Source organism: Rosa rugosa, chromosome 2 (assembly GCF_958449725.1).
Source record: "Rosa rugosa chromosome 2, drRosRugo1.1, whole genome shotgun sequence".
NCBI lineage: Eukaryota > Viridiplantae > Streptophyta > Magnoliopsida > Rosales > Rosaceae > Rosa > Rosa rugosa.
Genome location: NC_084821.1, coordinates 26,163,480 through 26,234,898, shown reverse-complemented (window position 1 = coordinate 26,234,898; position 71,419 = coordinate 26,163,480). Strand labels below are relative to the sequence as shown.

Sequence of the window (71,419 nt, the reverse complement as noted above, 5' to 3'; positions counted from 1 at the left end):
CCGATCACATATTTTGATCTTAACCGTTCAGTTTTTAGGTCCTAATGTATAGATCATCTCTGCAAAATTTCAGCTAATTTGGTGATCGTTAAGGCATCCAAAACTGCAATTTACACGAACGAACCAAATCTGTTGAACCGGAACCATTCACGTCCATTGTTGTAATTTGCAGTTTTGGATGCCTTAACGATCACCAAATTAGCTGAAATTTTGCAGAGGTGATCTATACATTAGGACCTAAAAACTGAACGATTAAGATGTGAAAATCCGTACCGTCGGCACAGAACGGACGTCCGCACCGTAGCCGGACTGTATATATATATATATATATACAGAGAGAGAGAGAGATAGAAAAGATGCTAGAGGATAATGTTAACAAGATAATTTGTGTTCATGCATCAAAATTTGGTAGCCAGCTGTGATATTAAATGAACTTGGTTTTGCATAGATAGATTAATTAATTAAATGTACATAGATATTTTAATTAGTTTTTTTTTTTTTTTGAATAAAGCCCACGAAGCGAAATAGTATATTCATCACAAGCCAGAATAGGCCATTACATACCCTTCCGCTGTCATTTAAGGACATAGACAGACAAGAAGGTACTGGTAGTACCCACAGTGGTACATAGAAATAGACCTACTCATTATACATTTCAGATCGTAGAGATAGCGAATATCCTCCATTGGTACTACGCCGGAGGCGCTAGAGATCGAGATTCCTAATACAAGGAAATTATTGAATTTAGATAAAACTAAAAACATAGAGTTGGGCCAAGAGCCTAAACCCTAGCCCAAATTGAAATCTACTGGGCTAGGGTAAGACCCCAGCCAGAAACTCAAAGCCCAAATAGAGGACAACCACCAAAAAAAGTCCACCAAGGCTCATCAGACCGGTTTGGTCCAAGTCCACTTGCCCAGCCTCCCTGTCATACGAACCAGCCACAGCAAGCCTCTCTCCGTCCACCGCACGCCGCAGCAACCTGCCCCCCACGGTCCGCGCCCCATGATCGCACCATCAGCGACTCAAACTTCATCGCACGGGCCACACTGTCGCCGTCACTACCCGCACAGCCTCAATCCGCTCCGCCGCGATCACACCTCTGCGACCCAAACCCCACGGGCCAAGCCGCTGCAAACCATGCCAAGACGAAGAAAAACCAACCCAGATCCAGGACCACGCGCCACCCACCGCTCTCGAGCCAGCCTCGTGGTACTGCCATCCGGGTTCAATGCCGGAGCAGTTAGCACGACCACCACCGTCCATCCTCCCAGCCAAAACAATCCGACAAGCCCAAGAAACAACCCATTCGATGGCCCCCCACGAGCAATAGCAATCCAAAACCCGTCCGGCAGCTGACCTCACGATGACGAGGAGGCCCAAAGGCCCGCCCGCGCGTTCGAGCGCCGTCGGACGAGGGCGATTTTGTAGAGCGGAGGTCGGCCTTTAGGGTTTTCGTGGAGAGAGAACCTCGAATTTTATAGATTTTTTATTTTTCATTTTTTTAGTGAAACCTACACTCCCATTTCTACATCTTGCAATCTCACCCATACTTTGGAAACTTCTTTGAAACTTGTGTTTTCAACTCTGCCCTTAAGTCAATAAAATTCCAACAGTATTGATCTCCAAAGTAGGCCTCATCAACGGGCTGGGCCGGGCCGGGCTTTATTGTAAATTGAAGGATCCAAGCCCATCCATTTAATGCGGGCCTCACCGGCTTTTTCTGGCAGGGCCGGGTTAAGCCTTGCGGGCTTTTTCGGGGCGGGCCTTGCGGGCTTTATTTACAAATAAATCTTTAAAGATAATATTTTTTATAAACTTAAATTTATATATCATACACTCCAAAGAGAAACCTCCATCAACTTAAATAAAATGGGAAAACCAGCCGTTGGATGAGATTATTATAATAAATTATGAGTGTGGTAAAAAATTTAGCCAATTTCACCATATTTTCGAATCCAATCGAATTGGTCAACCGTCGTCACTTGTATGTTTTCTTGGTTGACCGATGGCATGACGACCGCGAAACGTGCTTAATTTTTCACATCATGTCTATAAATATTCTATTGATGGATGTGCGTGGACATAAGATAAAATTTTCAATTTTAATTGCAAAGATGTTGGCCTATATCAATTTGCCTCCTAAAGTCGTATGACTTGTATATTGCATTTAAATTGTTGAGGTTCATTCTAAAGCAACCATGAAGTGGAAAATGAATTTAGAGAAATCAACCGCTCGATTGAGAGATTGTAATGTTTTATGGTGATTGTAAAAAATTCAGCTAATTTGATTTTCGTTTCGAATTCGATCAATTAGGTCAAATTTAGTTATTCTTATAAACCTTTATCTATATATCATACACTCCAAAGAGCAACCCCTATCAATTCAAAGAAAATAGAAAAATGGACCGTTGGATGAGATTATTACAATAAATTATGAGTGTGGTAAAAAATTTAGCCAATTTCACCATATTTTCGAATCCGATTGAATTGGTCAACCGTCATCACTTGTATGTTTTCTTGGTTGACCGATGACATGACGACCACGAAACGTGCTTATTTTTTCACATCATGTCTGTAAATATTTCATCGATGGATGTGCGTGGACATAAGATAAAAATTTCAATTTTAATTACAAAGATGTTGGCCTATATTAATTTGCCTTCTAAAGTTGTATGACTTGTATATTGCATTTAAATTGTTGAGGTTCATTCTAAAGCAACCATGAAGTGGAAAATGAATTTAGAGAAATCAACCGCTCGATTGAGAGATTGTAATGTTTTATGGTGATTGTAAAAAATTCAGCTAATTTGATTCTCGTTTCGAATTCGATCAACTAGGTCAAATTTACTTACTCTTATAAACCTATATCTATATATCACACTCCAAAGAGCAACCCCTATCAATTCAAAGAAAATGAAAAAATGGACCGTTGGATGACATTACTACAATAAATTATGAGTGTGGTAAAAAATTTAGCCAATTTCACCATATTTTCGAATCCGATCGAATTGGTCAACCATCGTCACTTGTATGTCTTCTTAGTTGACTGATGGCATGACGACCGCGAAACGTGCTTATTTTTTCACATCACGTTTGTAAATATTACATCGATGGATGTGTGTGGACATAAGATAAAAAAATAAAATAATTACAAACACATTGGCCTATACCAATTTTCCTCCTAAAGTTGTATGACTTATACATTGCATTTAAATTGTTGAGGTTCATTCTTAAGCAACCATGAAGTGGAAAATGAATTCGGAGAAACCAACCGCTCAATGGAGAGATTGTAATGTTTTATGGTGGTTGTAGAAAATTCAGTCAATTTGGTTCTCGTTTCGAATTCGATCAACTAGGTCAAACTTAGTTACTCTTATAAACCTATATTTATATATCATACACTCTAAAGAGCAACCCCTATCAATTCAAAGAAAATGGAAAAACCGACCGTTGGATGAGTTTATTACAATAAATTATGAGTGTGGTAAAAAATTTAGCCAATTTCACCATATTTTCGAATCCGATCGAATTGGTCAACCAATATGTAGAATATATATATGCACTAATGCACATATTCTATATAGAAGTATAAGAACTTCCACACACACACACACACACACACACACATATATATATATATAAACACACAGTCACACACACACATATGTAAACACACACACACACACACACACACACACACACACATATATATATATATATATATAATATTTTACCGGCCGGGCCGGGTTTTTGCGGGCTTTTGGCGGGCCGGCCCACTACCCACCGAGGCGGGCTTTTTAACGGGCCGGGCCGGGATTTTAGCCCTCAGGGCCGGCGGGCCTCCATCGGCCCACTTGATCCGCGGGCTTTTTGATGAGGCCTACTCCAAAGTGGCAAAAGCATTCTTCTTTTATTTTTTGATACGGTCTATTTATAATCTATTTTTGTGACATTGTCGGTAGTATATCAGAACCCAGATAGTTTCACAAAGTTTCCTAATGCCTTGTGAGCTTCTAGTTCATTCAATGGCTGCCATCTGTCTTCTGCTATAAGCATCCTCTCATCACCATAAGCTGTGTTTATGTCAAACAGCTCTCATGTTTTGTCGGAGGAAAGCAACTGATGCTGGACATGCATCGAACAGATGCATGCATCCTCACGAAAGCGCACGTATTTCACAATGCTTGTTAATTAAGCATTTGAAGTGATTGATCACCAACAGCCAAGGTTCTAAAAAACGCTAGGCGCTAGTCGGGCGGTGACCCGGGGACTAGTGCCTAGGGGCCTAGGCGGGAGCCTAGGCGGGGACTAGGCGGTTTTTAATTATTTTAATTTTTTTAACTATTTTATAGTGATTTACCTAAGTTTTGAGATTTTGGAAATTAATTAAGGAAATAGAAAATGGGTGGAGCGATCCTAGCCATCCATTGTCTCCACCTCTTGATCCTAGCCATCCATTATCAATTGGGCACATCTATATAACTTGGTGAACAGTGGGAGAATACATGAAAATTCGAGAGAGATGGAGAGAGAGAGCTCAGTGCTCTCTGACCTGAGACACAGCGCGACCCGGCAGGCGACCCGACCGGAAATTCCACTTCCAGCCACCCCACGACGGCGCGCGGGCACCCACGTCTTCGTCTCTGCGTCGCCTACCTCCCTGCACCCTCAGATCGTCCATACATTGACGGTGAACAGAGAAGCAATGACTGGAAGCTCCGAGACTTCCCCGGTGAGCTCTGCAATCCCCATCTGTTCCGGTCACCTTTTAGACTACCTGTGGTATGGAATCTCCTCCCCTCGTCTTCCTCTACATTTCTAAGTAATTAGTTTTCAGTTTGGATTGGGTTTTGATGGTTTGCGGTTCTGGGTAGCTATGGCTCTGCCTTGTTCATCATTACCGGCAACCTTTCCGGCTTCGTTTTGGCTTGGTTACACGCTCTTGATAAAGAAGTCGATCATGTCACCAAGATTACCAGCTTGGGGCGTTACATACGGCAGCGATTCGGATGAGGAGGAGGAGGAGGAGAAGCGGCGGGAGTGAGAGGTTGGTGGAGAGAGATGTGGTTATGATTTGCATCAGTCCGCCTAGTTGCCGACCGCCCAGCGCCAAGCCAGGGCCGCCCAGCCCCCCTAGGAGCCGCCTAGCCCGCCTAGGCGGCCGATTTTATCCCTCACGCCTAGCTCGATCGACTAGGCCATAATCGGAACGGCCTACAGCCGCCTAGTCGGCCGCCTAGGCCGATTTTTAGAACCCTGCCAACAGCTGTGTTTAAAGTGTGATTCTCATTTCATTCATTCGATATTGACATTTCCGTAGATGAATTGATCGATCAAGTCCGTCTTTTCAATTCATGGATATTACATCAACTAGTCTCTGCCACTGCGTTGAACCTAAGAATATAAAATTTATTTCATTTGATGTGTGCAAGAGTCGGTGACTATTTTCCTTGTCTTTAATGGGCGATTTTGCTTGGGCTTTGGCCTAGATTAGAGGCATCACTAGGACACAATTGTTGATAGACATCAATCCAGCACTGATGTATATTTCAATTAGCAATTGAAGTCTTGTTAAATGATGTCTAATGTAATAGTCTTTGACATCGGTAAAGCGCTACTGTTTATAACATATATAGACACTATATATTTGAGACTGTTGTAAACTATTATGGCTATGTCATGTAAATAGATATAGGGTAATATATGTTGACTTGTGTGTCATGAAGCCATGTGAAGAAGCAACAAGTATGGCAGCAGAAACCATGTGAAGTTGCAGCAAGATCTTGACATTCTTGCTGCATAATCCTTTGTAATTAATGCAGCCATAACAATGGACTTATTGTTATGGATTTTACACTAGTTTGTACTCCTATATAAACTCTTCTATTGGGAGAAGAAAATACAGAACATACTACACTCCTTCTCTGCATCTAAACTCTCTCTCTCTCAAGTTCTTTGAAGCAAAGCTCTCTCCATTTTCTGAAACACTTTGAAAATACTCGATGGAACAAGTATTGATAAAATACTTTACTTCAATGAATTTATCTAAAGAAAATACGATTCACAACACGGAGATTTGCTAACGCAATGTAAACCTCTCCACTGAGGAAACTTCACTGCGTGGCTTTTTACGTAGCCAACTCGAAAAATCAATCCAATATGAAACTTTAGAGTTTACAGAATACAAGTAGTGTTGTTCATAACAAACACTTTCATTTAGCAACAAATGCCAACTTGTTTTACAACTGTTCTAACTCCAAATACAACATCCTAGACAATCTATCTTCAACCTTCCTTGCTCTCAAATGAGTCACTGATCTTGAGAGTAAGTATGAAGGCTTATGCAATGGAATACATGAAACAAGTAAAGAGGTTTTTTTTTCTTTTTCAGAAACTGATTTGAACAAAATAAGTAGTTTAAGAGAGAACAATTTTATGCATCAAAAAAACCCACATCTTAACTTTAGTTTCGAAACCTTTTATAAGGGAGAAAACTCCCCCTCAATCAAATCTTGTCTTAATTATCAATTAAGATAAATATAGGAAGGTTTAAAACTGTTTTTGAATATGCAATCGAATCTTTCCTAACCAAGACCAATCAATATCTCAAATTGATATGCATGTTAAAACAACCTTTTTAATGCCGATGAGAATATTGAATCAATCTAACCGATATGCATATCAATTAAAAATCATGCAAAATGATATGGAATGAATACCATATTAAACTCAAGATCAGTGAATCAATTCTGCTTGATCTTCTCTTTATGTTCCGATTCTATGATCTTCCTCTTTGTTTCCTTGAGCCACCGGGAAGATAGGAGAATCATACTCCAAGTCTATCTGCATCTTTTGTTTTCCTTGTGACAATGGGAGATCATGCATTGAATGGTAATAGCCCAATATACTCACAATCTTCCCCTTTGGGCATTCCCAATCAACACATGATTTTTCCATCTTTTCACCCTGCATCTTTTCACCCTGCATGTTAGTTTTCACAGATAGACACTAATCACTAATCAAAGGTAGCTACTTGGATATAGGAATCAGTTTCCATCCTTTTCCGATCCAAGTTGCCAAAATAAAAATACTTAATAATAATAAAAAGCATCCCAAAAGTATCTGTGCTTATGCACTTACAACTCCAAAAGAAAATAACTTTTGTCCATCAAAAATAAAAATGCAGAGGCAGAAATAACAAAGAAAAATCTTTACTTCTCCCCCTGTGAATGGGAAGGCATGTCGAATTCCTCAATAAGCTTGGTGACATTGTCCAGAAACTCCTCTTCATCCATGGAATCCGAGCTCTCCTCTGGGGCGACAGGCTCCTGCATGGCATTGGATGGACCGGGAGCGTCAAACCCGGGAGGGTGGCGCTGCATGTTCCGGATCTCCTGTGTGAGGGTGGTTAGGGCATAATGACACGTCTTAAAAGATGTACAACTTAAACCTTGCACTCAAACATCATCGTTGGTAATATAGTGATCAAGCAAGGGTCATTACCCACTGAAGATTGTTTCTAAACTGCTAATCAAAAATCACAAACTACTCTAAACTATGCTACTGAACAGTTAACGAAAATAAATTAAGTAACTAATCTAGACTCAATGGAATTTTCTGAAACTTTTACAGGACACTAAAGACACATTGAAAAACAAGTACACAAAATTTCAAGACAATTGGAGTTGATTTGCTATATGAAATAATTCACGTAAAACTGAACACAGAAAGCTAATCAAACAGAAACAGATTTTATAAGATTCTAAAACTGTTAATAGAAACAAAGCTAAGGACTCATTCTCTACCACCGAACATATTCATTCATATCAAAGCTCAGTTATGGAATTCTAATTCTCAATTGAATTTACCCGAAATTAACTCACAAGCTCGAGTTAACCCATTACCCTTTCTTAATTCCTCGTTAAGTGAATACAAGCTCACCACTTAATCTATTTTCGAATATGCAACCTAGACACAAGCTCGCTAAGTTTAACATATCAAAATCATTAAGCAAGAAAAGGGTTTGGATAAATCTAGGGTCACAAGTACGTTGGTAGTCTTGCTAAACCTATGGTTTGAGTCACATGTAATTCGTGAAAACATTTTGCTACTCAATTGGAATGAACACAAGACATATACGAATCTAGTGTTACTCCTAGCATTAGAATCCTAACTTATTCATTTAGTTGCGCACCTAAGCAAATAAGTAAAGATTCATCTTGTAGATACGGTGAATCAAACACTCAATTGACAATATAGAAAACCAAAAACTGTATTATTAATATGAATTGAACATGTTCGGGGCTTTGAAATCGCCCCTAGCTACAAAAGTATTTAGCTAGACATAGTTATGATGAAAACAAAAACTAGAAGAAAAGAAAATGAAGAGATGATAGCTGGATGATGGCAGAAAGGGTGTCGTTCTTTCTCCTCTTGTGCTGCAGACATAAGTCTAAACTAAATGTCTCTCCCCCTCTTCTGCTCTGCCGATATGCCAATATATTGGCAGTGCACTTCAAGCACGTACCATGCAGCACATCTCATGTAAGTGGAAGCAAAGTCAAGCTTGTAGGTGTGAACACATGAAAATCAAAGTCATGCTTTTCCCTTTCTCACGTTCCATGTTTCCATGCATGTCTCCTTCTTTTTCTTTCCCTTGCATGCTTTCTCCTTTCACCTTTCACTTTCTGCTACTTTTACTTTGTCTTTGTTTGGCTCCAAAACCAGTTGGCTTGCAAACTGTCTCTTTTGAGCGAGTGATTGCGCAGGCGTGCCAGCACCGCGGGGTGCAGTCGTTGGGGGTAGTCCCTTGACCTGACTTCTTCTTCAAGCGCTGTGGACGAGGAGAGCACCAACCTCGTCACAGGGTTCTTCTCTAGCCTTTCGGAAAAGGACTTTTGCCTTACGGATAAGGACTTTGGTTGTGGTCTCTTGCGTTCACCGAATCGATACTTAGTGTTGTAGACTAAGCAGAGCAATCACTGGGAAGTTGGGAGAAAGCACGGGTTGCGCTAAAGCGTGACTTTAGCTTCGCTGAGTTGCGAGGGCGTTACCCTTGCTTCGCTGGCAGTAACGGTGGCGGTTGCGCTCGCAGTCGGCTCGCTGGGAGACTGGAACTGGAAGTACGGTCGCCGGGTTGGTCTGGTGATGCTGACAGTCGGCTCTTGGAGAGACTAGGACTGGCGCACGGTCACCGGGTTTCAACAAGGTTGAAGGTTTGCTCCGGGGAGGCTTTGTAATCGCTAGGATTGATTGATATGAGAGAGGTCCTTTACTGTATCGTCTTTAACCTCTATATATAGGCTGCTTGCTGTAGATTCACTTCCCTAATAGGAATGAAATACTATATTTTAGGCCACAGTTATTGGCCTTGAATCAGATCAAAACTCTTAATAGTCTTAATATTATCGTAGGCAATAAGTAATGATATTTGCCTCTGTCATCGCTAGAATATAGGCAAAGTTAATTACCTTTTGGAGTCCTGGACGTAATCTTCATCTTGGATGCGGTAGGATATGCACGTATCTTAATTGCCTTCGCGACGACTCCCGTAGCTCGCGGCATGCAATTAGCTTATATATATATATATATTCTTATTGACGTTCGCGAGCAAACTTGATTGTATAGCACCATGACTCCTTGCATCTTATTGGCAGCGAACAGTTGATGGGCCATCCTCCCTTAATTGCAATATGTGAGTAGCCTTGATTCTTGCATGGCTCATGTACGTCCATGATCCTTTCCTTAATTAACCCACCATGCCAAAGCAATTATATATATGATATGTATTCCTTGGTGACCACAATCAAAGGTGGTTGATTCCTTCCATATGTTGCACGTCCATCCACCTTAATTGCATGGGCAATTATATATCAACCCAACTTGCTCGCCTTGCTCGCGCTCGCGACTTTAATTGAGAGGGCCCTGCTAATTACCTTGCATGGCTCGCGTAATCTCGGCCATGTATACAGCCTGCATATTTTATCTTCCCATTTTGCACAGTCTTGACAATTAAGCAAATCACCATTAATTATCAAATATCTTGATAATTACTAGTAAATCAAGGAATATTCAGATTTGCTTCATGATTGCTTGGCCTCCAAGTAGACCTTAATTAGCCTCTAACTAATATATTTTGAACTTATCGAAAATATATTGCTTGGGCCACCGATATTGGCCCGATTTTCCTCAAGTCCCCCTTATCGGGAAAAAATGTTATTTTGGGTTCAAACAGTCTTTGTCTCCTGCAATTAAGGAGGGATCCCAACAGTTGTAAAGGAATGGTGTCTGCCACTTTGCCATGTTAGGTGTGCTGCCACTTTGCCATGTGCTGCCACTTCAGTTAAAGTATCAGATTCTCGGAATGTCTGACCTTTCTGTACTAATTCGGCCATAACTTTTTGTAGAAAAATGATATGGACGAACCGTTAAAAGTTCTGGAAATTAGACATCCAAGGCTTTCCAACCATATAAAGTTCACTTTCTCACTCACTCTGAGCTGTTCTCAGTTTCATTTTGAAGTTGACTGATCTGCACAGGCAGATTTGCTGATTTGGCTTCTTTTCTTCTACTTTGCTCCATAACACCTACAAAACATAAAAATAAAGTAAATGACTCAAATAGATGGAAAACTAGCTAAGAAAACATGAAGAAATTAATATAGAATCATGTACATTTATGAGCTTATCACATAACGAGTACGAACCAGAAGGGAATGCATGTCGTCCAGGTCCGTAGTGAGGCAGGCAAGTCGCCAGTCAGCCACCATGATCTGGTCACGGAGACTATCCAGAGAAACAGGAGGAGGAGCAGCAGAAGATGCACTAGAAGAAGATGGGCGAAGAGGAGGGCTCCGACTGCGTGCATGGTGCATGCCGGGATGGAGAATGCCGGCTCTAGCAGTGGCCTGACGGCCTTCCTCTGGAGGAGGTAGGCGGCGATGTCCACCAAGTCGAGTAGTTTGCTTTGTGCGAACCATGGTGAGAGAAACAGGTTTGTCAACGAACTTGCACACAGAGACAGACAAGAGTAAAATCCGAGAAAGACAGAAGAGGCTATATATATTGAACCAATAGGGTTAGAAAACCAAAGGACACACCGGATGGGATAGCGTCTCAAAGGGGAGAGGAATTATGACAATTTAGTTCTCCGAGATACACGCATGCAACTTACTTCTCCCCCTCAACTTAGGCTTAATCAATAAGGAATTTAAGTGCAACCAGATGGTAATCAAAGAAAGGAAACGAAGAGGCAAAAATATTTCCATAATCTGCAATAATATCACATGATCATTTCCTTTTCTAAGTATCAAGGCAATGAATGCATTTGTCATATCGAAGAGAGAAAATATAGCATAGTTTAAGCACAGAGAGCACAAATCACGTAGTGAAAGGAACATAGTTCAGAGTACGAGGCATGATGTATTCTATCAACAAAATGAATTGGTACTCATATTCAGACCTTAGGGAGTAAAACCTGTGATAAAAGTGAGTATAACCAGTATGTGGGGCTTAGAAACAGGTTTAGTGATAGAGAGAAGGAGTGAAGTAAGAGAACTAAACATGTGAACGAAGCTCATGATATCTCCTTAGAAGGAGTAGGAAACATTGTTCCCAAGCACGTATTTTATTTGAGTCATAGATCTCTTTTATGTAGTGACAATTAGAACTCATGTAACAAGACTCTTCTCAGCAACTCCCAGAACAGATGTTCTTAGGGTACTAAACATAACAAGGATGCTCCATGGAGAGAGTCTCGAGTAGTTGTCTGCATTATTTTATTTTACGTGCAAAGATCACTCACCAGCTCGTTTCTTGCAAACCTTAGAAAGTTCACCACAACTAAGGCCTGATTACTTTGAGAGATGGGATACAATTATCCGTTCTCGTTTCTTACAAATCCTAGAAAGTTCACCACAACTAGGACCTGATTATTTTGAGAAGAGGGAATGAGCCATTTGAGCATTTTAAGCAGTTTGTCTACTTCACCGAATCTCTCTTGACAGTAAATAAAGAGCATGCCACCACATAGGCTATAAGTGAAAGTTTATATGGGAATTAACTGAATAAGATACTGAACATGAGTACACAATTTTTGTCCAGAATAAGGCATGACAACAATGGACATAACTGAATATATGTACAAGTCACTAATGACAGTGGTCAAGGTACACTAAGATCATAAGTTTCTCCTTCAACAGTGGACAGACATTAGAGTGCCTTAAAACTTAGAACATATCCCCAGAGCATTTCTCAATTTCTCAAATCTAGCAGTGTCAAGAGGCTTAGTGAACAAATCAGCAAGTTGACTATCAGTGGGCACAAAACTTAGTTCAAGTATATTCTGTTCAACCAATTCTCGAATAAAGTGATATCTAAGATCAATGTGCTTTGTTCTAGAGTGTTGTACAGGATTTTTTGTGATGTTGATAGCACTTGTGTTATCACAGAAGATGGACAACTTACCTTGAGAGATGCCATAGTCATGAAGCATTTGCTTCATCCAAAGCATTTGCGTGCAGCAACTCCCAGCTGCAACATACTCAGCTTCGGCAGTAGAGAGGGAGATGCAGTTTTGTTTCTTGCTATGCCATGCAACCAGATTGTTGCCAATGAAAAAGCATCCCCCAGATGTGCTTTTTCTGTCCTTCAAGTTTCCTCCCCAATCAGCATCAGAATATCCTGCAATCTCTACATTAGTGTCAAAGGTATAGAAAAGACCACAGTGAATTGTACCAGCAACATATCGGATGATCCTTTTTACAGCTTCTAAGTGAGACTCTTTAGGTTGAGCTTGAAATCGAGCACACACTCCCACACTGTAAGAGATATCAGGACGACTGGCTGTGAGGTATAGCAAACTACCAATCATGCTTCTATAGATAGTGGAATCAACTGATTTGCCTTCCTTATCTTCACTCAACTTTGTGGTGGTGCTCATGAAATTGTTGACTATTTTCTTGGATTGAAGACCAAACTTCTTGACCAGGTTTTCAGCATATTTGGTTTGAGAAATGAACAAACCTATGTTAAGCTGTTTGACTTGTAGTCCAAGGAAAAATGTTAGTTCACTACACATACTCATTTCAAATTCACTTTCCATGATTAATTGAAATTCTCTGACTAGATTTCTAGATGTGGAACCAAAAACAATATCATCGACATACACTTGAGCAATAATAACATCATTGTTTTTGTGTTTCACAAATAAAGTCTTATCAATGGAACCTCTGGAATACCCCTTTTTCACAAGATAATTTGAAAGCCTTTCATACCAAGCATGAGGAGCCTGTTTCAGTCCATACAAAGCCTTCTTCAATGTGTACACATGGTCCAAGTGATGTGGATCTTGAAAACCTTGAGGTTGTTCCACATAAACTTCTTCGTGTAACACGCCATTGAGAAATGCAATTTTCACATCCATTTGATATAATTTGAATCTGAAATGACATGACACAGACAATAGTAATCTCACAGATTCCAACCGTGCAACAGGAGCAAAAGTTTCATCAAAATCAAGTCCCTCGACTTGTGAGTATCCCTGAGCCACTAGCCTAGCTTTATTTCTAATCACATTTCCTTTTTCATCACTTTTGTTTCGGAAGATCCATTTGGTTCCTATAATGTTGCAGTTACTAGGTCGAGGTACCAAGTACCACACATCATTCCTAGTAAATTGATTCAGCTCTTCCTGCATAGCACTAATCCAGTGATCATCTAACAATGCTTCCTTCACATTTTTTGGTTCAATTAAGGACACGAAACTGAAATGAGATATCACATTCATACTTATCAGATTTTCAGTGATAAAGCATAATACAGCATTTCCTTTACTTACCTCGTCCTGACTTACCTGAGCTGCAGCTTGCCTTCTTGTTATCGGTCCATCTGATATATCACCAATGATGTCCTGACTAGAGTGATCTTTATGTACCTGCTTGTATCCTCTTCTCAAGGTGGGAGCAGGTTCAAAGATGCCATCGATTGTTTCCTCTTCCTCAGCTTGAATATCCCTGCTTGTTGTTGTTGTGATTGAAGAGGATGATGTATCTGCACATGCTTCTTCCTGTTTCATACATTCATCATGAATAGAGACATTAATAGACTCCATAACAACACGGGTTCGTTTGTTATAGACTCTGTAGGCCCTACTATTCAAGGAATACCCCAGAAATACACCATCATCACTTCTAGCATCAAACTTCCCGAGATGCGCACTACTAGAATAAGTTAATCACACAACAGTCATCACACAACACATGAGTTTTTGCTGTTGTCTGAGTTAATCAGACGACAGATTTTTTAAACCAGTTGTTTCATCTCCACTCATCCAACACATCGTCATTTGTTAAATTTAAGCAATTTCAGACAACACTAACAAGAACATGTGTTGTCTGAATAATTAAAAAAAACAAACAGACAATTAATTTACATTTATTTTTTCCCACTCAAAAGACTCAAAATCAAAATCTTGTTCCCTCCATTAGCTAAAAAACTTAGGTCATTCTCCCACCCAAACCGCTCTCAGTGTCACTTACTCACCAAAATTGTGTTCCCTCCCTTAGCTAAAAAATTAGGTCATTCTCCCACCCAAATCGTCTCAGCCTCTCTCACTCACCATTGCTCTCAGCCTTGCTCTCACTCACCATCAACACCCCTCACCCTCAATCCCGTTCACCCTTTCACCCTCTTCGAGCCTCTCAGCCTCTATCTCCTCACTCTTGCTCTCACTCACACTCGATACACTCTCAGTGGGCTGTCTCCGTCGATTGAGACTCACCCTCGTTCTTCTTGGTTTAAATCTTCTGGGTTTCATTACTCATCTTTGTTCTTAAAGACTTCACCCTTCTATTTCTCTCCCTTCCAATTCAAGACCTTTTTTATTCTTCTTCACCTTTTCGCACCACTGTTGCTCTGAAACTTTGATGGGTTCTCTCTAATTCCAACTCTTCCGAGGTCTTTCTGGAGCTGCTGAGCTTTTTGACTTGAGGGGGCTCAAAGGTGATCAAACTCCGTCTCTTTTTGTTGTTGCAAGAGTCATGCTTTTCATATTAGATTTTGATTATTCAGTGGCTAATTTCAAGTTGATTACTTCAGCCTCCGATATAGCAGACCCACTCAGGCAAAGATTGAAGCACAGAGAGAAGACTGCGATTCACACAGATTTTAAGATGGTAAGTAAATCTATCTGCGCGTCTTTTTCTTTCAATTTTCTGATTATGCGATGAGTGACGACTATTTCGTTTGAAATTTCTGATTAGACGATGGCGGAGCTGAATCTGCTAACCACCTGCACTTGTTAATCCACAGAGGAGAGACTCTTCCTTCTTCCTCTCTCAACCCAATTGCGTCTTCTACGGCCAACTTGCTTCCAGAAATGAAGCCCCCAATTTGAGGTTATTTCTGGGATTTTGATCTAATTTTCTTCACAATTATATGCAATTCGATTGCCTTTTCCTTGCTATGTGCTTGTATGCATTATACTTGGATATCATGGATTACAGGTTTGTTTTTGGCAAGTAAAGCTTTGAGATTTCTGTATGTGGTGGGATTTGAGAATTGGAAGGTTTAGTGGTTGTGTTTTGGCTTTCTATCAATTTGATTGGCTGCATATATCTAAACATAGTCCAGATTAGTCAAGATATATATTACAATGACATTTGCAGTGTCCGTTCTGCACTTTCTTCTGTGCGTGTATGGAAGGGTGTGAACAACCGTTATGTATATATGTGACTTAGGTTTTCCTTCAACGATGATCCAGGTGGCATGAGCTGTTCATAATTGGAAAAGAATGGGTACAAAGTACTCTTATCATGCCTTATAAGACTACACTATTCATGTACTAATCAATAATGTATGGTCTTATTCTCTTAAACGAAAAGAATATTGACAAAATAGCAATTTATTTTGTGACTTCTACACTTTTACGAATTTATTTATTGTGAATTTGTATTATATATCAACTGGATTTAAAATAATACTTTTATAATGACCAAGGCATTGTTTCTGTGCTTTGCGAACTTGCCTATTTTTAATTTTCAAGGATTTGATAAAATGGTTCATCGGGGTTACTGTACTGTACTTTCATTGCTTCCATTACCTCTGCCCTAAGATATCCTAATCAGATTTCTTTACCTATGTTTGGGTTATTAGAAATCAAATTTATGGTCTGTGTTTCTAGTTGCCTTTTGAGAAAAGGGTTGCTGTTAAATGACAGAAGAGCTTTGGTTTATCTTTGGTTTTTCATGTGAATCAAATTGTTTGACATTGTTTACATAGATAGTGATTATAGCTTCCTGAATATGCAGAGAAGCTTGTGAAAGTGCTTTGAACGAGAAACATGATGATTTTCAGATGGAAGGGTTTGTGGATGAAGCTAGCACTACACATATGGAACAGTTAGAGGCTTTTGGAAGAGTGTTTGAGAAAGCTGCAGAAGCTGACACAGCAAGTTGGTGACTTATGTTGGTAACTTTACCATCGAATTGCTTCACTGGCATATAGTAAACCCTTTTGCATGCAACTGTTTTCCTTACAACATGTGGAGTTGTCTAGTTTTTAGAAGAACTTCTTGTCCCTCGTATTATACTTCTGTTTTGTTAATTAAATATGATTTCTGTAAAATATTAACTCTTTTCAGTCCTAGTAGTTCTTTCAGAAATCTAGTTGCGAATGAGGCGTCATTTGCGCCGAGGATTGTATGGTTTGTGTTTATGAGGTGTTTATTCTGTGGAGTCTGGACTACAAGTGATACTGATTTTTGAGTTTTTGTTGTTTTGTGTTTCTTTTAGAAGTTGCCGGGTGGATCTTCTTGGACATTGGATGTGTTCACTGAAGCATTTGTTGGAAAGTTGAAGTCATATCCTTTCATTTAGCTTATGGTATATTTTTTTTCTGTAACTTTTTCCTAGAATGATATAAAAATAAACTCCCCGGTTGAGTTGATTTTCTTAACACCTATGCTACATTTGCTGATAAGATTTTTGGCTTGAAAAGTATAGCTGCATATCGCAGCGGTCTGGAAATTAGTACACATGTCACTAGGAAAGATGTTGAGGAAGGTCTTTCTGAGGTCATACAGGGTGAGTACTGCATTTAGATGATGTTTTATCTTTGTTAACCGGAATGTATGCTAATTATTCTATCTCTGCAGCTGGAAAGCCTGTTCGCATATCAAATAAAAGTTTTATCGACTATATTTTCACTCGTAGTTTGGAGGTTGCTCTACTTTTTGACTTGCCAATGCAGATACATACAGGGTAATGGAGAGTATTGCAATTATCAAATTGGTTTTGCATTGTTGGAATGATTACTGCTAATATAATAGAAAAATCTGGATTTTTTTTTTTTTGTTTATTTGAAGGAATACTTCTCTTGTTAGCTGATTCACAGGCTATTGCAGAAATGAAATGTGAAGGAAATAGATTCACAGGCTTATCCATTTTTAGGAGTTGCGAACCAAATTTTATGATTCTAAGTACTAGTACTAATTCTACAACCTATTTTCAACTAGGATGCAAAAGTTTATAGGTGAGCTGTATGCTTCTGTGATTGTTCGAAGTTGTATGTTCTTTGGATATAATTGATTGACACTTTTGACCTGTAACTAGTTTTAGCGACAAAGATTTGGACTTGAGGCTATCCAATCCCCTTCATCTCCGGGCTGTGCTTGAGGCCAAGAGATTTTCTAAAAGTCGCATTGTTCTTTTACATGCATCCTACCCGTTTTCGAAGGAAGCATCATATCTAGCCTCTGTTTATCCCCAGGTGATATTTGCAGTTTCGTTGAATTAAAATAGTCTTTTGGGCATTGAATGTAAACTGGCAGGTCATTGAGGATGATAAGCGTTTTCACATACAGGTCTAACTCGACTTTGGCTTGGCTATACCCAAGCTCAGTGTCCAAGGGATGGTATCTTCACTAAAAGAACTTTTGGAGCTTGCTCCAATTAAGAAGGTAACAGTATATCTGGTTTTCAGTTGTTAGTTACTTTTCTTTCAAGAATGCATCTGGTTCTTCAATGCATATCTGAATGAAAATTTATTATACCTTACTATACTTGGTTTCTCAAGACTGAAATTTGCTCTCTCTTATTTCAAGGAAACAGTACAGAGAGTTAGAGAATTAGTTCAGTTTGGGGATTTCAGCTTCTTCAAAGTTTGTGGTTACGTTTTGGTTGGACATGAATAGCTAGTACTTTGAATTGATATGTAAGAAATAGCTAGTACTTTGAATTGATATGTAAGAAATACTTCATACAATTGGGTACCCTATGTGTAGTTTCGGTGTGTTTTGGCAATGTATGACAATGATGTGCTAGTAAATGACATTTGAACTAATTTGTATTTCATATTTGCCTATTTCCAGAAATCAGTTGTGCTTATTCAATTCAAACAACATATATAAGGCTATTAACTGTGGTAGTGCAATATCATCAGACAACACATAAATTTACGAACACATAATATCTATTGTCTGAGGAACATTCAGACAACAGTTTTAATAAAGGAGACATTGTGTGCAATTCCTTGCAACGACATAACCAAACTATCACTGATGTCTGAGTTTTATTCAAGACAACACATGCATCCAACACAATGTTATCTTAATGGAATTTCAGACAACATTATCATCCAACAACATGTTATCTTAAATGAACTTCAGACAACAGAAACAAAAATTACGTGTTGTCTGAGGTTCATTCAAGACAACAGATGCTTTCGGCACATTGTTATCTCATATGCTTTCGGCACATTGTTATCTCATATGCTTTCAGACAACAGTTACATCTCGCAATCTGTTATCTTAAATACATTTCAGACAACAGGGGAAAAAAGTATCTGTAGTCTGAGGTTCATTTCAGACAACAGCATTCACATATTTTTGTTGTTGGAGATTCATCAGACACAACACAACATTTAGAAAATAGTTGTCCTAAAATAATTTCACACAATACCAAAATAACAAGCAGTTGTCTAAGTCAACACGAATTAGATTTTGGGTAAATTCAGACAACAAATTTTTGCTTATACGTGTTGTGTGACTGAGCAACAGACAACTGTTTATCGACAGTTGTCTGAATGAGGTCAATCAGACATCAGACTACTAGACAACAGCAGGTTTTTCATTCAGACAACAGTCGTTCGACAGTTGTCTGATTAACTTTGTGGTATAGTGATGCTCTCTGTCTCGTAGAATGTAGCAAGGACTTCCGAAAACATGAAAATGTCCTACATTTGGCTTCTTTCCTTTCCATATCTCATATGCTGTCTGATCAGTACCTGCTCTCAAGAACACTCGATTAATTGTATAGCATGCAGTGCTTATAGCTTCAGCCCAAAAATTTGTGCTTAATCCTGCTGCATGTAGCATAACACGAGCCATGTCCAGCAGAACCCTATTTTTCCTTTCCACAACGCCGTTTTGCTGTGGCGTAATTGGAGCTGAGTACTCATGAGACACACCAAGCTCATCAAAATAGTTAGTAAAGGAAGAGTTTTTAAATTCTGTGCCATTATCTGATCTTACCCTGACTATGCTAGTGTCAAATGATTTATTTTCGATTATCAGTTTTTGACTTAGATTCTTAAAAGATTCAAATGTTTCAGCCTTGTCTTTTAAGAAATTTACCCAAGTATATCGTGAAAAATCATCCACAACAACTAGTATATAGCTCTTACCTCCAATGCTCTCAGATTGAGCAGGCCCCATCAGATCCATATGTAATAGTTACAGTACCTTTGTGGTCGTTGCTGAGTTTACCACCTTGTGAGGTGCCTTGGTTTGCTTTCCAATTTTACAATCACCACACATCTTGTCTGTTTTACCATTTAGATTAGGCAGACCCCTAACACATTGCTTGGAGGATAACTTCAACAAATCTTGATAGTTTACGTGTCCCATTCTTCTGTGCCATAGCTCAAATGTTTCCTTTGTGGATCTTACAGATAAACAGGACTGGAGTGTTTACTGTGCCCCGAGCTATGATACTTGCTTTTCTTCCATCTCCAAATGTGACTGAACCGGTCGTGCTTTCATCCTCAAATGAGGTAAACCAGGCTTTGTCTCCAGTCATGTGTCTGAAACAACCATTGTCTACATACCAGAAATCTCGTTGCTTGTCAGCCAAGGCAGTTAAGGCTACCATGCATGTGGCCTCTATATGAGTAGTTTGCTGATCTAAACTAGCAGCTGCCAACAAAGAATGATCGTCAGTTTCTTTAGTACGGGCTAAAAGACACTTACTTGTGATTTTCTTGGTCCAGACAGGCTTTCCCTTTCCGATTTGAAAGTCTTTCTGAGAGAACATATCAGTTAGTTTATTAAGAAGTTCCTTCTGTTCTCTAAGTTCACATTGTAAGGATTCAACAGTACATTTTTCTTGAGAAACTTGTGAGATTAACTCTCTCTCTTTACACCTAGGTCTAATATGACCTATCTTACCATAGTGATGACAAGTTGGAATAAAAGTTCTAGAGTTAGGATACCTGTTTTGACCAGTGGAAGATCCTTGGTCAACTTTTACCTGAGGAGTGTGTGTTGGCTGACCTTCCTTCATGTTTCTCAGTATTGAGACTTGATCATCATGTGCGACTTCCTCCTTTTTGACATGTGATCCAGATGCTCTTACAAACTTTGTGATTTTGGAATTTTCTCATGTGTATCCTAGCCCAAAGGTGTCATGTGGTGCTCTTCCTGCCCCAAGTAATTTTGTCATAGTGCTAGAGCTGACCTCAAACTTGGTGAATTTTTCTTGAGTCGATTTTAGCTCATCTTGTAGGGACTCATTTTTAGCCAATAACTCAAGGTTTAGAACTTGTTGTCCCCTCACGTCCAGTTCCAGCATTTTGATTTTGTTGAGATATTCAACCTTTTCAGCCTTCCAACTTGATGAGCCCTGATCACTTGACGAGATAGCCATTTCAGTTACAAGGTTGCTCATTTCCTGTTCCCATGTGGATTGTGAAGTTTCCAACAAGTGCTCCATTTTTTCTTTTTCTGTTCTTAGAAATTCAACTTCCTTTTCGAAGCTTAAGTTTCTTAGTAATGTGGCCTTTGAAGTTTTGTAGAGTTGTTTGCAGCGGATATTTGTTTCATCATCAGAAAATGCCTCGTCACTGTCAGAATCAAGTAGAAGTGACGATACAAGAGCCAACTTTTCCACTTCTTGAGACTCATCATCACTCCAAGTTGAGAGAAGAGACTTGTTGTTGTTGTTTCCATGCTTCCTATTTCCACAGTCAGTAGAGATATGGCCATAGCCACCACACTCATAGCATTTAGGTTTTCCAGAGTGAGTTCCCTTGAAGCTTCCTTTTCCACTCTTGCCATTGTAGTCACTACTGCTACTGCTTCCGCCATAGATGTTTTTCCTAGAAGCATTTGGATTTCTAGAGGAGTTCTTGCTTTTGAGAAATGTTTTGAATTCCTTTGTCAGTAGAGCAAGATCTAGTGTTTCTTCTTCTTCTTCAACTCCTTTTACTACCTTGAAGGCTACACCCTTATTCTTCTTCTCAGGTTTCAACCTCATCTCATAAGTTTTGAGATTGCCGATGAGCTCATCAAGTGGGTACTCATCAATATCAAATGAGTCCTCAATACTGGTGACTTTTGAATGAAATTTTTCTGGCAAGGCCCTGAGAATCTTTTTGACAATCTTATCTTCATCAAAAAGTGCTCCCAGACTACGACACTGACCGGAAATTTTAAGAATTCTACCATGGAAATCATCAATGGTTTCATCATCTCCCATAGTCATAGTTTCGAACTCACAAATCAGTGCTTGTAATTTCTGAGCACATACCTTTTTGTTTCCTTCATATGTAGTCTGTAGAAGATCACATGCCTGCTTGGCAGTATCGCAGTGACTGATCCTCAGTTTTTCCCGTTCAGATAGGGCTGTGAAAATGCTGTTCTTAGCCTTGAAATCTGCTTGCAGATCACGAACTTCTTCCTCAATCCAGTCCTTCCTTGGTTTGGGAGTGGTAGTGGAAGAGCTTTCTCCTTTTGCTTTTACCATAGGTATGGTCCAGCCATTTTCTACAATATTCCACACATGTTCATCTTCAGCATAGAGATATGATTTCATGTATATCTTCCACTGAGTATATTTTTCACATCCACCTTCGAACCATGGAGGACTATTTATAGATCCACCAGCTACTCTATCACGTGAATGTTCCATCTTTCCTAGGATCACTAGAAAGTTCTAGAACCCGCTTTGATGCCAAGTGAAAATACTCGATGGAACAAGTATTGATAAAATACTTTACTTCAATGAATTTATCTAAAGAAAATACGATTCACAACACGGAGATTTGCTAACGCAGTGTAAACTTCTCCACTGAGGAAACTTCACTGCGTGGCTTTTTACGTAGCCAACTCGAAAAATCAATCCAATATGAAACTTTAGAGTTTACAGAATACAAGTAGTGTTGTTCATAACAAACACTTTCATTTAGCAACAAATGCCAACTTGTTTTACAACTGTTCTAACTCCTAATACAACATCCTAGACAATCTATTTTCAACCTTCCTTGCTCTCAAATGAGTCACTGATCTTGAGAGTAAGTATGAAGGCTTATGCAATGGAATACATGAAACAAGTAAAGAGGTTTTTTTTTTTTTTTCAGAAACTGATTTGAACAAAATAAGTAGTTCAAGAGAGAACAATTTTATGCATAAAAAAAACCCACATCTTAACTTCAGTTTCGAAACCTTTTATAAGGGAGAAAACTCCCCCTCAATCAAATCTTGTCTTAATTATCAATTAAGATAAATATAGGAAGGTTTAAAACTGTTTTTGAATATGCAATCGAATCTTTCCTAACCAAGATCAATCAATATCTCAAATTGATATGCATGTTAAAACAACCTTTTTAATGCCGATGAGAATATTGAATCAATCTAACCGATATGCATATCAATTAAAAATCATGCAAAATGATATGGAATGAATACCATATTAAACTCAAGATCAGTGAATCAATTCTGCTTGATCTTCTCTTTATGTTCCGATTCTATGATCTTCCTCTTTGTTTCCTTGAGCCACCGGGAAGATAGGAGAATCATACTCCAAGTCTATCTGCATCTTTTGTTTTCCTTGTGACAATGGGAAATCATGCATTGAATGGTAATAGCCCAATATACTCACACACTTTTATGTTCGTTTTACAACAAAGACAAACCGATGTTTCTTGTATATTAAAAATCATAGCTACCTAAAATATTTGATGTCTTAATTAAGTTCAACTTCTGATGTCTCACACCACTTTAACTGGTGTTGTTTTGGCTAGTATGCGTAAGGCAAAAACAAAATCAATTTTTTAGTTTATTTGATGTCTATGAAGAATTCAACATCAGTTATAAATTTGTTAATTTGAGTTTCTGATAAGACCTTTACACTCACAAATTGAGTTTGAAACTGGCTTGGTCTAGTTGTTTTGTTGTCACTATTTAATAAGAGTTGTTCTGGAACAAAGATTACATGTCAATTGGTACTAAAAATTTATAAGCAAGTAAATATTCTTCATTGCCACCAAAAGTGCCCGAGAGTTTTGTGCTCTTCTCGATGTGTATCAACTGGTCTTTGGAGCAGTGGGGTAAGACCTTCTCCAGAAACTTGAAATCTAGGGATCCAACATCCCCAAGATCCTCTCGATGGTCTATTGCAATGGAAACCCAACGATCATCAAGACATATTAACTTTCCCTTCTCCATTAATTCTGATGATTATTTTGGGAGTGAAGTGAGTGAGGGCTAGCTCTAGTTTCCATTTCCACCTTTTATAGGAAAATGAGTTCGGCTTGCTTTCCTTTAATTTCCTTAAGGGATAAGGCTAATTTATCGGAATATGATAAATTTGCTCATAGGAGAGGCTTGTGTGCCAAGTAATTTAATTTGCTGTAAAAATGCGTACCTAAATAGGGCTTCTGCAAGTCATTTTACCATTATTAAAGCTTCCAAGAAAATGGTTAAAATGAAATATTTCCAACATTATTAAAGCTCACTGACCAAAATAAAGGGTTAATATAAGCCGAGTATGTAACTGAATTGGGTCTGCATTGAATTTCTGTATTCAAACAATCAAACTTTAAAGCAATGTAAAAGTCTGAACTTACTTCTGCTAGCAGCTACTCTGCTCCTATCCCCATACTAGGTGTTGTGTACTACCATCATCCACGTTAGTAATGAGGTCAGCGATTGGCAGTATCATGCCGCAAAAGAAAGGTCCTGTAAGATCTAACTCCAGCACTACTAGTAACATCTGTGAGAGGTCCTATTACAGTGGACCATGGAGGACTGTTAATGGAAGGGTTACTAATGTCGGTGGTGATGGATCCAGCCAGAAGTACTATGGGTATGGGAGAAGAGTTACTAATGGCCGTGGTATTGGCCAAAAGTACTATGGTCATGGCTCTGGCCGAAGGTACTATGGTAATGGAAGGTTTGCTAATGGGGGAGGGAGGAGAGGATCTGATATTCCTTATCATTATAAATATGAAGGAGCTCAATCAGAGCAGGTCGTTGTGTCTTGAAGTAGGATTATATGTTGTGAATGTTGTTCAATAGTTTGTTATCAATTATATTACTCCTGATTCTTTTTCTTTTCTTTTCTTTTTATTTTTTATTTTTATTTTATCTTGAGACACTTGACCAGTTGATGGTGTTTGTTGATCTTCAAAGTACATATTCCTATTGCCTGTTATAAGACAATCACCATCTAGGCAGCACTTGGAAAAAAATAGCCGCAACACCGTTCATTTCCTTATAGACCTAAGTTACACTCAAGAATGCAGCCTGCAAATGAAGACAAGATTAGAGAATATAGTTCAGGGGATGAAAGTTATCTACACCCTATTGTAGTAGATGCAAAATAGGACCTCAGAATCACTCTATAGAAAGATGGTCAATTCTGAGCTTCACTGCCATTAAGACCAAGCAATAGGCCCCAGGCTTCAGCTGCAAGCACATCCCCAGTAGCAATGCAGGAACCCATGCCTTCAATCCATACATCGAAGTAATCTTGGATTACATCACCACCTCCAGTTCTACCACTTCAAACAATCCTGGAACCATCAACATTAAGTTTATACCCACCAGCTCGAGCATATTTGACAACAGATCCTCGAGGGCAATCCCAGCCCTTCTCAAATGTAACAAGGACTCGTTATATTGTCTAGAAATGGGACAGAGAGCATTCGCAGTAAGTCTTCTCTCAATAGAAATGATAAAATTTGACCATCCACTTGAAAACTCATTCGCATAAGTAAAAACCAACTCAATCTCAATAGCAAAGGGCAGTATTGTAAGCAAAGATCAAATTCAGCTTATATAGCAAGTAAATATTCAACTCAATCTCAATAGCAAAGGGCAGTATTGTAAGCAAAGATCAAATTCAGGTAATATGACCAATAGCAAGTAAATATCAAATTCGGCTTTATAATAAGACCTTATGAATGATGCTTTCTAAATCTCTGATACACGAGATATGTACCGAAATCTCAAATACGTCAGCTTATAATATGACCAATAGCAAGTAAATATCAAATTCGGCTTATAATAAGACCATATGAATGATGCTTCTAAATCTCTGGTACACAACATGCATGCTTCTAAATCTCTGGCACACAACATGTGTATCGAGATCTTAAATACTGACTTATGTTCATCCCACCTTTTATTTCAAGAACCATGAAATATGATAGCTCTCTCCCCAACTGACCCAACTTCTTTCGCAATATCCCAACCGTCACTCATAGCAGCAAAACCAAAAAGTTAACTCCATTGAGTTTCAATTAAAACAAACAACAATTACTCCAAAATTATAAAAACAAAATTAAAAAAATTAAAATTTCACATTCATAGAGTCAAAAAACACTCATAATAATGTCACTAGTGCATATCTCTGATACAAAATTGCCTTATAAAAAAAAAATACAAAACAAGGGGATTATGATAACTCTGTTGACACCATCTCGCATTCTGCAGTCTATCAAACCGGAAATGAAACAACGCAGTTCTTTTCCAACAAAGCATAAGTCTACATTCTTTGCATGACATTCCTGCAATAAGAGGCTCGTCTTAATAACTCATAATCATGAATCATGATATGAAAACCAACACACTTAAAAGAACAGCAATTCATTCATCAATATTATGTCTCCATACTTTCCTCATGGTCAAGAAAGGACAGTTGAGGCTGGTAATGTCACATCCAATAACATTAAATATATTACAATCAGTTCAGATTCTGAGAGTGGAGCTATTTCAAGTAATTCAGATGCATTAGTATGAACATAGAATGACAACCTATTTAATAAATATATTGCTATAACTGCAGTGAAATACTTGCAGAGAGGGGTAAAGAACATCGCTCTAAAGGACTTTTTATTGGCAAAGTTATATATCAGTATTAATTAAGTAAAACAGAGGTTATGGTTAAATTTTCAAATTACACATAAATGCCCTTTCTTAATTAAACTCTAAAAATCTACAATTTCATATATGAAGGTTAAATTGGTCAGTGATTGCAACTTGAACTGGAGGTTCTGCTCTCAATGACAGGTAGATCCACTTCCTTACAATCTGAAAATGGAATATTACTACTGAAATAAAGAGATTAAAGAGAAATAAAAACCGAGGGAGCAGGGTAGTTATTTCTTTTTTTTTTTTTTTTTTATCTTTTACTTTTTCAAAAGATGTCGAACAGTATACTTTTTTTTCAAAGTCAAACAAAATACTTTATAATACAAAAATACAATTATATTACGAAAAATGTAATTGACACACAGTAATGCGATTTGTCATATGATGTACCTTACTTAGCGCCTTTGGGTCTTTCCATTGGAGCGTTTTCCAGAGAACAAATGCTTTGGTTTCAAATTGGGAATAACTCTATCTGCCTCCCCGCGTCTAGCATTCTTGTTTCTGTTCTTCACAGATTTCCGGGCCTTGTCTAGTGCTTTAGATTTTTGATCAGAGTCCTTAAAGCCATCACCAGGGACAACATCAGTAGGCGGCCTTGATCTTGACCTTGAACGAGGTCTAGACATCGAGCGCAGCTTCTTGTTGGGTGTATCCACATCCATATCCATGACACCACCACCTTCAGTATCACCCTTGTCAACTGATCTCTCTCTCTTTCGGCCCCTTGCAGAGACAGATCTGCTGCGGGCTCGGTCAATTGCCTTGCTAGGATCAATTCCCAATTCTGACAGCTGCCTCCCCATTCTCTTTGTTGTGAACTGCCTGTCCTTGTCAAATTTCCTAGGTACTGTAGGCCTACTCTCCGCGGTACTTTTCTTGATTCTATGTTGTTGAATCAGCAAGCTTTTCTTTTTCCTTATCTGAGCCAATGTCTTCTGCTCTTCTGGAGTCAACTCCAATCCACCCATCTCCACATCATCCTCCTCCTCTGCCTGCCTGATTCCTTCTTCTCGTTCTAACTCCTCAAGCCTATTCAAAATATCAGGATCAACAAAGTCAAATACATTGTGCCCATCAAGAATTTCAGGCATGATATCCTCTTTCCACTCATCATGAGCAAGGATATAATTCTTCTTCAAACTGGCAGAGTATACACCAGCACCACCATTTTCATTCTCCAAATCCTTTTCAGTAGTTCTCTTTTCCTTCTCTGCTGCTTGCTTAGCCTTGGCTTCTAAAACAGCCTGAGGTATACATGGAGGCCTTTCCTTTTGGTCACGTGGCTTTGGCATCGCAACATGAAAACGATTTAAACAATCATTTATCTTTTTAGATTTCATCTTCAACTCAACTCTCTGATTCAACAACCTCTCACAAGCTGCATTCTTTACAGAGATAACCCCCTCCTCAGTCAAAGTGCTCATGGTCAAGAGTACCCCATCATCATTCGTAGCCTCGCCTCCCTGACCAATCACAGTCTTCATAGCTTCAGCTTTCATCTCTGTGACCAACTTCATGTCTTCCTCAGATATGCCCTCCAATGGCTGCAAATCAGTCTTGTTGCAGACTATAATCAATGGTTTGTTCATGAACAGAGACTTAATGCTGTGAAAAAGAGCAGCTTGTTGGGCAATGGTATAACCACAAGACCCTGAGATGTCCAAGAAGAACAAAACAGCAGCTCTCAAATGTGCCAATGCAGTGATGCTGCACATCTCAATAATGTTACGGTCTTCAAATGGTCGGTCCAAAATCCCAGGTGTATCAATAACCTGGTACCTCAGGTACTTATAATCAGTATGCCCCACAAAGAGCGACTTGGTAGTAAAAGCATAGGGCTGGACATCAACATCTGCTCTGGTGATCTTGTTGATGAATGAACTCTTTCCGACATTGGGATAGCCGCAAATCAATATTGTCCGGGTGTTTGGGTCAATTGAAGGCAGCCTTGCCATGTGTTGCCTAATTTGTTCTAGATAAGCTAAACTAGGGCCAATCCTCTTTATGACCGTGCACATACGGCCAAGAGCAGCAACCTTGAGACTCTTGCATCGGTAAAGTGAATCACCATACTTCAATAACTTGACATAATCCTTAGCAATCTTGGAAATAAGGTTCCTTGCAGTGTTGATTTGACCCAGTGCGAGCTTGTAGTGGTCCTTGTTGTAGAGAACATGCAGAAGATCGCCATAGAAAGGGTGGATGTCGTCCAGCCTAGGAAATTCATCAATGATAGTAGAGAGCTTCTCATGAAAATTTGTTTGGGTGTATTTCACTTTGCGCATGTAGAACTGACGCAGGCGGTTAATTGCATAACCCTTGTGGACCACAGTTGGGGTCTGCCGCTGGGTGCGAGAAAGGATAATATCGATGAAGTCCTTCCCGCTGGGAACAACAGTCATCCTCTTGAAATTATATTGCACCATGTTTACTAAGTTTTCTGTTTAGACAAAACAGACTCAAGTCAAACACCAAACTTCGACCCGAAAACCAAATTAAACAACAAACATATTAAAACCATTCATAAAGAAAGAAAGTGAAACATATAATTGAGAAATGGTAATAATTATACCCAGACATCACCCACTGGAATCAACCAGATTTTGCAGTTCGAAAACAATATAAACAAATTTCTAGATATAAATCAACAAAGAAATAGGCTTTAACTACAGACTTGAATTTCTAGGGTCATACAGCTGAAGTTAACTAAGGAAATCAATCCGCAGTGTGATGATTTAATCTGAAAGCTGATAAAAGTGAAAGTAATTGAAAGAGGAAACATAAACACAAGCAGCAAACAAATTGAAATCTCAAGAGTGATTGAAGAAGAGGACTTACAGAAGATCGGGGCGGCGCGGGTCTGTGGCTCTCGTGGAGAGAGCTATTGGGAAACAGAAGAAAGAGGGTTTAGGGGAGAGTCGGCTATATATACATAAGGGGTTCACCGTTAGGGTTTTACTTTTTAGGGTTCGCCCTGCCACCTACCCATTCCGTACTTTTGGGTCGGCTAATCGGGTTTGGGTTACCCCGTTTTTAAATTATTATCGAATTAATAGAGTATATAGGGTTTATGGGTTATATATATTTTGGATATAAATGTCTATTTATTTACCTAAATTTGAGCTACACAACCCCACTTTTACTTAAGTAAAATTATACTCTCACCCCATTATCCATAAGATTACTCATTTTTTCCTAATACCCAATTAAGTTTTTTTTTATTTATTTTTTAGACTCTCTTGTCCTCTCTTCCTTTGTCACTTAGAAAGAGAAGTCATTGGAGACCTCGCCAGAGGTCAACGGATACTGGACACCGATCACGGATTGCTGGACTCAAGTCACTGGTTGCCGGAGGTCGCCATATATCCCAAAAGAGATTATCGGAGATCTCATAGGTCACCGGAGAGATTGCTAGAGATAATTATTGCCCCTTAGTAAAATTCAATAAAAGCTTTTTATTGCCCCCCTTTATTGGGGGGCAATTTTTTTATTGGGGGGAAAGGAGACGGATTAGTCTTAAATTAGACGAATAAAACTTTGATTGAGGAAGAAGATAAAAATATTACATCAATTCAAAATCTTTTATCGGAGGGCACTAAAAGTTTATTTGGTTTTATTGAGGACAATAAAAGTTTATTGGAGGGGGACTAATCTCTCTTAAATTAGATAAATAAAACTTTGATTGAAGATGAATATGAGGAAATTATATCAATTCAAAACATTTTATTGGGGGGCAATAAAAGTCAATAAAATTGTTTATTGCCTCCAAATAAAAATTTTGTTGCCTCCTGTAAAATAGTCTTAACTAAGGGCTGCGACCAAAATAGAATCTTAGGTCTACCCATTTGTATCTAATTCAGTTAAACTTCAGGTGCATTTTCAAGAAGTTAGGTTGGAAATTGTTTATCGAGAATGATTTCTAAAAAAAAAAAATGATTTGAGTACCCAGATCTTTTTCCTTCTTCGTCGATCAGAGTTGCAGTAGATAGCAAAAATCTTCTTGAAACTCTTTAATTTCTTTCTTTAATCATCCTTTCATAATTGGAAGCCTCTCAAGATCCCTGAGGTCTTTAATCCTCATAGCATTACAAATCAAATCAAATGAAGTAAGTGGGCACACAAAACTGTAACTTCGCTCTTAAATGGAGTAATTAGGCACACAAATCTTTTAGTGGAGTAAGTGGGCTCATGTTAAGCTAAATTTGGGCATTTAGTCAAGAGGAGCCCTTAAATTTTTTAAAATCCGAATATTGCCTTTTGGTTTAATAAACTTCGTAAATAAGTAATTTTATATATTTTTCTTTATTCTAAAAGAGTAACATTTCATTGATTGGAAAAAAAATGTTACATTTATTATTCCGGCCTAAATTTCATGTAAAACTATCCTTTTCATGAAAAATAGACTTGACTAAACAATGAGCAAGTCTATTGCACTCCCTAGGTTCAAAACAAACTCTAGTCTTGCAACCTCCTTACAATCAATCTAAATCTCTAGTGGCAGAATGTTTGAATACAGAGCAAAAATAATGTCCGCTCTCAGTGCCAAAAGCTCAGAAATTAAAGGAAAAAACTGATCCTGAATTGGAGTTGCCATAGCACCCATCAACTCGATCACCTTTGTCATTTCTAGTGACAGCTCCTAACCCTCTTCTTTTGCCATTCTTTTCAATTACTGCATCTGCATTAAGCTTATATCTACCACAAGTGGGAGGATACCAACTACATGTTCTATCAATCTTAGGCTGTATAACTCTGAAGTTTGCCTCTTTGAACTCTTTGGTTAGCCTCTAAGCTTGCAAAAAAGAATTGTGACTAGTCACCATAAGAATTGGTCAACAATTGTTATGATCATTCCACAGTTCCGAACAGAAGACTACAAAAAGTTTCAAATCATTTTGTGAGCATCTGCTTCCAATTTGTTCAAACCAACTAGTGAAATCACTATGGCCCTTACCAGTCTTCCTTCAACTTAAATTTTTCCACACAAGCTTGATTGCAGGGCAACTCCATAAAGCACGAAAGGTTGATTCTTCGTGAGCTCCACATTTGAAACAACAAGGTGTATAGCTAACTTTTCTTGAAAAAAATTGCTGCACAAGGAATAAGAATGTTCTAAATCACTCTCCAAATAAAAAAATTTATTTTGTTTAGGATGTCAAGCCCCCAAAAACTCTTTCTCTTCTCAGTCCTTGAACATTCTTCGCCACTATCAATTTTTTTCTTCTCTAGAGCCACTTCATAATTAGATCTTACTGAGTACTTGCCATTACTTTCATGAAACCATCAAAGTTGATCATGGAGAATTTTTTTTACTAAGAGGGATACCTGAGATAATGTCAGCTTCATCAGTGGCAAAGTTTGAGTAAAAAAGAGTCAAGTTCCACCCTCTACTAGGCAACATAATTTTTTTTTTTTTTTCAAAAAACAAGATTGTGTGGACTCCTAGGACTCCAAATTTTGAACAATGAAGGTCTAGGGATCCATTTATCTTCATAAGTTTTTGTTGTAGCTTCGTCACTAGTTCTATTTAAAAAACCAAATTCAACAAGTTCTCTTCCCCATAAAATCGAACGCCATATGAATGAAGGGATCTCCCAGTTCTTGCTTTCACAAAAGATTATTATGAAATAATTGAGCTTTTAGGACTTGACCAACCAAAGAATTAGGAAATTCAAGCAATCTCCATTATTATTTCCCAACCGTGGCTTGATTAAATAGTTGATCTCTTGGCTGTTATTCACGCTATACATGTTGCCAGTCTTCTCCAGTGGCAGTCTCTATTAAGTTGAATATGACTCGAAGTTGGTTATACACTTTGTTAGATCGATGTTGGTTTTGTAGTTACTCCGTGGGTTTGATACATTCGACTTGGAGGCACAATTGGACGGCAGAGTTGGCCGTGATTAGATCCTAGCCCGGTGTTCTATGGCAACAATGGTCGTGCGGTGTTGGCAGAAGGTAGAGGAAATTGAAAGAATGACACGAGATTTATAAACATATGGTCTAACTGGTAAGGGGGCAGTTAATTATAACCATACTCTCCTATTTATCTAATTTTTTTTTTTTGAGGTAGGGCCATAACGGCTGCCTTTAAGCCTTAACCATTAATGAACCCATAGAATACACTGGGGGGGGGGGGGGACATAGTACCGAAACCCCAAAATACAATAAGTCGTAAGAGAACGTTCTGAAATAATATCAGAAGTCTCAACTAATCGTGTGTATTCTAACACGCACCAATTAGCAAAGAGTGCACAACTTGCTACTCTATTTGCTTTACAATTTTGGCGACATACCGGAAAGATAAAGCTTACAAGGAGCCATAATACACTAATAATATCAACTTTCCCACTATGTTGCCACCGAAAAATAAATCCGGTGACACTTAGTTTCATCCTGCCACTAGGAGGCTGTGACCATTTGACGAAGTCAGAAACTCGCCACCATCCTAGGCCAGACACGGCACTCAAGGTGCACGAACCGGGACAGCGTCCACCTCACCCTACTAACTTAGAATAGGACATTATTAAGGGCATAAAGCCACCTAAAGCTAAAAGGAAAATAATAAGAATAAAAGCAAAAACATAAAAAATGGGCCTAGGAAGAAACTCTTGGCCCGGGAACCATGAGGCCTATTTATCTAATTTTAATTTGAGATGAAAAAAAAATTGTCAATGCTATTAGATAGGCTACAAAATTGGTTTAAGAGGCATTTAAGGTAGCAAACATATTTAAATAGATTATAAAATGCTAACCAAAATACCACAAGAGATGACAAAAGATTAGGCACACTTATTGGTGGATACTAGGAAGAAGAGGTAAATACATTAATTTGGTCACTTGAAGGTCTTAGTTTATGTACCCTCATTTAACTTCTACAATTTTGTATACATGGTTTTGAAGTTCTGAGTATTTCACTTGGGAAAAAATTTGTTGTAAAAAGATCTAACAAGATCAAGACCATAGGATCCAGTCGTAATTATGCTAGACAGATTCTTCTCTAAGGGTATGTGGTTGTTTTGTGTGCTTCTCTTTTATTGTTTGAATTTTAGTTTTTGGTGTTGCTAAATAAAGTGGCTTATGCTAGGCATGATTGGGATTTTTCTTTTGGATGAAATGATCAAAGACAATGCTGCTGTTTCGGTATTCAAGGCTCTATTAAATGCAAGTTTCAAGGATGTCTCCAGTGGTAAAAATCTCACAGGTATATATATACATATGGCATGTAATACATAGATAAAAAAAACAAATTCATGTTGATTTATCTTAAGCTTTAATTATTAGTGTTGTTCTATATATAGTTAGAATTGAGATCATCATTTAACAGAATAACAAAGAAAAAAGATATATTGAATATATACTAGCAATGAAGTGGATGTGTAATATTAAGGGCTCCATATAAGAGTGTTTCTAAAATTGATAAAAACGTTTTCGGACAATTAAAAAATGTTTTAGACAACATTTGGTACTTATATCTTACAATTGCAGCCCATCCGATAACTTTTTTTTTTTAGAATTCCAAACAGTAATCATGAGCATAAACAAAACACAGGAAGATAAAAGAACTATAAATCAAACCTCAATCCAGAAAACACAAGGTAACCAATTAAAGAGATACTGCATTAATAGAGCTATTTTGTGCTAGTTGACAATGCTGCTTGGATTGTTTTTGTAAAACTAGAAATTTCACCTAGTTTGTGTTCATCTTTTGCCTTACTTCCTCCACTCCGAATTGCACGAAATTTTAGCATGTTCTACCTTAACATGTTTACTTTGAGATTGAAAAATTTCAAGTCCATCTCTATACAAATGAATTTTAAATAAATTTCCAAAGGTAAGTTGAGCGTCACTGAAAGTGACAAAGAGAAGCTACCGGATGAGGTATTTGAACTCGATGATTTTTCAGACGAGCGCCCTAAATCCTCCAATGATCAAGAGAAGCTTCCGATCTTAAAATCGAACCAGAGAAGCCTCTGGTTACGGATACTGATTACGAGCTCGGTTTTATCCCCGCAGTTACTGATCTACTTCCTCTTTGTAGACCAACTGCAATCGCCCCAAAGGCCCCCCACCGCTGCTCCCCACAACGCCCCTCTCCTCTACCACCAACACGCGCCTCTACAATTTCACGTTCCTTCTTTAATCTCTTGATTCCTCGACCATTTCCTTTCCAAAGCTTTCTCAGAGCAATTAGGGAACGCACCTCTCCAAAATCAGGCCCATTCTTTAATCTCTCAATCCCTAGCCCATTTCCTTTCTGAATATTTCTTAGCAACTAGGGATGTGGTCCTTGGTGCTGCTATTAAGTCTTTGACGGCTGCTATTGAGATCATCATATTCGAGAAAAGGAAGTACTACTGGCTCATGCTAGCCTCGATGATTTTCCTCATTCTCTTGCTTTTCTGGCTCACTCTTCACACGTTTGCCTCTGTATTAGAATTGGTGGCTAGAGTGTGTAACTAGATACAACTTATTATTATTATGTACCTAATGTTTCTTAATCTTAAGGAACTAGGTGGCAAGGAAGTGGCGACGAGGGTCATCCTCACCATCTTTGGCAAGTTTGCAATGAGGACAACCAATCGCTCAATTCAACTAAAGGTGGTCCTATTTTTGGAGATAAAAATGTCCACGTTCTCCTAAGTGAAGTATGGTAAGTATATAAATGTGATAAATGATAAATAAATGTATGTATATGTTTATAATCAGTACGTTTTGTGCATGATAGACCATGATGACTGAAAACTCAAGTATTTCAGCATCTAATCTCATTAAAAAAAAAAAAAATTCCGTTCATCGTATTACGCTCAAAACTGAACGCTGCTTCAAAGTACAAAGACATAAGCATCGAGAAACGCTAGACCCTATTATCCTCAAGCTCTAGCTCATATTCACAGGCACTTGATTGCTAGAAAAGACTAGAGATCATGTTTACGTTGGAAGGAGCTTGAAAGAGTTGTTGGAAGGCATATGCAATCTTGAGAATGCAGATAATTTAAAGTACCAATGATCAGAGTGAACTAAGAAATGTGTCTGCTAAGGCATTTTTAGAAAATTTCAAGCGCCTGATTTGCAAAGTAGCACTCATTATAGGAGACACATGTTTTGTTAGGTGTAGGCTAATGTTTTAAAATTAACAATAGCTAAATAATGATTTTTTTTTTTTTTTTTTTTTAAAAAAACCCCACCCCATTCCCACCCTTGATGGGGCTCGAACTCCTGACCTCTTATATATGAGACCAAAGCCTTACCACCCCACCAAACACACACACCCAGCTAAATAATGATTAGGAGTGGCATGTCATTTTAACATCTGAAAAAATATCTTATCAAAATTTGACTTTGTGGAGCATGTTCTTCGAGATCATCTATATAGTAATGTTAGTTGTCGACACAAATTTGTTCATCCATAATCTTTCTTTTATGTGAGATGCGAATAAGAAAATTTTCAACTGCCTTAATGTGTAAACATCATTAACCCTTACTGTGAGCCAAAAATAACACTAAATGATCATTCTTACAACCCTCATCAACCTAAAAACTTTTTATTTATCGACCTAAACGTTTTTCACTTGAGAAAAGCATTGTTGTAAAAAGACCTAACAAAATCAAGATCCTAAGATCCGATAGTATTATACGAGACAGATTCATCTCGAAGGGTATGTAGTTCTTTTTGTGTGCTTTTTTATTGTTTGATTTTTTGTTTTGCAAAGGAAAAAGAAAGCGGCTTATACTAAGCATGTTTGAGATTTTTTTTATTTTTTATTTTTTGGGATGAAATGTCCAAAGACAATGCTATTGATTCAATATTATTTTTGGAGATAAAAATGTCCACGCTCTCCTAAGTGAAATATGGTAAGTATATAAATGTGATAAACGAGAAATAAATGTATGTATATGTTTATAATCAGTATGTTTTGTGCATGACAGAGCATGATGGCTGAAAAACTCAAGTATTTCAGCATCTATTCTCATTACAAAAAAAAAAAAAAATCTGCTCCGTTCATCGTATTACGCTCAAAACTGAACAAGCTACTTCAAAAGTGTACAAGGACATAAGCATCGGGAAACGCTAGACCCTATTATCCTCAAGCTCTAGCTCATATTCACAAGCACTTGATTGCTTGTGTTAGAGAAAAGACTAGAGATCATATTTACGTTGGAAGGAGCTCGAAAGAGTTGTTGGAAGACATATGCAATCTTGAGAATGCAGATAATTTAAAGTACCAATGATCAAAGTGAACTAAGAAACATGTCTGCTAAGACATTTTTAGAAAATTTCAAGCGCTTGATTTACAAAGTACCACTCATTATAGGAGGCACATGTTTTGTTAGGTGTAGGCTAATGTTTTAGAATTAGCAATAGCTAAATAATGATTAGGAGTGGCATGTCATTTTAACATCTGAAAAAATATCTTATCAAAATTTGACTTTGTGGAGCATATTCTTCGAGATCATCTATATAGTACGTAATGTTAGTTGTCGACACAAATTTGTTCATCCATAATCTTTCTTTTATGTGAGATGCGAATAAGAAAATTTTCAACCGTCTTAATGTGTAAACATCATTAACCCTTAGTGTGAGCCAAAAATAAGACTAAATGATCATTCTTACAACCCTCATCCACCTAAAAACTTTTCATTTATCAACCTAAACGTTTTTCACTTGAGAAAAGCATTGTTGTAAAAAAGCATTGTTTTAAAAAGACCTAACAAAATCAAGATCATAAGATCAGATTCATCTCAAAGGGTATGTGGTTCTTTTTGTGTGCTTTTTTATTGCTTGATTTTTGTTTTGCAAAAGAAAAAGAAAGCGGCTTATACTAAGCATGTTTGAGATTTTTTTTTATTTTTTTTATTTTGGGATGAAATGTTCAAAGACTATTGATTCAATATTCAAGGCTCTATTAAATGCAAGTTTCAAGAATGTCTTCGGTGGTGAAAATCTCATTGGTATATAGATAAAGAAGACATGTAATACTTAGATAAGGAAACAAATTCATGTTAATTTATCTTCCGTTCTAATTATTAGTGTTGTTGTATGGATATAATTGAGATCATAATTTAATATAATAACAGAGGAAAAAAAGAAATTGAATATAGACTAGCAATGAAATGGATATGTAATATTAAGGGCTCCATATAAGAGTGTTTTCTAAAATTGACAAAACTATTTTCAGACAATTAAAAATGTTTTTGACAATATTTGGCACGTATGTCTTACAATTACAGCTCATCCAGTAACTTAATATAATTGCTGTTAAAAAAAAAATTAATATGAAGACAACTTTTATTAAACACTTTCTTTTTTTAACTTTTTATTTTCATATTTTGTTAGTGACATACGTGCATAAACATTGATAGGGAGCAGATCCTCTCTTGACCTTCTTGTTCACCTGAGCTTCCTAACCTTTTGATCACAAACCGCCACGTGTCCAAAAACACATCCAATGGCTCTTATCGTTTATTGTACTCATTCTAATCTTTTGCACCTTAATCCTACGGCTAAAATAGAACCAAAACACTATCCTTACTATTCTGCCTTCTGATGCAACCAAAGAAAAAGAAGCAGCTTAATCTTATTGTTCCTTATCTTAACTTACCTTCCTCTGTTTAAGCTTCTTGCCATGAACCAAGTTTGCAATAAACAACGATGTGCTTTCATGGCTGAACATCATTGTTGAAAAGCCAATGAGCTTGAAATTGTCCGATGAGTTCTTGATGAAAATTACATCAAAAGCTAATGGTAGGCTGAAAACTTTGGCTCTAATGATCTCTTTCTCTCTCTTTCTCACATCCATCTCAATCTTATTTTTCCAGGTCTTTGCCAAAAGTGCTTCATTCTCCTTTCCTGACTTCACTGCCTCTCCTCTCTTCTCTCTCTCTGCTCTCAGAATGGTTTGTCATATTTTAAGGTTCAGCAATCTTTCATGTTTAATTTGGGATTGAGATTCATAATTTAGGGCTGGGTATTCCATTAATTCTCTCAGATTGGCAGAATCAGCCACACCCATCAGTCAATTTGGTCTTAATTCAATAATTGAATGATCAATAAAGAAGAAAAATAAGAAACAGATCAACTTGATTTGTCATGTTGTTGGGTTGAGAAGAATTTAATGACTTGGATGGATTATGGAGAAGAATGAGAAAGAAATGGGTCATAAGGAGAGAAATGGGTCAACATGATAGATCGGCAGAGAATGAGAGAGAAAGGAAAAGAAAAGGAGAGGGGGTAGAGAGGAAAAGAATAACAGATCGGAGAGAAAGACAAAACTTAAAATGATAGAAACATCTTTAAAGAGATGAAAACAATTTTTGATGTGTTGTAGACCATTAGATCAGATATTGCCATGTGTCTTAATCTCCTGAAAAGTTTAGGCAGCTCGGTAAATAAAATGCTCAGGAGAGGATCCTTTTCCACATTGTTAAACATATTATTTTTTAGATGTTTATAACACAACTTATGACCCAATAAACGTTGTGAAAAAAAAAAAACTCTGCTGTTGCTCAATTCAACTAAATGTTGTCATATTTTTGAGATAAAAATGTCCACGATATTTTAAGTGAAGTACGGTAAGTATATAAATGTGATAAATGAGAAATAAATGTATGTATATGTTTATGTTCAGTATGTTTTGTGCATGACAGACCAGGATGACTGAAAAGCTCAAGTATTTCGGCATCTTATCTCATTACAAAGCTCAAGTATTTTGGCTTAAGAGTTTCTTTTTTGTTCATCGTATTGCGCTTAAAATTGAACAAGCCGCTACAAAAGCATACAAGGACAAAAGCATCAGAAATGTTAGACCTCATTTGAAAATGCAAGAATGATCACTCTCATGTACCTCCATTCTCCTCTCCACTCAGAATTCCTGCTATTATTTTTGTTAGCTAAAAGATGACTCAATTTGGCTATAGCTTTCCTCATTCAATGTCTTCCCAGTCAGCCCAAGCTGAACATATATGTGCCCATTGTTCCCTACACTCAGAATTCCGCCATAACAACTTGTACTCTACCACTACGTTGCTCCAGTAAATCATATCTCCTTGACTCCAACAATTAGCTCTAGACATACTTTTTGATAGGTTCAGCTGTAAAAAAAATTTCAATAAGACTGTCCACTGAGACGAGTTGACAGAGTTGATCAACAATGGTAAACATTATAGTGAGCTTGTTGATCCTACAATAAACATGTCATAGTTCAGATTCTTCCTAATGTGAGCCTAAGATCTGGATACTCGTTACAACTTGCCCAAGCTTTTTCATGTCAGTTTCGGTATCCAATGGCTTCACATCCAACAAAATTGATGACTTGACTGCCTCCTTAGCACCATCACTAGACTTCTTCTCCTCTCCATGAGTAATCTCAGAATCCTCAATGGTGACTTGTCCACAAAGTAGGCTAGAAATGTGGTTGTACCCCTATGATGCGTTCATGCATTCCTCAGGTGTAGGTTGCTTTAAAATAGCTGGCATAAACAGTGAGATCATCCTTTGAAACTTGATATGTCACGCCCCTGATTTTAAATACAATTAAAATCGATATATAACCTCATAATTACATATGCGTGATCGTTCAGCCATCAATACAAAATACCTGAAAACTTTTTCCCTTTCAACTACATACATATTGATGCCCTGAACCCACAAAGTTAATATACACTCACTCCACAGAGTTATATATTACACAAGCTTACAAATTAAATTGTCAACAACAAAATAAAACGTAATGCTCCTCAGAGCTCACTACAACGAAAGTCTTTATAACGGTAAAGTCACAAAATTGACTTCTTACCGTAATGCTACCAGCACGCCACCTCAGGTTCAGCCACGATTTCCCTGACCTGCAGGATTAACCCCTACACCGTTTGAATGGTGTACCGGGTTGCCACACAACAAACCCGATAAGCTTTTGCAAGCCCGTATGAGTATCTCCAAACCACACATGCACAACTTGTTCAACGAGGAAACCCATCAACTCGTAAAAGGAACACACACATTGTTTTCCCAAAACAACCCATTCTTTTCCCAAAAGAAACAACTCGAGTCACCCAGTGACTGAAATCATATCAATTGAAAACTCTGACAATTCAATATGATAAACAAGTCCTCCCCGGACATTTAAAAGAAAGAATCCTCGAAACTCCCTTTTAAAACACATTCTCAATCAACACAAGTCACCCCGTGACAAAATCATAATAATTGAAACTCTGACAATTAAATATGATAAACAAGTCCTCCCCGGACATTTAAAAGAAAGAATCCCCAAAACTCCCTTTTAAAATACGTATTGCTCCCCGCTACCCCCCATGATGTACCATGGCAACAGACTAGAGTTCTAACTGATCGTATCCACTCACCCGACCAAAGGTGTGGAGTCCCGATATATTTTCCTGAGGTCACTCCCAGCAACCTCGAATCCTCAGACCTCCCCGGTCATCAGATCAACACATTTCAAAGCGGTTACTCATGACCAAAAGTTACTCAACTCTCAAAAGGAGATGTTACCCCGTGACCTCCGATCATCAGACCTCCTCGGTCGTTAGATCAAAACATTTCAAAATGGTTACTCAGGACCCAAAAGTTACTCAACTCTCAAAAGGAGATGTCACCCAGTGACCTCCGATCATCAGACCTCCCCGGTCGTTAGATCAAAACATTCAAATCACATCAAAGCGACTCACACCAAATCTTGACACTTTTCAAACAATAGAAATTCCCAATTCCTACACAATGTTTCCCGAAAAGTCAAGCCTCAAAACAATAGAATGAAACCCATGAATACCTATTGCTTAATTCACCCATCAACCCACAAGAATATACATATTTCACGTAAATATATATATACGTAGTCATCCGCTCAGGAATGCCTACTAATACCAACTATAGTTTGCAGTTAACTAAATAACTCTCAAAACAACAATGGTAACTCCGTTCGTGAATGAACGTAGTGAGATTACTCACCTCGAAACTCCAGCTGCGTCTTCAATACAGAACAAAACAGCCAAACCACAATACAACCGTCCAAGAATACTTCCCAAGTACCTAATCACATACGGTTTCAACTTAGTAACGATTCACAAACGATTTAAGTTCGAAACCCCTGTTTTAAACTAAAATCCCCAAAGTGGCGCCAATCGAGGCGAAACCACATCCGAGACCTCCCAGAGTCTCCAGAATACATCCACGATCGAGACGTCCCAACCACAAGTCGATCGGACACTCGGATCCTCACGGATCGAATAAATCAACCGGTATGAAACTGTAAAAATCCTAACAATTTCATACGAACTCCAAAATATGCGTGTTATATATCAAAACGCTCGTATTGACGAGTAGAAGACATATAATGCCAGAAACAATCCCATACATGGCCGGAACGCCGCCAGAACGCAGCCAGAACGCCGCCATAGGCGGTGGCGCCCCGCCGCCGGCCAAAACTCAATATTTCACAAAACTCCCAACATCAAAGTTCTTCATCTAAGCATGCTTGTGAATTTTCATAACTAACTCGAAGTCAGAAAACAAGCATAAAAGGTCAAAAACTACCTCACAAGTCGTGGATCACTGTTCACTCCGAGTTGAACCAACTTCCACGTAAATCGATCCAAACAAATACCAAGGATCGATCAAGGAGGCTGCTTTGAGCTCAACCAAGAAGACTTGAAGCTTCGCCGACGTCGGAGATAGGATTTCCTGTCAGGTCCGAAATCACCTAACTGCGCTGCCTTCTACCGCCGCCACCACCGAGAATCGGCGCTAGAGGACACCACAGGGACGACCAGACGGAGGAGACGAACCAATCTGGAAAGTTTCATCGCCGGAGACCGCCGGAGCTCGCCGGAAAAGTCGGGTCGGGTCGGGTCAGACGCGGGTGATAAGAGAAAACGGAGGATTTCTGAGTTTCCGGAAATGGAAACTTATCAAAATGAAAATAGTAACTTTCCCGAAAGGGAAACCCCTATATAGGAAACCCCTAAACTGTTTTTCATGCAAAAGTATGAGGAGTAACAAGTATTTAGTCCATATAGGACTAAATACTTGTTACTCCTCATAATGGACTAAATACTTGTTACTCCTCATACTTTTGCATGAAAAACAGTTTAGTCCAAAATTTTAAAATTAAACAGTTTAGTCCTTATTCTTTCTAATTCTCACATAACAGGTCCTAAAATGACTATTATACCCCTCACTTTTTATTTTTTTATTTTTCTCTCTTTTTATTTTTTATTTTTTTTGCCTCTCTCTCTCTCTATACACACACACACACACACACATATATATATATATGTATGAGAGAAAAATAAAAAAATAAAAAGTGAGGGGTATAATAGTCATTTTAGGACCTATTGTGTGAGAATTAGAAAGAATAAGGACTAAACTGTTTAATTTTAAAATTTTGGACTAAACTGTTTTTCATGCAAAAGTATGAGGAGTAACGAGTATTTAATCCATATATTAACTTTCCAAAATCTTCAAACGCTCATAACTTTCTCATACGAACTCCGATTCTCGCGTTCCACATGTCCACGAACTCGTATCGATGCGCTCTACAACTTTTGTGAAGGAAGTTTTAGGAGAATTCCAACGTATAAAAAGTCAACCTTTGCAACCCCCCTAAATCCACTCTTTTCAAATAAAAATTCGACCGAAACACTTCCGCTCCATCCACGAGCCACGAAATCGTTCAATAACCACAAATTAGATTCCGGAAAATCCTCGGAAAATAAATACGAATTTCCGGGACATCACATGATACCTAGTGATGCAACTGCGAGTAGCCAAGTAGTTATCTAGTCTCTTTGCCCACCACTTGAATTGATGTCATGAAACAATGTCATTGCCATTTCTCATGTACAGATAGCTAGAGATCGTCCCACCTATTAATGAACAAAATAAATAGCTAGAATATTTCTCTAGCATTAAGAGAGATTTTTCTAGTTTTTTTTTTCTTTTCTTATTGGAATGAATGCTTGAATGCATAAATGTAAAATAAATTATATTTACCAAAAAAAAAAGAAGAAAAAGAGAAGCAGAGTACAATATCAGGGGTGCCTTAGAGCAACTCCAACATGTTTTCTATATTTTGATTTTTCTCTATTTTAGAGAAAAATGAGTCGCTTTTGCTCCAACAGATTCCCTATAACTATTCTCATTTTAGCGATAGTGAGGAAAGAGAAAACCAAATTCTCTAAATTTATAGCAATCTCTAAAATTTTAAGAGAGAATTATGGAGATTTTAGAGATTGTTGTAAAATAGGGAATCTGTTGGAGTTGGAGAAGAAAGAGAGGCTAAAGCTTTGACTTTTGCTTCTCTAAAATACAAAAATTATAGGGAATCTCTTTGCCCACCACTTGAATTGATGTCATGAAACAATGTCACTGCCATTTCTCATGTACAGATAGCTAGAGATCGTCCCACCTATTAATGAACAAAATAAATAGCTAGAATATTTCTCTAGCATTAAGAGAGATTTTTCTAGTTTTTTTTTTCTTTTCTTATTGGAATGAATGCTTGAATGCATAAATGTAAAATAAATTATATTTACCAAAAAAAAAAGAAAAAAAAGAGAAGCAAAGTACAATATCAGGGGTGCCTAAGAGCAACTCCAACATGTTTTCTATATTTTGATTTTTCTCTATTTTAGAGAAAAATGAGTCGCTTTTGCTCCAACAGATTCCCTATAACTATTCTCATTTTAGCGATAGTGAGGAAAGAGAAAACCAAATTCTCTAAATTTATAGCAATCTCTAAAATTTTAAGAGAGAATTATGGAGATTTTAGAGATTGTTGTAAAATAGGGAATCTGTTGGAGTTGGAGAAGAAAGAGAGGCTAAAGCTTTGACTTTTGCTTCTCTAAAATACAAAAATTATAGGGAATCTCTTTGCCCACCACTTGAATTGATGTCATGAAACAATGTCACTGCCATTTCTCATGTACAGATAGCTAGAGATCGTCCCACCTATTAATGAACAAAATAAATAGCTAGAATATTTCTCTAGCATTAAGAGAGATTTTTCTAGTTTTTTTTTTCTTTTCTTATTGGAATGAATGCTTGAATGCATAAATGTAAAATAAATTATATTTACCAAAAAAAAAAGAAAAAAAAGAGAAGCAAAGTACAATATCAGGGGTGCCTAAGAGCAACTCCAACATGTTTTCTATATTTTGATTTTTCTCTATTTTAGAGAAAAATGAGTCGCTTTTGCTCCAACAGATTCCCTATAACTATTCTCATTTTAGCGATAGTGAGGAAAGAGAAAACCAAATTCTCTAAATTTATAGCAATCTCTAAAATTTTAAGAGAGAATTATGGAGATTTTAGAGATTGTTGTAAAATAGGGAATCTGTTGGAGTTGGAGAAGAAAGAGAGGCTAAAGCTTTGACTTTTGCTTCTCTAAAATACAAAAATTATAGGGAATCTCTTTGCCCACCACTTGAATTGATGTCATGAAACAATGTCACTGCCATTTCTCATGTACAGATAGCTAGAGATCGTCCCACCTATTAATGAACAAAATAAATAGCTAGAATATTTCTCTAGCATTAAGAGAGATTTTTCTAGTTTTTTTTTTCTTTTCTTATTGGAATGAATGCTTGAATGCATAAATGTAAAATAAATTATATTTACCAAAAAAAAAAGAAAAAAAAGAGAAGCAAAGTACAATATCAGGGGTGCCTAAGAGCAACTCCAACATGTTTTCTATATTTTGATTTTTCTCTATTTTAGAGAAAAATGAGTCGCTTTTGCTCCAACAGATTCCCTATAACTATTCTCATTTTAGGGATAGTGAGGAAAGAGAAAACCAAATTCTCTAAATTTACAGCAATCTCTAAAATTTTAAGAGAGAATTATGGAGATTTTAGAGATTGTTGTAAAATAGGGAATCTGTTGGAGTTGGAGAAGAAAGAGAGGCTAAAACTTTGACTTTTGCTTCCCTAAAATACAAAAATTATAGGGAAGCTGTTGGAGTTGCTCTTATTTATACTAAGTAGGACACAATCTACTAGGAAACTAATAACCTAACATGATTGGGAATATGAAAACATTAATCTATTTGTAGAGTAGGACTAGGAGCTATTCCTGGTCCTTAATCAAACTTCAAAAAAAAAAAAAAAAAAAGGAAACCATCTACAGGAAAAGCATGAGCTTAAATAGCTGCTCTTCTAATGCTTTGATTCAGAATAGTATTTTGTAAATGTGCAGATTCTCTCAAGGGTTTTAAAAGATGAAGGAAAATTTATGTCAAACTTAAATCGACTCAACCAGAAAGAAAGATTTACTTCTAGCAATTTAAGATCGTATCTATTACACTCTCCAAAAAAAAAATCATATCTATTATGCAAGCAATTTGTTTCGTATTGAGACGAAAATTATTTCGAACAGTTTGTTGGAATTTTGTTTGTTTTTTTTAGTAGTCACAAATGGTTTATTCCACAGATCTCAAGATGATGCTATTGGTGTGCACTAGAGGTAGAGCCATGTTGGAACCAGGTCATCCCGGGTCCCACCTGATTTTTATTTTTCTGTTGTTGAAATTTCTATTCATAAAAAGTGTATAAATAGACATGAGTTTCTTAATAGCACTGTCAGCCAACTTGTTGTAATGGCCATGTCCCATGTTCGAATCTTGTTTGTAATATTTGAGTTTGAAAAAACTGATATACTTGTAATTTTAAAAGTTGGTCCCATGTTCAAATCTTGTTTGTAACATTTGAGTTTGAAAAAACTGATTTACTTCTTTATAATTTAAAAAGCTGGTCCCATGTTCGAATCCTATTTGTAACATTTGAGTTTGAAAAAAAAAAAAAAACTGATTTACTTCCTTGTAATTTTAAGGACTAAATTCTGCTTATACCGTGTACTTTCAAGGGTTCATCAGTTCAGTCCCTGCACTTCTAATTTAATCAGAAAAGTCCTTGCACTCTCCAATTTCATCAAATCGATCCAATCCGTCACCACTCCGTCAATTTTCGGGGAAAATTTCCAAACTACCCATCTACATTCACAACACTAACACGTCGGCGGGCTGCCTAGCGATGGGTAGTTTGGAAATTTTTCCTATGAGAGGGTCCCACGTCATCATTTTAACAGCGAAAATTGACGGAATAGTGATGGACTGGATCAATTTGATGAAATTGGAGAGTGCAAGGACTTTTCTGATTAAATTAGAAGTGCAGGGACTGAACTGATGAACCCTTGAAAGTACACGGTAGTAAGCATAATTTAATTCTAATTTTAAAGGTCAAAGACAAATTACATCTTCATCAAGAAAAATTGTCTAAAATCTAATAACTATTTGATTAACTTTTTTTTTGAAGTAGGACGTCACGCCTTCAATATAATCAAATGTAGGTGCAGGCTATCCTAAAGCAACCTAATGAAATCACCATAGTAATAGGACCAAGAACCAAGCACTAGACAATGTTAGGGCAAGAAAAGAAAAATATTAAACCCCAATTCAAAGAAACCCAGGACCTCCATATGCAGAGGGACATTTGTAGGTTCCATAATAACCAGACACATTGAGGTGTCCTTCTCCATAGTAGCCTCAGTGGCCACCACATCCTTCTTCATTTCCAAAACTCTCTTAACAGAATGAAACTAACGTTTCTTCCCTTTCTTTGAAGCTGCAGCTTTACGCTTCCAAAGGTTAATTTCCTCAACCTTTGGCTTATTCTTCGCTCCTAGAGGTCTTCCAAATTTGTGCTTCTTAAGAGGTGAGATCAGTAGCAAACTAGCTTCTTGAGGAATAGCCAACTCGGGTACAAACCCTAAATTCACTGCACCAGTTTTAGAGACAAGCACCACAGCCTTCACTTTCTTACTATACTTAACCAGCTCCATAGTATTTGTAGACCTCTTCATCCTGCTAACCACCTCTCTCACCACCACAGGCCGACGTGGGGATGGTAATGTGTAAACTGCCTTGTTAGCTCCTCTACTGTAACGTCTGGCACATAAAGGATGAAGCCAAAGGAGATGCAAGGGTTAACTAACACCTTCGGCCCTGTCGACTCGCTGCAGCATACCAACTAATGCACAAGAACACTAGGTTTCGAACCCGACTCGACCCCCTTCACCCTCGCCCTACCAGAGTTAGGGTTAAGGTTAAGGTTTGAGGAACTGCTCCCCACCTTTGAGCCACCCAGCTGCATCCCTACCACCACTTGTGCCCCAGATATATGCGGCGGCCCTGCACATCATGTTTCTGGGTGCTAGCTCCAATAAACCACAAACACGACAGAATCCATAAACTTTCTCATACCTGAATGTGACCATTGCAGATGCTCCAGACCTTCTCCACCCGAATTCATACAACGTCAGAGGGTATGCTTGCTTCACCGGTGATGAGATTAAGTGAGAGATTTGAACCCTTGTCTTCATACCTTGCTGGATATTTGGCTTATCCAATTGAAGCACCTTGCTGGGAGATTCATAGATCATGGCAACAACTTCATTGGTCATTAGAATCGGAGGGAGGCCGAGCACCTCCACCCAAACAAAAATAGCTGAGATAGGCACTGTCGCCTCATCGATGCGTCCATTATACGCTGCCAACGCAAACATTGTTCGGCCATGGAACCACGGTCCCCATACAAGATCCTATCCCTCTCATCCTCCTTGTTGAATCTTAGAATAAATCAATCACCTTGATTTCGAATGGTGAGAAGCTGCTTCAGTCCCCAAATGTTAGCCATGAATGGTTTTGAATCCGTTTTTTATTTATTTAATTTAAATTTTTTTTAGGAGAGAAGCCTCCCAATAGCATAAGAGTTGTCAGAGATCGCTGTTAGGATACCCTCCCGTTGTCTGTGATTGCAAGAGCAGTAGCCATTTGAGTTGACACCTTCTCGTTCACGTTTGACGAGTATTTCAAAACCAGCGAAGCCTTAGAGAAAAACCCTAGAGTTGAGAGTGATTTTCTATTGTTGCATATAACTACTATTAGATTAATAGCATAAGTAACTAAAAAAAAATTGATCTTAGTGAAACCTTATTTTAATTTTTTCTTTTTAATTAAACCACTAGTGTGCACCACATTTTTGTGATGACAGAAAAAACTTATAAGGCAAAAGAAAATCCTCTTACAACTCCCATTCCCAACTGATGCAACTGGAACGCGGAAGACACCGAAAGGGGCAGACAATAAAACCAAACTTTAGGATTCCGGAAGTTATAAGCTAGGGAAGCTAAATGATCAGCAAAGAAATTTGCTTCTCTAAAGCTATGTCTGATGATTATTGCTTGAAATTGCTGAGCTAAAATCCTAATATCTCGTACGAGAAGTCTGATGATCCAAGGTACTGGAGTATTCCCCAAAATGCAATAAATTAAAAGCTTGGAATGTCCTTCCACAATGATATGAGATATCCGCTGGAGAGCTGTAGTATGAAGGCCTTCTCTTAACGCTGTGGCTTTAGCAACTAAGATATTAGTAGATCCAATAATCCTGCATAAAGCAACAATGAGGTTACTATCCGACTTTCTAATAACAAAGCCAAGAAGAGAAGCCTTTCCATACTTTATCGATCCATCAAAATTCAACTTGACAAAATTATGAAGAGGTGGTTGCCAAGTAATTCTAAAGTCTCTAGACAGCTTAGGACTCCGATTATTAGGATTAGCATATGAGTAAAATTTATCTAAAATAAAGGCGTCATAACTTACCTTATTAGGGTGAAATTTATTATTTCTACCATTCCAAATTAACCACACATTGTAAGCAACACTTTGCCTAACATATCATTGTTACCAAGGATTTGCATTTTTGCCCAAGGTTCCTAGCTAGCTGCACTCCATTTCCTTTGTAATAGGACGACTTTTTGGTATAAGATACTTGATAGAGTCTAGATGAATACTTCACTGCCGCGATATTATTTTATCTAAAAAATAAAATAAAATAACCATATTATTATTATAGAAACGACGAGTCAGCTACTCACAGCCCTTAAAAGTTAAAACCCCGATTTGGTCTTCCTTCTCCCACTGCTCGACGGCTCTGAGATCTCGTTGGCCTTTTCGTTTCCTTCAAGAGTGAGACCGCCATGGTTCTCTACTTGAAACATGAACGATTCAGCCATGGCTTTACAGGTATAAATCCTTTCTCTACAATTCTCTTCTTTTCATTTTCAAATTTTCAAGTTTCAAGTCGCCAAATTTCTAAATCTAAGCTTCTCAATCTTGATGAAATGCTCGCTTTGCTATCCTCTCATTTGTAATCTAGAGTGCATTTTGGGCTTTACTTGATTAATTGGCTAGATTTTTGGGGATTTTGCATACAAACATGAAATTAATTTTAGATTGGATCTTTTAGCCAAATTAGTCAATGCTCTACTTCATTTCTCATGTTTGTTAGTTATATTAACCAGCAAACTCGTCAATCTACTCAGAATGTGTGTTTGTGTAGTGTGATCTGGTTTCGAGTTGTTGTAAGCTTTTTTCAACTGTGTAGTTCTTGTTAGTTATGTACTTTGTTTATTTTGATCAGAGTAAACCGGACTCTCTTCATTTACTTTGCTTCTTTTTTTTCCCTATAGATTCCGTCAGCTTATCGCAACATTTGGTTTGTAATGCTAGTGAAGCTGCTGCACTTACTCTCCGAAACACTTTTTTTTGGTGAAAAGTGAGCTGTCCAAAGTCGTCACCTAAGCACGTCATTCATTTTTTTGCTGCAGCGGATGAGATTGTGATAGTTGAATTGTTTGAAGAAAATTGAAAAGATTGGTGACGATTTGGCAATGTAAGTACTTATAGATGTCACTAGAGGTGAAGTATGACGATGGTGAAATTTCCTAAGCGCTACTTAATCGTCATATTGACCTTCATCTGCACGTCTGTTTGCTATATAGAACGGGTCGGGTTTTCAATTGCATATACTGTTGCTGCCGATGCTGCAGGGGTAAACCAATCGAGTAAAGGCACAATTCTTTCTACATTCTATTATGGTTATGCTTGTTCACAAGTACCTGGAGGTTGGGCAGCTCAGAAAATTGGGGGAAGGAAGGTTCTTCTTCTTTCATTTGTGTTATGGTCAGCTACGTGTGCATTAGTTCCTCTAGACCCCAATCGAATCTTTGTCTTGGTGATTGCTCGGTTGCTTGTGGGTGTTGCACAAGGATTCATTTTCCCCTCAATCCACACAGTTCTAGCTCAGTGGGTTCCACCACATGAAAGATCCAGATCTGTTTCTCTTACTACTTCTGGTATGTACCTAGGAGCAGCTGCAGGAATGCTTCTCCTTCCAAGCCTTGTGAAGTACAGAGGCCCCCAATCCGTATTTCTTGCTGAGGCAGCATTAGGTGCCATGTGGTCTTTGCTGTGGTTCAAGTATGCCAGTGATCCACCTTCCTCTCAACATCCAAAAGCGACAGCTGCTGGTTTTGGGGAATCTTTGTTGCCGACCAAAGGAAACCAAAAGTTGAAAGTAGAGAATGGAGGAAGTTCCACTAGAACTGCCAAGATCCCATGGAAGAGAATTTTACTCAGTTTGCCAGTTTGGGCAATCGTGGTTAATAATTTCACGTTCCATTATGCTTTATACGTGTTGATGAACTGGCTGCCCACATACTTTGAATTAGGCCTCCAACTTAGCCTTCAGGAAATGGGTTCTTCTAAGATGTTGCCGTATCTCAACATGTTTATTTTCTCAAATATAGGTGGGGTGGTAGCTGACCACTTAGTCACCAAGAGAATATTGTCTGTGACTAATACTCGCAAGTTCTTGAACACTGTTGGTTTCATAGTAGCTTCTCTTGCATTGATGGCAATTCCCATCTTCCGAACTTCCGATGGGGCTGTCTTTTGTTCTTCTGTGGCTCTTGGTTTCTTGGCACTCGGGAGGGCTGGTTTTGCAGTGAATCACATGGATATTGCCCCGAGATATGCTGGTATTGTAATGGGAGTTTCAAACACTGCCGGTACCTTAGCTGGCATTATTGGAGTTGATCTAACTGGCAAGCTTCTTGAAGCTGCGAGAACTGCTGATTCGAGTCTTTCAAGTCCAGAGAGCTGGAGACTGGTGTTTTTAATTCCAGGTCTGCTCTGCGTTTTCAGTTCTTTTGTATTTGTACTATTCTCAACAGGGGAGAGAATTTTTGACTGAGCGAATCTCTCTTGTAGCTCCTTGACAGTATTTGGATGATGAATTTACAATTGTTTGTTATTTGGATGTTAAATCTACAGTTTCTGCAGTGAGCTTGCTGATGTAGTGTAGCATATAGTTCTTGCCAACGGGATAGCATATTGGGCAAGTTCATAAAAGGTTTGTCGTAGTCCGCACATGAACTTGCCCAATTCAGCTCTCAGCATATGATTCGTGTGGAATCCCATTATACAATGTTAAATCCCATTACTTCCCCCACCCCACAAAAAAAAAAAAAAAACAAAAAAACAAAAAAGAAGGCCTGAAATTTCATAGATATGGATGTAGTGGTGGTGGATAAGGGCAAGTTCACCCGTTGGGTCACCAGGTCACCCACTATTCACTACTTTTTAGTGTTAATTTTGTGCCCTGGGTCACGAGCACAGTGTATTTCGTGCCCTGGGTCACCCGGTACAGTGTTCTGGGTCACCATGGTGACCTGCACAGTGTATTTCGTGACCCAGAGAATGAAAATATACACTAAAAAGCAGTGAATAGTAGGTGACCCGGTGACCCAACGGGTGAACTTGCTCTAAGGCAGCCGTTGAAGGTCAGAGTCCTGCTCCGGTTGTTACCCGAGCTCACACACAACTGACACAAGGATGAGAAGAGAGAAGGTTTTGTTAGGAATGGTCATAGGTTGTTCTGTTGCTCCAACTGAGAGAGAAATCTGTTTTGTTTCTCCAAGTAGAAAAAAATAAGAAAAGAATGGTTTTTCCTTTTGCAGTTGTCTTTTATAGTTAGAAACAATGCTGCATATCCTCCATCTGCTCCACCTCTCCCTTTCAAAATTTGAATGTTTGATCCATTGAAACCAAAAGTGTAGTAGAAAATACAAATATAATTCCCCTTTATATAAAAAGACGCATATTACAATGCCCATCCATACAAAATTTAACATTACAAACTCGTAGTAGCTATTTCATGAACATGGATATCAGTTATTTTATCTCGTGAACATGACTACAGTTATCTTATGATCTCGTAGCATGATTCAATTTGTGAGGTCACGTCCACTTCTGCAACTACTGACTAGCACTATATTTGATTGGGTGGCAGGCATAGAAGAGTCGCTTTTCTTCAAGATTTTAATTTGAGGCTGACTCCTGCTTTGGTTTTAGTTTCAAGGAAGCACTGCAGGGATAGTTATATAACATGAAGTCAGGCAAACATATGGAGAGAAAAGGAAAAAAATAAGATAACCGACTACTTACCTGTTAATACAGTAGCGCTTTCCTGTCGGTGGTGGACCATCATCAAAGACATGGCCAAGATGAGAATCACAAACGGCACAAAGAACTTCCTGGCGAGGCATGATGATAATGGACAAGTCTAACTTGGATTTCACGTTGTTTCCTATCGGCTGGTAATAAGATGGCCAACCAGTTCCACTGTCAAATTTAGTAGATGATCTGAGAAGAGAGAACACCAAATTGATGTGAGCATTACCAAACAATCAAGAACACACTGTTATGTTGATGAAAATGAATAGGTACTACTTACTCAAAAAGAGGGGTGTCACAACATATGCAATGGTAAGTTCCGGGAGTTTTGGTATTCCAGTATTCCCTGAAGATAAATGGAAAAAACACCAACATAGATAATAATATGAAACTAGTTAATTGCTCATCATTTTCGGTTGACCAATGAGGATCATCTTTATACAAACTTTTGCTACAAACACGGTTAAACCCTACTTTTGTGCTACTAGCAAAATGCACGCTACATTTGTACAATGCATGACACCAGAAATTACACCCACATACTACACATTGAGGTGAATAAGAACCTGAGATGGCAGAGTTAAAGAACTAATCAGCTAACACATTCCCTATTAAAGTGCATACAAGAAGCCTCACTACTTCATCAGGCCAGAAGAATCTAATGTAGGAGAATTCAGAATTAGAATATTCAATTTTTTAAAACTCTCAGTGGTTGCACACCTCCCCTACATGATTATCATCCATCCTTCAATAAGATATCTGACAAGGTCCTTGAAAGCTCCCAAACGAGTAACAAAAGAAGCTGAATATTGAATTAACACCAATAAGGCAAACACCTAGAATAGAAGTACAATTAAGAACCATACCCAGTGAACGCCCTCTCTGTTCCCTTTTGACGAGTAATGTAAAATTGTTCCTTCGTAAGCCGATTTTTCCATTCGTCATTACTTATAGATTTATAGTCACCAGTCTCTGCACATGTCCCAAAAATAACTTCTAAATAGTAGTTCAACTGAAATGATTGATTTGATTATACTAAAATAACCAGAAAGAATATATGAAACATATTCAGTTATTCTCGTTATACCAACTATACAATGTAGATCACATTACTTTCATGGAAGACTTTTAACAACATGTTCTGTACATAACATCTGAAGTCTGAGAACAAAATATTTTGGTCAAATAACAGAGGATGCTAGAAAAAGCATAGAATTGACATGTCACTTCATAATCTACACCGTCTTGAGGGTGAGGATTTATAGTTTTGGTTAAATAGTACTTCGAAGGAGTTGAGGCAAAATAGACTGGTTTATCATTCATTGCTCACAGTAAGACCAACAACACTATTTTACCATGAATCAAGAATTACTACAATCGTCAAGAATGACATTAACATGAATGCCACTCCAACTAAAACAACTCATACCCTTATTGTCCAGTTATCTCCACTAATTTAGTTGAAAGTCAGAAGTGAATTAGCAATTGAATGATCCCCAATAAAAAGCATAACACTGCCTAAGATAGCCATTACATATAGAAATAACAGAATAAATTCCAGTAAACAATATATATAGAATAATAGACTAAATCACGAAACTGACATGTAATTTGAATTCAAAATTCTAATTGGTTAGAACAACTAACAGAGATGGATCCTCTAAAGCTAGTTATTAGAGTTAAGAATTATAGCTGGTAAAAAGTTGCTCTTCATGTCTCAATTCAAATTCTTCTCATACCGATGCCGAAAGGCCAAGAAAATCTTATTCTCAATTGAACTATGATGGTCTAATCTGAAATAAATATGCCACTACTCACAATTTGTTGGTCTAATGAAGTTAGGTTCTCACCTACAGTCTGAGGAGATCTATCTGTTAATCCTTTTACAGATTTGAATATCCTCCTGATTTAAAGTAACCTGGGAAATACTACTCTTGTATGCATTCACTATTAGATGGAATATCTCATTTTATGTCCATGGATGTAGGGGCTTGATCAAATCATATCAGCTGAAGTGCTAAGGAGGACTAAAGTAGAATACATAGAATTTCAGTAGTTGATATCTAGATATACACATAGCACTTCAGCTGATATGATTTGATCAAGGCCCCACATCTATTTATGTCAATTGTTCAAAAAATAATAGTAACTACAATCCCCTCCCCACCCCCCAAAAAAAAAAAAAAAAAAATTTAAGGCATGAATTAGAAAATAAGTAGTGTTTCTATCACCAAGTGCCAGCCAATTGTTTCTACCCCTCCGGGACCTAATGGAATTCTTGAAAAAAAATTGTGGTTCAATGGTTAGCAAATCAGGGTCTTTTGAAGACATGTAGTCATGTTGAATTACTTGCAGGTTAGTATGCAAAGCTTCCTATCCATAAAATAAATTATCAGACTTCAAAATTCCACTTCTTAGACAAAAATTTAAACTTTTGCAAAGGGTTTCCAGTATAAATATTCTGAAAAGCTTGATTCACAGCAGTAGGAAATTGAGAATGTTTCAGCCATATAGCTTCCATTCTAAAAGCTTTTCTAGCATTGGTGGGAGTGCCATCCAAAGTTAAACAAACAGGACCACGGTCAGATTAGTAGATAGTAAAGCTTGAGGGAATAAATTAAGCCAAGAAGAAGGCACCACAACATGATCTAATCTTTCATGGGTTCTGGACACAGGCTCTTGATTTTTACCACAGTAAAGGGCATAGACACTAAAAGTAGCAGTATTCAATAAATCCATAAACTGAGTCATGTACCTTGTAGTTCAAACAGAGAATGCAATTAAAGTCACCCATAATCATCCAATGGTATTGTAAACAGGTTTTAGAGTTAATAAAGTATAAAAGGAAATTGTTGTTCCTTTTGAGGAATCATATAAAGAAAAATGACAAAAATGATATTCGGTGTGTAGAGGTTGAACTGAACTATGAATTAAGCGATCATAAACTATCACAACTGATAAATCTAAATTATTTCCATTCCACATTAGGATCAATTCTTCACATTGACCATTGGAGGGAACAATTTCAGCACAATCAAAACTAGGAAACACACTATTAGCTGCTGCCTCAATCATTCTTGTATCAAACAAACAAAAAACATCCATTCAGAGTAACCTATTATAGAACTAAGCTTAGTCTACAAAATTTTATCGAGAACATCCTCGACCGTTCCAAGAGACGATTTTCATTGAGAACGGAGAGTAATTGAATCTAGTAACAACTCTTTCCAAGAAAGTTTTCACCAAATATTCTTAGTCTGTTAGGCATATAACCAGAGCAGTAACTCTGCCAGTAAAAGAGAATGGCGTACAGATTCCCAATGGAGAGAGCAACACCAAACATGACCTTCCAACAATCTAAAATGTAGTCTATGTCAAGTTTCTGAGAAATTATGATCAGAAGCACCAAAACATGCATAAGCAGACTAATAAATAGAGGACAGAGATCAAGTAAATTTTTGGAAAAGGCAAGCAAAGTATCCTTGTAAAACAATTATACAAAAACAAACTGAATTGCAATAGTTATAGGTGGAAACAACCAAGCAACAATGTCAGACAACAAGCACAGCACAAGCTACAACAAATAAGTACAAGTTCATCAGTAACTAGTTCTAAAGTTATAAACTCATACATCCATAAGCCCTATAAAAAAAAAACGTAAGGTTGTTCTGAGCATGCCTACATCCATATATAACAATTGGAGAACTACAAGCTTTATCCAATCACACAACCCAAAAACTTATCTCAGGTTATTAGATTGAATTCTTCATTGAGTCACAGTTCTATGCATTACAAATTAACATAGAGAAAGAAAGTGATGAAACCTTGAGAAGTGCTGCTGTCTGGAGAAGAAGCAGATGAACCCATTGCACGAACAGAGAAGAAGAGCCTCTTGGGTTTACCAAATGTTAAATTCTTGGGTTTCAAGGCAAAACCGAACTGGGTTTTTGAAGAAATACAGCTAGTTGTTGTTGGTAACCTAAAACTCAAATGATGAACTTGAAACGCCATTTGGCGACCTTAAGGCTACAACGTGATAACTGATACCTTCCTTCAACTTCCATTAACTACCGAACGAAATAATTAAGGACGTTGGCTAGGACTGATCAGGTGTTTGTTACATGAATCTCTGCCGTTGATTCAATCTCTTAGATACGGTAGATCAGTCTATCAGCGATGGTGATTTTGTAGGTGATTCATATGCTTAGACACGTGGCTTTCAATTGTATGAGTTTGGTGTAAAAGGAGAAAGAGGCGTAAAATGTCAAGGTCGAACAAATTCTAGGTTCCTTCCGAAATTATCTTTATTATTTAAAATTTTGAGCATAAAATTCTCCACCAAATAAGTGATAAAATATAAATGAATATCATGGTATATAAGAAAAGATAAATGTTAGCGTTCGTCACATTTATCAAATATTTTTAAATTTAGATCACTTCATCGTATAAATATTAAGGTCAGCATATTTTTTGGGTGGTGCTATTCACACACCATTTTTCTCTATTCACACACTCCCTCTATTTTTCTATTACTTTAATTCAATTTTCTTTTAAAAATTACCCTAACTACCCTTCCTTATAATTATGTTTCTTTTTCTTTTTTCTATTTGGCAAGTCAATCATCCTCAAATCCTAAACTCTTATTTTCCCGCAGACACAGAGGATTTCAAAATTCTTTTCGATTCCCTCTTTTCTTTTTCATCAAAAACTTTACAACAGCCTAATAATGATGGCCTTACGATTATATACATGATTTGTTCTACTATATTATCCTAGCTAGTAGAACATAATTTTGTCCCCACACGAAAATTGCAACTCATTGCATTCAATATTATGTAGAGCATCTCCAAATTTTGTGTACATCATCAGCTGCAGTGTGGAAGCTTGTGGCTGAGTGGATAAAACGCTGATTCCATATTTTTATTTTTTATTTTTTTATTTTTTTATTTGAGGATGATGCACCTTGATTAAGAGTCATAAACAAACAAGCATTAAGTTTGGTACTTTGCAAGGTATGAGGACAAACTTTATAATTTAGATTCAGTTCGGTAAAAGTGATTACCTGGGAAGCATATGTTTTGTCTAATAATACAGGTCATTCCAATTAATAAACGTATTATTTTTCCTTCATTTATAGGTAAAAAAAATTAATTTATTGTATAATGATGTTTGATTCATGATTGAATTGTCAAATAGAAAAAAGAAAAATAAACATATTTACAAGGGAGGGTAGTTAGGGTAATTTATAAAAAATATTGAATTAAAGTAATAGAAAATTAGTAGGGGTGTGTGAATAGATAAAAATGGTGTGTGAATAGCACCTCCCTATTTTTTTCCTGGAAGAGTAAGTAAGAAAGACGAGAGTACTTCGTAGTATTGCTACCTTGACACAACAACCATGCAGTAATCAATAAGCAAATTTGAAGAGGAAAGGATTGCCTTGTTTCAGAGTCAGTAATTAGCGAAGAAGATTATGCTTAACAACCTTTATTTGCGAACAAAAAAAAAAGGATTAATCTTAAAGGGAAACAGACCTACAATTAGGGTTTGGATCATCTTTGTTACAAGACTCGAAAGATGCCCCAAGCTTCCAACACATCTTTCTAACAAACATTAATTTATATCAATCTCAGTACAAGTGTTTTTGTTTACAAGAACTTGAATATAAGTTCAACTTAAAAAAAGAAAGTAATTTGGAAACTAAAGATAAATGGATGTAATATTAAAACCCGAACTTCATTTTACTTCTTCTCTTTCAGGTTTCTTCATTCTTCTCTTGGCAACTTGAACTTACACACAGGACACGTATGATCCCAGCGGTTTAACCATTCTACAATGCAGTCTCCATGGAACATATGGGAGCATGGCAAGAGAATGACTCCAAAACCAGTCAACATCTCCTCCTGGCAAATCACACATGCACATCGAACTCGAACCTCCATCTCCATCGTCCAACACAAACTTCTCCAATGCCTCAACCGATGCCTTGCTTGCAGGCGTCGACTTGAATACTGCTTGATCAAATGACTCCCTAATAGCGGCCTCCAGCTCCAATAATCTTCCATTACCCATAGTCATTTGACTCATTTCTGGAGAAATATTATTGGCACGCATTTCGTTTTCAATTCTTCTACGTTGTTCATGATAAGCTCTCCAGATCATACCAGCAGCCTGATGTTGATTTTGCACACGAGTTAGGTCACTTTGCAGCGTAGCAACGAGCTTGTTCAAACTTTCAGTTAACTCCCTCGCTTTACTGGCTCGAACCTTTGCTTGATATTCTTCAAGTGGTAATGTATATTGTGTTGGAGAGGAAAGATCCCACATTGGAAAAGTGACAAATAAAATATAGATCACACTCAATTGTACCGAGGCTTTTTGTGATTAAAACCCAACACCTATCGGGTGGTTAAGTTGGGACAGTATCGGTACAATGGTGGGCCACGGGCCACGCTTGTCGCTGTTTAACATGGTATCAGAGCGGGTCGCTCTTCAATACGTCGCCATCATGGACCTGGATATGGGTTCATTCATGAATTGATTCACCAATCTCCTCTCCAATCATGGACCTGGTTTGGGTTCATTAAATTGGCCATCGGAAGTTTCCGATTGGATTATTGCCAAGTGTCCGATGTGGGCCTTGGATTGTTATATGATTGGTCAAGTCTCTAATGTGGGACTTGTGACCCGATTTCCAATGTGAAATTGGGTTTGTCAATTAATTCCACGTGCATACCTAGAGTTAGGTTGCACGTGAAGGGGCGCTGTTTACCATATTGCATATTAACTGTGACAACTAAGTCCACCTTCTTGCGTCCCGAGACAACCATGCCGTTAATAACTTCAAGTATTTGGCTTATCATCTCATCAACGTTGTTTAGCGGCACTATTGTGTTCTTGCGTTCGAAACGAACTTTCCAGCTTTAGCCTATCTAATTCAAAGGGGAAGTTTATACGAGATATCATCGTGGAGATAGTATCCCGCGATTGAGGTGACATATAATCATTATTGGTAGATGCGATTGACGCAAATATATCATCAAATGTGTGGCTTGAATTGTGGTCTTCGATGAAGCTGAGATTCTCTGAGTTGTATCTTCTGATGACATTCCAAAGAATTGAGACACGAGGACTCGAAAGCGACTTTACGTCGGGGAAACCTTTGCTATAAGCCGTCACATATATGCTATAGTTACTGTCGTTGTTGTAGGAGGTCGACATCTTGAAGTGTGGTGTAGTTAATTGCTATGATCAAGAGCTTTGATTTTGAAGGTTGCTATTTACTTACGTACCTTTGTTTTTATAGTCATGCATTCCATCCATAACCTAACAGGACTATACGTAAGTGTTTTTTTAATTTGGGTGTCTTGCAATTCAAGTAGGTTTCCTACTTCTAGTTTGATTGTATTTCCTAGTTCTACTCGGCTCTAATTTTTTTTTTTTTTTTAGAATTGTCTCTTAGAAAGTTTGGTCTATGTAAAAGAAGAAACTGACTCGTATTCCCAGTAGAAAAAGGAAACAGCCACACACAATTGCATACTTCCGAAGTATTACCACTAAAAACTAAAGCCTTACGTCTATCATTTTTTTATTTAAAAAAAAAAAAAAAAGCCTTGCGTCTATAAAAGCCCGCCAGTTACTCTTCTCTTAGCAGACTGATTTCAGAGTTAAACTCTCCCCATCATATTTTTGACTAAAACTGATTCCATTCAGATTAGTATTTCGAAATGAAAAATGGTCTCCTGCTTTTACATCTCGTTGTCGTTTAGCCCAGCTCCACTGTTTATTTGCGACAGTTTTGGTCTTAGCACCCCCCTTTATATTGCTAGTGTGTTTGGTACCACTTAGGCCTTCTCCAACCCATGGGGGAAAGGGCTAAAGAACCAAAAAATAACCCAAATGGTGTCCAACCCATGAGGGGGAGGGCTAAAGGGCCAATTTTGAGGGGCAAAGGGCAGTCCGAAGGGGCAAAAATAACCTTTTGGTTAGCATTTTAGCTCTATAAAGAAATGGATCAGAAAGCTACAATGACCCACGTTTAGGGTCAGCTTGACGTCAACAACGTTGCTGACGTCATGTAGCGGTTGATTTTTTTGTTTTTTTTTTTGTTTTACATATGGTTTAAAAAAATTTATACTATAAATACATATCACCTCAACCTTATTTTTCACATCATCCTTCTACTACCATGTGTCATATTTTCAATATTTATTTTAGGGGAAATTACTGGTCACTCCCTGTACTTTTAGGGCGTCGACAGTTCAGCCCCTGAAATTACTCTTCAGACATTCTAATCTCACAAAATGTGGTCCAAAATGACTATTTTGCCCCTCACTTCTGCTTTTTATTTTATTTTTTCTCTCCTCTTTCCCCTCTTTCTTCTAAAATTCATAAGTAATTCATACAAACTCTGATTTTTGAGTTCCACATATGCATGAGATCGTATGGACGAGCTCTACAACCTTCATGAAGGAAGATTTCCCAAATTTTATATGTATAAAAAGTCAATTTTCACAACCCCCCTAAATAACGTTCGTTTCAAAAATCCTCTTTCTTCTAAAATTCATAATTAATTCATACCAACTCCAATTTTTGTGTTCTGCATATGCACGAGATCTTATCAATGAGCTCTACAACTTTCATGAAGGAAGTTTTCCCAAATTTTGTATGTATAAAAAGTCAATTTTCACAACCCCCCTTCAATAACGTTCGTTTCGAAAATCCCCTTTCTTCTAAAATTCATAATTAATTCATACGAACTCTGATTTCTGAGTTCCGCATATACACGAGATCGTATTGACGAGCTCTACAACTTTTATGAAAGAAGTTTTCCCAAATTTTGTATGTATAAAAAGTCAATTTTCACGACCCCCTAAATAACGTTCGTTTCGAAAATCCTCTTTCTTCTAAAATTCATAATTAATTCATACGAACTCCGATTTTTGCGTTCCACATATGCAAGAGATTGTATCGACGAGCTCTACAACTTTCATGAAGGAAGTTTTAGCACCTTTTTATTGCTACAGTGTATCACTTCGTACCTTTTTTGCTACAGTGTTTCAGTTAGTTCCTTTGTTTGCTACTGTATCTTCACTTGGTATCTCGACCTTCTCCACCTTTATTTCGATCTTCTCGACCAAAGAGTCTTGTGTGCACCTTGGTCCACCTGCACCAAGTCAAAAAATCAGCATTTTAATGCCCCATTTTGCCTATGGTCTACCTGGACCTTGGTCCTTTATTTTGCTACAGTGTGTGCTTCACTTGGTAATTTGGTATCTTGAGCTACAGTGGTATATCTACTTTTATTTGCTACCGTGTCCAGCTAAGGTTTTTGGTTTTTGGTTTTTAGCACTCCCCGTTCTTCTATATGAACAGAAGTAGAGGTATTCAGCAAGAGAAAGAGCTCTGGAGAAAGCTGTAATGCCGGACATCACTTCTATCACCTCCCAGCCTCTGCACAGGTTAGTATATCACTATATCTATAAACATATACTATTCTTTCTGTCTTCCATTGTTCAAATTTGTTTGATCTCTGCTCCTGTACTGCTAGTTTTTGTTTTCACGCATATCATTGTTGTTCTTGGAATCTCCTTAGCAGCTTATTTATGCCTTATAGTTCTTTCTTCATAATAAGCAAGTGATGAGTCGTTGCTGTGGACTGTGTCGAAATTCCCTAAACCATACTGAGGCTGCTGTATTTAGATCTTGAATATATCCCCACTTGCTTCAATCCCACAACAATGTTGGAATTAGTGGTGATATTCTCTTGGACATCAAACTCCAAATTTCATGTTTAATTTTAGCCGTCATGAAAAGTTATTTTCGTACATGTTTTTCTGAGACATATGCCTCTGAACTGTTAAGCTCATTTCCTTTTCCCGTTGCAAAAATTACAGAAAATCTCAACAACAGAAAAATAGACAAAGACAAAGCCACATTTTGCTTCGGTAAAACATAATAAATACAATGACTTTTCTTTAGTATTGATTAAGAGAACTCTGTTATGAACAAATACTACAAAAAATAGTTATCTTAATTAATTGACATGTATATTTGCTCTACATTTATAATATTACTTAGATAGTACACTCATATATAATTGCCCCTTTGTTGTATTTACTTTTGGATTCCCCGAAGTTGATCTGAGTAATTAAATTTTTTGTCATGAAAACTCCGAGATATGTTCTTGACAAGTTGGCAAAATTAAGATTCCCAATTCCAGGGCAGCTTATAAAAGTCTACACGTTCCAAAATACTAGATGATTAGCTCAGACTCTCATATAAGATTATTAGTTGTAAGCGGCTTTTTATCAAGGATTGAAGCAAATATGTTCAATGTAATGTTCATTTGGTCATTTTACAGAGTGACAGCACTTGTATACTAGGATCTAGTCATTTACCATATAAGATCGATGACCCTAATCAAGCTCACAGCATTTTTTAAACGCATATTTTACTAAATTCTTACTTTAGAATTGATATTCTCAAACACGATATAATTTTTACCACAGTGTTCTCTTAAAACCAAAAACGGAGCAAACCGGTGGGTTTTGATTTGGTTTGGGACTGCAGCAAATTTCTTTGTATTTTATTCCCAATTCTACCCAGCTTTCTGCCTCTCTTGCCCTGCAGGAGTTCACTGCAGGCAACATGAGCTTCCCACATTATTTTCTTTATCTTTTTGTCTAGGATGATTAGGAAAGATTTTTGATCAAGTTCAATTCATTAGTGTCTTGTTAAAATTTCATCAAGTTAAATTGATCAAATACTCTTGTAGTCAGCCTGGGCACATGTTAATAAGGATCTCAGTCTTTTTGTTATTGTAGTTACTTATATATTTCTGCTAAAGCTTAAAAAAATAGTGCACATTAGCTCCTTCTCTTTTCTGTAATTTTAGATCAATTTTTGAGTGTCAATACTGCTAGAACACGTTTTTTCATTCTCACAACCTCTATTCTCTCTCTCTCTTTCAAACTTGTATATTCTAGTGTTCTTTCACGATTTTCTCGTTAATATCTGTATGTGGCTCTTCACATTATATATTATGAACAAAAAGTGAAGAAAAATGGACTGGTTCTTGGGAGATGTCAAAGTCCTTTTTATCAACATGTATCTTTGTTTTCAATGGTATTCTTTGGTATTAGATTATATTTTTGGAAGCAAAGATCGTACAATACAATATTCTCTTCTTGATATCTCATAATCAAACAGTTTTGATTGATTTTTCATCTCTTAATGATATTGAAGACCATGGGAAAGTCCCATCTAGTTGGGACAGGGGCCCTCTGTTTCTAACATTATTTATCTCAGTTTCTTTTTATCAATCATCAACTTACTGATACCCAATCTTTGAACTAGTTTAATTGATATAGTTACAAAAAAAGTTCTAACTTAATTAATTTCTCTTTCATACCAGCACAACGGGGGAGAGTGCTCGTCAGGGATATTCGATGGTGACATTGCATACATGCATAGTTGCTTTCATCGGCGTCTTAGGAGTCTGCATCCAACTCAAGTTTCCAAATGTGTCTCCATATGCGACCTCCTACGGCGCTGTGATGATGGACCTCTTCATTATTGAAACATGCTTTTACTTCGTCTCTCTAGTTGTGATGGGAATCCAAGCTGCTAGCAATAATACAGATATGGAAGATCTGATGAACAAAATTAGCCTCTTACTTGGAAGTCTCTCCCTGATTTTAGAGTTGCTTGTTCTTATTTCACCTTTTGGATGGATCGTACTCTTCTTCTGGGGCATCTGCCTTGTATGCTTCGTGCGTAAGTATTACCGGTCTCTGGAAACACACTACCAAAATGCAGCTGCACATGTTGTTACACACTTTGGAGAATTGAAACAGAAGCTGGTTAATTTGAAATGCCGCTTGATGGACATCATCATAAGGAATGACGGGCGCATGACTGAGCATGAATCCCACAACCAGAACCGCACCAATGAGGCACCTGTTTAATTTCTATAGCCGCCGCGTACTCTTGATACAGTGAAAGGAATTTGGACATCTATTGTGCTAATGAAAGCTTTATTTTTTTTTTTTTTTTGTAATAATTAGGAATAATTTTCAAGATCACTCTGCTGGGTTGAGTTTTTAATACATTAATTTTGATTTGGGTTTTAGGGTTTAAAACAGAGACATTACTTTCGCTGAAAAGAGCGAGAGCAATACTATTTGATTCAGTTAATTGTCGCATTCTGATTACAATATCTCAAGGGATGAGGGTGATTTTCGATTCAGAACACTTCTATAGGAGCAAACAAGACTCTTTTCAGTAAACCTCAGAGTGAAAATTGACATTTATGCCAAATTCTAGGGGTAAATTTCCCTTTGAGCCTATATAATATATAGCTTTTGTTCTAGCACTAGGTTATAGGCCCTGATACATCATCTCAAATCCCAAAATCTCAAACCCAAATCTTGTAAACCTGCATCTTCTCCCAGCTTCTATGAACTAATAAAGAAGAAACTCTACCCCGGTAACTCTTCATCGGTAGCACTTGGATTGATTGCCCTCCTCTTCTTCGTTAGCATCTGCTTAGCGTTCGTTGTGATTTAAGTCGTACCAGTACTTTGAGGAGAAGCTGATCGTCATCAATGGCCAATTGAAGGAATTGAGTGCAGTTGCAGCACTTCGTGGAAACAGAGACATGAGTTGGTAGCGGGAAGCACCAAGTTTTTGAATTTTGCAACTGGACCGAGCCGACCTTGCCCAATCAAGCATTACGGTTTGTTAGAACGAGTCGGCCCACTACCAAAATTCATTCAGTCCTTTTTATTAGTTTCCCTTCTTTTTTTTTTTCATCTCATCCTCACCCCACTCATCTCATCATAAATCTCACTATATCCATGATTCTAGTGAAATTTGAACTCATGAACTTTACAGTATGAATTTTTAACCGATATACTGTGCCACAATATATCAACAAATTCATGTCAATTTTGTTTAATTAGCAATTATTAGTTTTTACCGCAAAAATGTCTCATGTAGAAAAACATGTAGAAAAAATTTGTAAAAACAGACGTATGTTTTTTTTTTTTTTTTTTTTTTTTTCTGAAAGGAATTTGGAACCCAACCTAATTGGGAGGCTTAGCCCCACCAGGAGCGGCCCTGAGGGCTGCCGACTGAGGTAGCCGCCTCAGGCCACCGGCTCCCAGGGGCCTCTGGAGTTTCTGTAAATATGATATAGATAGTATATATAAATACTCTTTGCTCCACTAAATAAGAAAATCTATGTTGCTCTAGCGGAAATGAGGAGAGTTCGTGTCCTTCCCCACGAAGTTCTTTCCAGTTCCTTCTCTCTTTTTTTTGGTTTTTTCAATTAGTTAAGTGATTTGAGGAGGGCCCAAAGCCCAAATCGAACTAGCTTCATCCTTTCAGCTTTTTTATATTATTTATGCATAAGTAATTGACAGAGATCCTATGCATAAAATTTTAATTAACTTTATATGATCACGACAACAGCAGAATGGAGGAGGATGAACCTGGGAGCAAATGCATTGTTTCTCTCATCACCATTTGAGGCTTTTGCCTCCAACTTAAGTTTGCAAATTTGTCTCCACATCTCAACCGTTCAGTTTTTAGGTACTAATGTATAGATCATCTCTGCAAAATTTCAGCTAAATTGATAGTCGTTAAGGCATTGATAACTGCCTTAAAGCTAGTACGGTTCAAGTTTGACAGATTCAGTTCGTCCATTGGTTTAAGAGAGTTAGATACCTTAAAGATCATCAATTTGGCTGAAATTTTGCAGAGATGATCTATACATTAGTACCTAAAAACTGAATGGTCGAGATGTGGATATGCGGCCGAAAAGTGCCCCTAAACTCCAACCTCACACTTTAATTTCAGAGCGAGGCCTCGCTTTGGATAGGATCTGTACTCGACCTGCATGCCTTGCAGTATGCAAGAAAATATTGGACCTGCTGCTTATTCATCCTGCATATATATGCAGGATGAATAAGCAGCAGGTCCAATATTTTCTTGCATACTGCAAGGCATGCAAGTCGAGTACTCGTTTGCCCGAGCTACAATTGTAACCAATGTTCCAACTTCGTTCTGCATGCTGCTGAGAGCATACAACAGTACAACACCATCTTTTTATTCAGTTACTGACATATCAAAGTAAGATATTGAGTACTAACCTATTCCTAGTCAAATAAGACACGATTGAGAGAATGAATTTTTTACTGATCTACATTACACCCATTCTGTGGTGTATATAAACATATTACAATCGTACTACAATGCACTACTACTATTGTGTACTACTGTACTACACAACATATACAAGGTAAGTAGTTACAATAATATATTCCCTTGTTAGTCTATTCCTAATAGGGAACTATGACTCACACTAACACTCCCCCTCAAGTTGGCGCATATACATCAACCATGCCCAACTTGCTTAGTGAGTCATAAAACGCCTTCTTGGAAACTCCTTTGGTAAGTACATCTGCAAGTTGCTCTTCAGTTGGAACAAAAGGAAAACTAATAATTTTGGCATCTAGCTTCTCCTTTATAAAGTGACGATCAACCTCCACATGCTTAGTACGATCATGCTGTACTGGATTCTGTGATATGTCAATGGCTGCCTTGTTGTCACAATACAACTGCATGGTACTCTTGAGTTTGAAACCCAAATCACGTAACAATCTCAGCCACAACAATTCACACACTCTGTGAGCCATACCCCTATACTCAGCGTCAGCACTAGATCGTGCCACAACTTTCTGTTTCTTACTCTTCCATGTAACCAAATTACCTCCCACAAAGGTAAAGTAACCCGATGTTGACCTCCTGTCTGTAATGTTTCCAGCCCAATCTGCATCTGTGAAGCCACAAACCTCAAGAATGTTGTTGTGTTTAGAAAACAGTACTCCCCTTCCTGGAGCTGACTTTAAGTACTTCAAAATTCGCATAACAGCATCCATGTGACTCTCACTCGGGTTATGCATGAACTGATTCACCACACTCACTGCATATGCAACATCTGGTCTAGTATGAGCCAAATAAATCAAGCGCCCAACCAACCTCTGATAGCGAGCTCGATCAGTAAAAATAAAAGGTTGGCCAACTGGTCCAAGTTTCTTGTTAGAGATTATTTAAGAGGTTAGAATGCAACATAAGCTTACTTCCTTACAGAGGCATTACATTAGAAAGGGATTACATCATGCAACAAAAGTTAGAAACAGGTTTATCTTTGCAGAAAGAGGTCTGTCTTGATTTTGTTGCATAAATATCATTCTGAGTTTCTGACTGTTGTCTACTCAATGTAAGTACTTTTTCTGCTATCAATCAAATCAACTCTTTAACATAACACTTGGCAGTTCTTTAGGCAGAATATCATCACCCATTGTTACTGGGAAATTGAAAAAAAAAAAAAAAAAAAAAAAAAAAAGGGAGTCAGAAACTGAAGAAAGGGTGAAAGTATTACATTTCTATTTGCTATATCTATTGTAAATACTTTATGGGTGCGCCAGAGAAAAGTAGTTATCTTTGTTTTCCTAAATTTGTTGTTCATCCTGTTTCAACATGCTTTTAAATCGGAGTAAAATTGGTCACCAGATTTATTATTTTGTAATAAGATGAGAACTTAAAGGTGTGAGATTGAGGTTCTGGGTGCTCTGGGCAATTTATTTCAAAGATTACTTATACAATACTGGGCTTTATGACATGGAATATTACCCGTTATAATATCACTTCATATCTCATCTGAGTTTGTATTAGCTCTCTGCTGACAAATGTTGGATAATTGACTAAAATCTTATTTTATTTGCTGCAGAAATTGACGGGGGTGTGCTGCTATCTCGAAACAAGGACTTCTTGGTCTTCTATAGGGGAAAGAATTTTTTGTCTGCAGAAGTCACTGAAGCATTAGTGGAAAGGGAGAGATTGGCAAAATCCCTTCAAGATGAAGAGGAACAGGCCAGGTTGAGAGCATCAGCGATGGTTATGCCAAGTGTTGAACCAGCTCAACATTTTGGTACAGCTGGTACACTTGGGGAGACTCTGGATGCAGATGCTAAGTGGGGAAAGAGGTTGGATGTTCATCATAAGGAGAAGGTGACGCAAGAAGCAGGAATATTGAGGCATGCCAATCTGGTTAGAAAGCTTGAACAGAAGCTTGCCTTTGTAAGTTCCCTGAAGCCTGGTATTGTAACTATTCTTGATGGATTTATATAAGAAATATCTTGCAGTCTAACAAAGTGTCCTTCAGTCAATGTCATGTCCCTTTGAATTCTTAATATGCTACTTTGATTTCTCACTTGCTTCGGTGGTACAAATTCTGCTAGTTTGAACTTTTTAATTTTGTCTACTAGGCTGAACGAAAGCTCATGAGAGCTGAACAAGCCTTATCTAAGGTAGAGGAGTCATTGAAACCATCGAAGCAGCAAGCAGACCCAGAAAGCATTACTGATGAGGAGAGGTTTATGTTTCGTAAGCTTGGTTTGAAGATGAAAGCTTTCCTACTACTTGGTATAATAATTTCCAACTCCTCATTTAACTTGTCTGTGCTTTTATTATGGCTACTTACAGAAGCTTGATTTACTCAGGTAGACGTGGAGTTTTTGATGGTACAGTGGAGAACATGCATTTGCACTGGAAGTACTGTGAATTGGTCAAGATAATGGTAAATGCTAAAACTTTTGATCAAGTAAAAAAAAATTGCATTAGCACTTGAAGCTGAAAGTGGAGGTGTCTTGGTTTCAGTAGACAAAGTCTCCAAAAAATATGCTATAATTGTGTACCGGGGAAATGACTATCAGCGACCTTCTACGTTGAGACCAAAGAATCTTTTGACCAAAAGGAAAGCTTTGGCACGTTCTATTGAGCTTCAAAGGCAGGAGGTATCACTAGAAATTTAAATGCTATTGATCTAATGCTTTTGGTTTCATAAGATAGGATTTATTAATGATCTAAGTATCACTCCACCATCATAGCTTTTTGAACGATAATTTTCCTGACTAATCTTCTGTTTGTCGAACAGGCTCTTCTGAAACATATTGCAGCTGTGCAGAGTAGGGTGGATAGACTGAGATCTGAAATTGTAAGGCTCTTTACACATTTTAGTCATTGCTATTACAAGTCTAACTATTTTACTTGGCAAGAAAAATTTAGAATACTGCCTTTTGTCTTTTTCATTTTCATTCTAAGTGGCTTGTATGCACATTGATAGGAACAAATGGATACTGTGAAACATCGATCATGGAGATGAAGCATTGTACAACAAATTAGATTCTTCTTATCCTACTGATGATGAGGATACAGAGGTTTGTACTTAGTTGATCTTCTGGGTTTACTCTTTTTGTTAGTAATCCACCTTCTAACTTCTTACACGGTTTCACCTTATGTTCACTTTTCTAGGAAGAAGGCGACGATGCTTATCTTGAAACATATAACAGCGAGAATGATGGTGAAGAAGAAAGCAGTTTCTCAGTTCACAATACTTCCACGGAAACCAATTTTCCTTATCATCTCCAGAATGAGGACTCTCTAGCAGAATAGGAATTTCCGCAGCAACATATACACACAGCGCGCAAGGGTATGAGTGTTGGAGCAGACCCAGATGAGCAAGATAACTGCTTACAATGATGGAATGAACTGAATATAAGGACAGGGTTCAAATATGCTGACACCGATTCTTGCAGTAATATTCTGGTTACTTGTCACGTTGTACAAATTATTTCCATGTATATTTAATTTCTTTTTAGCTTTTTTTGCAAGGCAATTTGCCGTGTTTACTCGTGAACTACAAAAATTTGCTACAGTGACACAGGATGAAACATTCTAAATTGTGGAAGTAGGATATAGGGTGGTTTATATTGTATGCTAACTTTACGAAGGGGGTAACGACAGAATTGTTCTTTCGTTTCACAAAAGATTCAGTTAAGATTGACCATTTTCCTTCATTCCCTGATTGCTTTTGAGAAATGCCACATAACTCACGCCAAGGCAACTGCGGCAAATTTGTATGATTTTAGTAGCACAAATTGGATGTGTCGAGAATCAAGGCCTTTTGTATTTATTTTAGAATTGGTATTGGTAATATATTTTTTTTGAACAATATAGATTCGGCCTCCGAGATATTTTTTGAGGAAAAGAACTTTTATTGATTAGCGACGAATGTCGTTTAAGAGTACATGCCTTATAAAATCGAGAGCATACAAAAATCATACATGACAGGAATCTAACCTAGTAGTATTTTGAGCTAATGCATGAGCTACACTATTGGCTTTTCTATTGACATGAGTAACGTAAAAATTAGGATACTGGGACAATAAGGACCTGACTTCTTGAATACTATGAACTACCCAAAATGCTCTTTTAGTCTAAAAAAATAAGTATTTTATTATAGTGATTTTAGTAAAATAAAAAAATAAAAAATGGAAACACACATTAAAAAAAATAAAAAAAATAAATAAAGAGTGAAAAATAAAGGGCATTCACCAACTACACATGCATCTAAAAGACTCAAAAAATGATGAACACCTATAGAGCTGATCCCACAAAACTCATTTTTTAAATTTTATTTTTATAAATAGATTCTAAATGTTGATTTTATCTTTATATTTAAATGAAAAATTAATAGAAGTACTAAAATGT

At 37.6% G+C, this 71,419-nt stretch overlaps 5 protein-coding genes and 1 pseudogene across 10 annotated transcripts; 3 read left to right on the top strand and 3 right to left on the bottom strand.

Moving 5' to 3' along the window:
• The first annotated feature begins 14,523 nt into the window (after positions 1 to 14,523).
• LOC133734390 (protein fluG-like) lies at positions 14,524 to 18,372 on the top strand. Of its 4 annotated transcripts, none has more exons than XM_062162034.1 (10): positions 14,524 to 15,002; positions 15,114 to 15,175; positions 15,263 to 15,397; positions 16,310 to 16,469; positions 16,793 to 16,862; positions 16,970 to 17,083; positions 17,155 to 17,260; positions 17,612 to 17,768; positions 17,863 to 17,958; positions 18,103 to 18,372. In XM_062162034.1, the coding sequence occupies exons 4-9, from the start codon at positions 16,464 to 16,466 to the stop codon at positions 17,866 to 17,868; spliced, it is 459 nt and encodes a 152-aa protein (XP_062018018.1). In that variant the 5' UTR covers positions 14,524 to 15,002; positions 15,114 to 15,175; positions 15,263 to 15,397; positions 16,310 to 16,463; the 3' UTR covers positions 17,869 to 17,958; positions 18,103 to 18,372. The 4 variants fall into 4 exon arrangements, with proteins under 4 accessions (XP_062018018.1, XP_062018017.1, XP_062018016.1 ...); XM_062162033.1 differs by having other exon boundaries at positions 15,099 to 15,175; positions 16,356 to 16,469; XM_062162032.1 differs by having other exon boundaries at positions 15,099 to 15,175; positions 18,110 to 18,372.
• Positions 18,373 to 25,840: 7,468 nt separating this feature from the next.
• LOC133731540 (nucleolar GTP-binding protein 1-like) lies at positions 25,841 to 29,403 on the bottom strand. The gene is made up of 3 exons (XM_062158905.1): positions 29,269 to 29,403; positions 26,821 to 28,870; positions 25,841 to 26,066 (listed from the first exon to the last, which is right to left on the bottom strand). The coding sequence occupies exon 2, from the start codon at positions 28,854 to 28,856 to the stop codon at positions 26,826 to 26,828; it is 2,031 nt and encodes a 676-aa protein (XP_062014889.1). The 5' UTR covers positions 28,857 to 28,870; positions 29,269 to 29,403; the 3' UTR covers positions 25,841 to 26,066; positions 26,821 to 26,825.
• A 19,978-nt stretch (positions 29,404 to 49,381) lies between these two features.
• On the top strand, positions 49,382 to 51,599 carry LOC133731592 (probable anion transporter 5). Of its 3 annotated transcripts, none has more exons than XM_062158964.1 (2): positions 49,382 to 49,528; positions 49,975 to 51,599. In XM_062158964.1, the coding sequence occupies exon 2, from the start codon at positions 50,211 to 50,213 to the stop codon at positions 51,537 to 51,539; it is 1,329 nt and encodes a 442-aa protein (XP_062014948.1). In that variant the 5' UTR covers positions 49,382 to 49,528; positions 49,975 to 50,210; the 3' UTR covers positions 51,540 to 51,599. The 3 variants fall into 3 exon arrangements, with proteins under 3 accessions (XP_062014948.1, XP_062014951.1, XP_062014950.1); XM_062158967.1 differs by having other exon boundaries at positions 49,384 to 49,528; positions 50,113 to 51,599; XM_062158966.1 differs by having other exon boundaries at positions 49,391 to 49,528; positions 50,015 to 51,599.
• Positions 51,600 to 52,401: 802 nt separating this feature from the next.
• LOC133734310 (peptide methionine sulfoxide reductase B1, chloroplastic) lies at positions 52,402 to 56,878 on the bottom strand. The gene is made up of 5 exons (XM_062161926.1): positions 56,626 to 56,878; positions 53,668 to 53,773; positions 53,082 to 53,147; positions 52,793 to 52,990; positions 52,402 to 52,712 (listed from the first exon to the last, which is right to left on the bottom strand). Exons 1-5 carry the CDS (start codon positions 56,810 to 56,812, stop codon positions 52,667 to 52,669), a joined length of 603 nt encoding a protein of 200 aa, XP_062017910.1. The 5' UTR covers positions 56,813 to 56,878; the 3' UTR covers positions 52,402 to 52,666.
• A 1,688-nt stretch (positions 56,879 to 58,566) lies between these two features.
• On the bottom strand, positions 58,567 to 60,022 carry LOC133730592 (uncharacterized; annotated as a pseudogene).
• A 4,229-nt stretch (positions 60,023 to 64,251) lies between these two features.
• Positions 64,252 to 69,864, top strand: LOC133730591 (uncharacterized). Its single transcript, XM_062158152.1, has 6 exons — positions 64,252 to 64,764; positions 65,373 to 65,466; positions 68,598 to 68,947; positions 69,136 to 69,292; positions 69,370 to 69,663; positions 69,804 to 69,864. The coding sequence occupies exons 1-5, from the start codon at positions 64,252 to 64,254 to the stop codon at positions 69,495 to 69,497; spliced, it is 1,242 nt and encodes a 413-aa protein (XP_062014136.1). The 3' UTR covers positions 69,498 to 69,663; positions 69,804 to 69,864.
• The last annotated feature ends 1,555 nt before the right edge of the window (positions 69,865 to 71,419 follow it).

What these genes read in the sequence shown, in the direction of transcription:
- LOC133734390 (XM_062162034.1), top strand. An exon ending in TCTTTCTGAGGTCATACAGG is followed by an intron (nt 17,084 to 17,154) that starts GTGAGTACTGCA and finishes CTATCTCTGCAG; the next exon opens with CTGGAAAGCCTGTTCGCATA. An exon ending in CCAATGCAGATACATACAGG is followed by an intron (nt 17,261 to 17,611) that starts GTAATGGAGAGT and finishes ACCTGTAACTAG; the next exon opens with TTTTAGCGACAAAGATTTGG.
- LOC133731540 (XM_062158905.1), bottom strand. Translation starts at nt 28,856, where the DNA reads ATGGTGCAATATAATTTCAAGAGGATGACTGTTGTTCCCAGCGGGAAG.
- LOC133731592 (XM_062158964.1), top strand. Translation starts at nt 50,211, where the DNA reads ATGACGATGGTGAAATTTCCTAAGCGCTACTTAATCGTCATATTGACC.
- LOC133734310 (XM_062161926.1), bottom strand. Translation starts at nt 56,812, where the DNA reads ATGGCGTTTCAAGTTCATCATTTGAGTTTTAGGTTACCAACAACAACT. An exon ending in TGTGACACCCCTCTTTTTGA is followed by an intron (nt 52,991 to 53,081) that starts GTAAGTAGTACC and finishes CTCTCTTCTCAG; the next exon opens with ATCATCTACTAAATTTGACA. An exon ending in AAGCGCTACTGTATTAACAG is followed by an intron (nt 52,713 to 52,792) that starts GTAAGTAGTCGG and finishes CTATCCCTGCAG; the next exon opens with TGCTTCCTTGAAACTAAAAC.
- LOC133730591 (XM_062158152.1), top strand. Translation starts at nt 64,252, where the DNA reads ATGGTGACATTGCATACATGCATAGTTGCTTTCATCGGCGTCTTAGGA. An exon ending in TCGTGGAAACAGAGACATGA is followed by an intron (nt 65,467 to 68,597) that starts GTTGGTAGCGGG and finishes TATTTGCTGCAG; the next exon opens with AAATTGACGGGGGTGTGCTG. An exon ending in TTGAACAGAAGCTTGCCTTT is followed by an intron (nt 68,948 to 69,135) that starts GTAAGTTCCCTG and finishes TTTGTCTACTAG; the next exon opens with GCTGAACGAAAGCTCATGAG.